General features: G+C 38.4%; 2 protein-coding genes and 1 pseudogene across 2 annotated transcripts; 2 read left to right on the plus strand and 1 right to left on the minus strand.

Annotated features, from left to right (window-relative positions):
- Positions 1 to 928: 928 nt before the first annotated feature.
- On the plus strand, positions 929 to 5,294 carry LOC143623942 (plastid-lipid-associated protein 6, chloroplastic-like). Its single transcript, XM_077094727.1, has 4 exons — positions 929 to 1,201; positions 2,387 to 2,623; positions 3,406 to 3,532; positions 4,243 to 5,294. Exons 1-4 carry the CDS (start codon positions 965 to 967, stop codon positions 4,455 to 4,457), a joined length of 816 nt encoding a protein of 271 aa, XP_076950842.1. The 5' UTR covers positions 929 to 964; the 3' UTR covers positions 4,458 to 5,294.
- A 1,173-nt stretch (positions 5,295 to 6,467) lies between these two features.
- On the minus strand, positions 6,468 to 7,487 carry LOC143623976 (uncharacterized). Its single transcript, XM_077094748.1, has 2 exons — positions 6,968 to 7,487; positions 6,468 to 6,745 (listed from the first exon to the last, which is right to left on the minus strand). The coding sequence occupies exons 1-2, from the start codon at positions 7,485 to 7,487 to the stop codon at positions 6,468 to 6,470; spliced, it is 798 nt and encodes a 265-aa protein (XP_076950863.1).
- Positions 7,488 to 29,676: 22,189 nt separating this feature from the next.
- Positions 29,677 to 33,308, plus strand: LOC143623959 (wall-associated receptor kinase-like 22 pseudogene; annotated as a pseudogene).
- The last annotated feature ends 38,781 nt before the right edge of the window (positions 33,309 to 72,089 follow it).

Consider the following 72,089-nt stretch of genomic DNA (forward strand, 5'->3'; position numbering starts at 1 on the left):
ACAATAATGTAGAGCACTGGGCTCGGGGCCTTACACTGGACCGGTTACCGATAAATAACCCAAGAAAACAAAAACTAATATTTAAAAAAGTAATAAAAAACCTAAAGAACCACCGGGTGGAATCAGGTAGTAACCGATTTCTTGGGCATCAATTAGAAACCAGTTCTAGTTAAAAACCGGTTACGGTTCGTGTAACCGACTTTTTGTGCACATCTAATTTGAAGTAGAGGAGTAAATGATTAATTAGTTTTATAATATTAGTTACTAATCTTAGCCGGTTGGTATCCAACTTCTAAGCTTGAAAACTCTTAATAATTTATAATCAGTCAAGTTATCAACCGAACCGGTTAAAATAACTGGTTTGTGATGTAACAAGTCTTTAAAGTTAGTGAATATTTTCATTTAGCTAATATGTTCATTGAGAAAAATGTTTTGTATTTTATGTAAGTTTTCTTTTACATTTTTACTTTTCAAATTTGATCAATTTTATTCAAGGATGGTGGGGGCGCTACCCGCAATCACCCACCCGAATGTCAGTCATCAGCCTTCAACTCGGCCGATGTCTTATCATCTATTAAACACTGCTGCCATCAGCTTTACATAATCAGAAAAGTAGTTGTTCTCTCTCTTATACACAAACATATCACACACTCTACTTTCCTTATAATCAATACTTAAAAAATATAATGAGAAGGGTGGCGGCTGTATACCTAGAGGCTAGAGTACCCGAAGACACTAGTACCCGTTGCCCATCCCGCCACCCTAAGTATAAAAAATAATATTTTAAGTTTAATATGGAATGAGTGAAAATAAAATTAGTGGATGATATTGATGTGATAATAGTTGTGGAGTCTTCTAGCAAGCAGAAGCAGATACTGATTCCATTACCAAACACGTTACTACCACCCAATCAGCTACTCACCCAAATCCCAGTTGCAGAGCTTAACAATCAATCCAAACATTCATGGCGTCCTTGCTGATTCACTCATCAATTTCACCCTCAACCGTTGGCCCAGTATCATCTTCTTTCACAACACAAAAAAACACTCTATTTGACTTCAAGTATCGGCCAAACTTAACCAAGAGAAGAACGCCCCGCATTTCCATATCCGCGGTTACAGGCGATTCAGACTCCACCGGGTTCCAGTTTCCTGATCAGTCCAAGGCCGATGCAATCAAGTCCTTCAAGTTTAAGTTGTTGGTAAGTAATGGTTTCATTTCATTTCATTTCATTTCATTGCATTTGTGCTGCTCATTATATTATTTATATTTCAAATTCCTCCAATTGGGTTGCTTTTATTTGTTTATAATAATTGCAAAACAATTTTGTAATCATATTTCTATTGATGATTTTAGTGTCATCAGGCTATTTGGGTAATCGGGATTTACATGTAGACAAAACGATAGTTCACAATATACATTGATACAAGTTAATTACGAGGTGCGGAGTACACACGTCTCCAAGTTTGTTGTGAATTCATTCGGTACCAAGGGCCACCACCCTAGCTGGGTCGTGCTAAGGATATGCGTCGACTGAAGATATGTTACCTGAAAAAATGTTCTTCGTAGCTGTTAAAAATCGGTAGCTGTTGCTGCACAGGTAGTAAGTTTGTGCAGCGTAGGCAGTAGGAAGTTTGTGTAGCGGCAACAAACTTGAATTGCGGTAGCAACTTTGTACTTCAGTTCAAGCTTTGAATTGTGGTTGAAAATTTGAGCTTAAGTACAAGTTGCTACCGATAGTGGTACTAAAGTAACACGCCTGTTATGATCTAACTGCCTAACTGCTCCTTGAACAGACGTGGTCACCCCATACATTATGTCGATTCAATACATAATACGGCGACACATATCAGCTGGTCTGATTTCATATCAATTTATGAAAAAACTTCGATTTCTGACTGAACAGACGGTCTCGCTCTTAGACTGAACCTTTTTATTTTATCCAACAAAATACTTTAATTTAAAAACACGATTACGTGATTCAGAAAGTATCCAAATAAATTATGAATTTAGAAACTCCTACACTTTCTAAAAAGCTGCCAAAGACGTAATTACTTTGAATAGCACAATTACTTTATCCAGAGTAATTACGATTCTGCCCACCGCGTGGACTATTCTCTTTACTTTGCACAGTTCGCAGGTTAAGTTTCATTTGTTTTTTATCCAAACACTATATATAAATACTAATAATAAAAGTTAGATGGCTTTTTTGATTTACACGTCTAGTTTCATGTTCCATACCAAACCGAACCGTTAAAACCACTAAAAGCTGAACCGTTTGGGTTTCAAATCGGCCCATTTGCTTCAGTTTGAACGGTTCAGTCGGTTTCAACTGACTCCTAATATCTCCTGCAGTCCCGTGTTTACAAAACTGTGTTTATTGCAGAGTGCTGTTTCGGGACTTAATAGAGGGCTAGCTGCAAGCGAAGAAGATTTACAGAAGGCTGATTCTGCAGCCAAAGAGATTGAAACTGCTGCGGGACCCGTTGACCTTTTAGCCGATCTAGAAAAACTTCAAGGAAGATGGAAACTAATTTACAGCAGCGCGTTTTCATCCCGTACTCTAGGTGGAAGCCGCCCGGGCCCACCAACAGGAAGACTACTTCCTATAACTCTTGGCCAGGTATCTTGTAACAACCCGACCAACATTAATAACAAACCAAAACAATTTTAATAGCCATGATTTACATATTATTATATTATTGTGAGTTTGTGACCATAATCAATTTTTAGACTCTACCATATGGTTAAAGTGCTTCCAATTATGGTATAATAAAAGTGTTATTAGATTATTTGATTCTAGTTATTTAATGTCATGTAATCACACATCCATACAGGTTTTGATGAGACACCATGTGTCTCAAAGCAGAAGCATAAATATAAAAAAGATAACTTTGGAGAGAAATTGATATATTATTGAAAGCTTTAACTAAGTGTGTGAAAATTGATATATTAATGGGTCTGGGTTTAGTCTAAATAGGCCCGGGCTGGTATAAAGCAGAACCAGCTAACGCGTTTAGCTAAACAGGGTGTGCTCGAGTCAACCTGGCTGGCTTGCAGGTTGACCTGTTTAACCCATATATATATATTCAAAATGTTTATGTAATAACTTAAATTGTTTGGGCATTTGCTATTCTAAAATTGCCAGCTTAATTTAATTAGCATATTTTAAACATAATTGCTTAATAAGTTTCGAAATTTGGAATTTTAATGTATTAATATGCAAATAAGAAAAAATGGTAAAAATTCATTTTTGAGTTAAACGGGTTGTGTTCGTGTCAACATGGGAATACACATGCCGTGTTAGGGTTTGTGTGAGTGATATGGTTTTCAGGGATCGTGTCATGTTTGTGTAGATTTTCCGGGTTCGTGTCGGGTTCATCTTAATATTATCTTTTGAAACAGGTATTTCAACGTATCGATATCTTGAGCAAAGATTTTGATAATATAGTTGAGCTTGAACTTGGTGCACCATGGCCTCTTCAACCAATAGAAGTAACCGCTACTTTAGCCCATAAATTTGAGATAACAGGTTAGTTATTGTGAAATCAGTTTTGCTATGTGTAAACTGCTTCAGATCAGTTGTGGGTCAACTTACAAACGTGTTTAGCTAAACGGGGTCTTCTTTGGGTAGAACAAGCGGGTTCGTGGGTTGGCCCGTTTTATTTTATAATTCTTTTAAAAGATAATGTTTTGTGTCGTAACTTAAACTAGTTGGATATCTTATGCCAGCATTTGAAAGATAAAAGAGAAATGAACATCAAGTTTTATAGTTTAAATGAATTTATTTTGTATCACCTTTTTAATGTAAATTTGCAATTAATTTAGAGTATTAATATGCTACAAAATAATATAAAGTCGATGGTCAAGTGGGCCATGTCCGTGTCAACTCGCAAAAGCTAATGTCGTATTCGGGTTCGTGTGTCTGACATGAATTCCAAGTTCATGTCAACCTGTGAGCACAACCCATTTAACACTCTTAAGTCCTAACTAAAGCACACTAATAATATATATATTTGCTGGAATAATTCTGAACGGAAAGGTAAAGAGATCAACTCGAAGTTTAGAGTTAATTATATACAGTATTAGATTATTTAGTCAAGTTGTTTATTAATTAGTCGTTTGTTTATTTGTGTGCCAAGTTGAATTTTACTGATAAAACGAGGCGAAGCCGTGTTTGACATCAGATCCATTTTTTGTGTTCTTGATTTCCGATTAAAACCCTTAAAACATTCTCAACAGGAACTTGCTCGGTCAAAATCATATTTGAAAAAACAACAGTGAAAACAACAGGTAACTTAGCACAACTGCCACCATTAGAGATACCTCAACTACCCGAACAATTTAGGCCTTCAACGAACCGAGGCAGTGGCGATTTTGAAGTTACTTATCTAGATTCGGATCTTCGAGTCACACGCGGAGATAGAGGTGAGCTTAGAGTGTTTGTGATCTCATAATAATGTAATTTGAAATTACATTACAATTCTTCATATGTACAATTATACAATATGATCTACAAGTTCATAAATAAAAATGCAATATAAAGATGTTACAGATTCATAATTCATTTATGTAAAAGGTTATCAGTTTTGGTACAAGCTCAATCAACGCGTTTACTTGTTTGTTCGTTCTTCGTGTGTGTTCAACCGGAATCGTTGGTTGACGGGTCTTTGTTTCTGGTTTTGGAAGATCTTGTGGTCTCGTCGCCTTGTTTCTTTCGGGTTTTTTTCACATTGGCTGATGATTCGTTGTTGGTGCACCTGTTCTTTCGGGGCTTGTGGTTGGATGACTCGTTCCCGTGAGATGACCGCCTGCTTTGTCTTGCCTTGTGTTGATGACTCAGTGACTCAGACCCGTGATCTTAAATCCACAAAGTTAAAATATTGATAATAAGCACACGCCTTAAATGTTAAATGAAAATATTAAGGCCATTTTATGGGTTTACCTTTCGATCCAGCATTCGTTTCGCCTTGTTTAGACTCCCCTTGATACTCGTTCATCTATAATAATTATTTACGAGTGTCAATCGTGTCGGTAATCAGGTTGATATGTTGAGTTGGTCAATCCGAGCACGACCATATGAAAAACCCTAACCCGGTCACAGTACCCTTAAAATAATGTAACCTTAATTGGACATTTTTAACTCATTTATGTAAACGTGTCAAACAGATTGTAAACATGCTAATCATACCGGTGGGTTGTAACAACTGGGTCATAAATGGATTGACGGATTGGCATGTTTGATTTTATCAATTAATTAATTATAAAGATTAGAATGACAACCCAAAATTTTATTTTATATGTCATTTAGTAAAAGGAAAAAAAGGTGGTTTTAGGCAAGCCTGACCTATTTGGGCCGATACTAAAGCAACCCATTTTACCTAAACCCGTGACCCATCCATTTTACCACCTCTACATACGAGTCAATACTAACCCAACTAGGTGCCGGGGTCGAAGGACCATCACATCCTATGTGGGCTACATGCTTAACATCAGTGGGAGCTCCGATCTGAATTTCAGGTTCTTTTTCATCATCCGTGTCTATAAAACATCACATGATTTAGTGACCCTATTATCTCGTATGAAGGTAAATATAATGAATAATTGAGTATGGGAGTGCATACGCGCATTACCGAACATGCAACGCAGGCCTCGGAAAAAACCTTTCATCATGGTGTAGGAAAGCCGAAAAATAAACAGGAAATTTGAATCGTATGCCTAGTATTGCTTATTAGCTGGATCATATGGAGCTTCCTATCTTCAACAACATACATTTAAACACCTAATATTATAACTAAATCAACATATACATGTACATATATATTCGTATACGTATACATATTGTATACACGCGTATACAAACTCACTTCACGTATGGAAACCCATGCTCCACATGATCCCGCAGAACAAGCATACGCGAGATGTTTAGGATGGAAGAATACCCTGACCAGAAACCAAAGATAATATCGGTTTTTTTAAGCTTTGAAAGAGGGTATTGATTAAAGTTTAGGGGACAATAGGATTAACCGTTGAACAAGAAATTACATAGAAATGGTTAGTTAAGGTTGTTAATCAATACAAACCATTGGTGATCTCCACATTATAAGGAAGCCAACAAAATTTTAAAAAACCCTTTAAGGTTCATGGTTTATATTTAACATCGACTGATTAAAATATCCGATTTTATACTTCTTAAAAAAGATCTTAATTAGTAGGATGCATGGCATTATATTAAAATTGTGTGGAAAATTAACATTTTATTAAATAATAATCCCTTGAAATATTACGTACATTTTGATGATTCCCTTAATTCACACTCAAATTTAAATTTGCTTCGGTTAGTTCAACAAATTTAAATAAGAGTTCATTATGCAACTTGGCTGGATTCAGCTTCATGTTTATACTTCTCAAGGTGGCAAATGTTTCTTCGATGTCTCTCAACATCTGATCTTTCTCAATGCTTTTGATTACGAGATCATCCATATAAATGCCACATCCATCAACCGTTGATATGTAGCACCCGCGTTCTTTAAACCAAAAGGCATCATCATATAGCAGAATGTGCATTGGTTTGTGCGAAACGCTGTCTTGTCTTCATGATCTGCCGCCATGCGGATTTGATGGTAGCCTTTGTAAGCATCTAGAAAGCATTTAAATTTGAATGGGGCTACAACGTCAACTTTGAGATCAATCTCCGGTAATGGATAATAGTCCTTGGAGCACGCCTTATTCAGATCCTTGAAATCTATGCACATCCGCCATGTCCCATTGCTTTTTGAGACAATAACTGGATTTGCGACCCAGGTCAGGTATTGGATTGGGCGGATGATTCAAGCATGAAGGAGATCTTGTACTTGCTCATTCATAGCTTTATTTTGTTCAGGGCCCATCTTTCGATTCTTTTGAACAATTGGTGTAAACATCAGGTTTACCCTCAATTTGTGTTCCGCAATGCTCCGCGGGACACCAGTCATGTCCGCGGGTTGCCAAGAGAAGATGTCCGTATTCTTGGTTAACAATTTCTTCAAGAAAGTTCTCACAATTTCTGATATGACCGGTCCGATTACGACTGTTTGATCTGGAAACTTCTTGTTCAAAATCCATTTCTCTGGCTCGGTCCTTTGAGTTTGATTTGGAGCTTTGCTGGGCTTTGAACATTCCGTTGTGATGCAGCGTCGACTAACATGAATAATTGCAACACCGGTGCGGGTTGGGACTCCTACCACACTGTGAGCTGTGGACGAGTGGGCATTAAAGTAACCGATCGCTTCCCGCCCCAAAATGATGTCATGTTTGGAAGCTGCTGGTATGACCAAAAACTCAACTTCCTCGGTTCTTGAATGAATTCCATCACTAAGAGTGACTGGAAAAGATATAACCCCTCGTGGGTTCATCACCTCACCCCCAAAACTAGATACAGGAGCATGGATAGGTTTTAATCTCTCCTTATCTTCGTCATCGAGTTGTTCAAAGCACTGTTCGTACATAATGTTAGATGTGCTACCAGTGTCAAAGAAAACATACTGCGATCGGTAGTGGCCAAAGAGGGTGGTGATTATCAAAGGATTCTTATTGCACCGTCCGCCCTTGACCCGCGGAAAAATTACTGGTTCACTTTTCCATTCTTCCTCCAAAGATTCCTTCCTTTTTCCTCCAACTCTATGTCCGCCTTGAATCATGTGGACATTCAAATCTTTGATTTGTTTTTTGGACGGGCCCTAATTGTCTCGCGCGGGAGCCTTACCAGTCCCTGGTTTTACACCTTTGACCAAATGTTCAAGTTTTTTAGACTTCACAGCTGCTTCGATTTCATATTTCAAGGACACACACTCGTTTGTGTTGTGCCCTATGTCATTGTGGAATGAGAAGTGTTTCTTGGCATCAAGGAACGACCTCCTTGTGAGTGGTTGGGGTTTTATGAAATTCATGTTCTCAGTCGTGAGGATTTTGGAACGAGTTTTTGACAATTGGGTCCAACTGTTGGAGGACCGAACTGAAGAATTATACTTATTCTTGTTGCCAATCAAGGATTTGGCATCGAACTGTTTTGTTGGTTCTGCGGTCGGCTGAAGTCTTGACCAAATTGTTCCCTTGGCCTGCCTGTTTGGCCTCGGAGTTTAATTAAGTTAAGTATAAGCCATAAGGTATTCATTTATTCCTAAAAATCCTTAACTTTAATTCTACTTCTCCAAAGATTCCTATCCTAAACCATGTCCTCGGAAAGGTTTACGTCTATGAGATCATGCCTAATCCTCTCATCCCAAGTCAATTTAGGTCGTCCTCTACCCCTTCCCCCCTCTATAGTAATGTTTTCTACGGACCTAACAGGATTCATCGACTGTCTTCTCTTCACATGCCCAAACCATCTCAATCTCCACTCTCTTATCTTGTCTGCTATGTTTGTTACCTAATCTCTCTCGAAACACAACGTTTCTTATTCGGTCTAGCCTTGTATGCCCACACATCCAACGTAGCATTCTCATTTCTGCTACCTCCATCTTCCGCACTTGTGCCTTCTTGATGGCCCAACAATCTGTTCCATATAGCATTGCAGGTCTAACTGCAACCCTATAAAATTTTCCCTTTAGTTTAGTCGGGAAAGTCTTGTCGCACAATATACCTGTGGCTGCTTTCCATTTACACCATCCTGCCTGAACTCGATGAGTCACATCACTGTCTAATTCCCCATCGCTCTGAAAAAATGATCCTAGATACTTGAACTTCGTTACCTGCGGGACCACCTGCCCTTCGATGGTGATCTGTACGTCCTCATTGTCATTTATCCCACCAAAATCACAGTGTAGGTACTCTGTCTTAGAGAGGCTAATCTTTAAACCTTTTGTCTCTAAGGTTGTTCGCCACTCCTCAAGCCTCACGTTTAGATCTTGTTTTCTGTCAGCAAGTAACACAATATCGTCTGCGAACATCATGCACCACGGGAGGGTCCCCTGAATCGACTTTGACAACTCATCCAAGACTACTGCAAAAAGAAACGGACTCAACGCTGACCCTTGGTGAAGACCCACCTCTATAGGGAAGGGATCAGTATCCCCCACTGGCGCACGAACACTTGTTTCACTCCTTGTATACATATCCATAATTATCTCTATGTACTTCGTGGGTACTCCTCTACTCACCAGGCACTCCCAGAGAACCTGTCATGGCACACTGTCGTAGGCCTTTTCCAGGTCAATAAACACCATATGTAGATCACGCTTCTTCTCCCTATACTTTTCCATTAATCTTCATATGAGGTGTATTCCCTCTATTGTGGAACGCCCCGGCATGAAGCCAAGTTGGTTGACCGTAACATGAGTTTGTCGTCTAAGTCTAACCTCAATCACTCTTTCCCATAGCTTCATAGTATGGTTTAGTAGTTTGATTCCTCGGTAGTTACCACAACATTGGGCGTCTCCTTTGTTCTTATAGATAGGAACTACAACGCTGCTCCTCCACTGGTCTGGCATCTTACCTGATTTGAGAATACTATTGAACAGAGTAGTTAACCACATGACTCCTTCCTCTCCCAGACACTTCCACACCTCGATGGGTATGTTGTCTGGGCCGACCGCCTTAGACCTTCCCATCCTTCTAAGTGCATTCTGCACCTCCTCTCGTGTGATCCGTCGGTAGTAGCAGTTATTCGGTTGTTGTCGTTGGAAGTTTGTGTTGTCATGTTCTTGGTAAGCTCTCCCATTATTAAAAAGATTGTGAAAGTAGGTTTGCCATATTAGTTTGATGTCCTGCTCCTTGACCAGTACATGGCCATTGGTATCCTTTATGAACTTCACAGGCTCTAAATCTTGACTTCTACGCTCCCTGGCTTTGGCAATCTTAAACATAGCATGTTCTCCCTCTTTTGTTTCTAAACGTTCATACATTCGTTTAAAATCCGCGTTCTTTGCTTCCGCCACCCCCTTCTTCACCTCTATCTTGGCCGTTTTGTAGGTGTCCCTCAATTCCACTCGCTCCTCCTCATTCGTGCACCTCATTAGCTCCCTAAAGCATCGTTGTTTGTCCCTTATCTTGTGTTGCACCGCATCATTCCACCACCAAGCCTCCTGATGCCCACCTGTCTTTCCTGTTGTGACCCCGAGGGTCTCCTTTGCTACTTGGATGATCTTTGTCTCCATATCTTCCCATATATGAGTTGATTCCCCATTTACTCGAGCCCTTGTATGCGGTATGAGTTTATCCTTAAACAGTAGTAGATTTTCGTCCTTCAAATTTCCCCATCTAATTCTAGGTTTACCTTTCTTCTCTCGACCAGTCAGCTTATTTCTGAAGCCTATATCTGTCACTAGTAGTCGATGTTGAGTCACAACTGCCTCCCTCGGTATGACTTTGCAGTCCTTCCACCAACGTCGGTCTCCCTGCCTCATCAAAAGGTAGTCAATTTGCGTGTCGCGTCCGCCACTGCTAAAAGTGATCAAATGGGAATCCTGTTTCCTAAAAAAAGAATTTATAATACCTAGGTCATGGGCCACCGCAAACTCTAGAAGATCTGTTCCTATCTCATTCCTATCACCAAAACCGAAACCCCCATGTACGGCTTGAAAACTATCGTTAGCCTTACCAATGTGTCCATTAAAATCACCTCCTATACAGATCCTCTCCCCCTAGGTATGCCCCCCTACCACTGCGTCAAGGCAATCCCAAAATTCTCTCTTTTCCTGATCTCCTAGGCCTACATGAGGCACGTAGGCGCAGACTACTGCCACTACTTCCTCTCCTAGTACTAATCTCAACACCATAATCCTGTCATTATGTCTTATCACCTCCACCACACTAGTGTGTAGTTCCTTAGCCACTAGAAACTCCACTCCATTCCTAGCTCCATCAGACCCTAAGTACCACAACTTATACCCATTACACTCAGCCCCTCTATGCCATTTCCACTTAGTCTCCTGGAGGCATGCTATCTGAACCCTACGTCTTTTAAGCGCATCTACCAATTCTAGCAACTTACCATTTAATGTTCCTACATTCCAAGAAGCCTAACGCAATATACTCTCCCTATCTTTGCCCTTTCCTAGACCCCTCGTATCAGGACCTGGTCTCAAGTAATAGTCATGGTTCCTACGCTCTATGGTTGCAACTAATCACACAAACACTAGCAATTACTCCGAATCAATAATGATGATAATAATAATAATAATAATAATAATAATAATAATAATAATAATAATAATAATAATAATAATAATAATAATAATAATAATAATAATAATAATAGAAACAACCCAGCAATTAAGCTATCACACAAACGAAGCACAAAAAACCGTGTGGACGAAGCACAAAAAACCTTAGGATGCCAAATGCACACAAGAACAATACCAACAAAATCCTAATGCACGAATCAATATTAAAAATAACAAAAGATAGGGAAGGATCTCACCGAGCAATCGACGTCGCAACTGGATAGCCGTAAACTTCACTTAGGGTTACACGCTATCAGAAATCCCGCGAAACAGGAGATTGCGGCTTCTTCAAACAATATAGCAGATCGATAAGAGGAAAATCGATCAATAACAAACCAAGACGCTGATAGGATTTCAGATCTGAAACCCTTAAAATCAGTTATTGTGTCTTGTAGGTGGCTGTGGTTCCGGTGACCTTCAGTGGCGGCGCCGGCGAACAGACGGTACAGCAGGTCAGTAGCAAGAATCGGAGGTCCGATTGTCGGCTGCAAGGGTGGCTGACGGCGACTGAAAGATGTCCGGTGACCTCCGAGTTACGAGATCTGAAAGATGTCCGGCGACTAAAAGATGGATCTGACTGAAAAGGAGTTGGCCGGTGTAGAAGGTGATCGGAAGAGCAGTGAGAGTCGTCGGAGGGAACGTTGATATGTACTTCTATTTAGGCATGTGCAGATAAAAGAAGTCAAATGGCTCAAAAGATGGAGCTTTGGAAGAATGCACTCACACAAGTTGTGGACTTAAAAGGGAAAGATTATTGTAGTATGAGCCACACATATCAATTCAAAGGAAAGTGTTGTTTGAATGTGTACTGCGAAGGGGGTAACACCCCAAAACAACAAACCAACTAAGAATCAACATATAAACGTGAACATTGACATTAAGTGATCCCAAAAAGACATAATTACTAGTCATCATCATATGTGGGTATAGAGGTAGGGTACCAAAAAGACCAAAATACCCTTAAGTACCACCCACGGGTCATTGAGGAATCTCTCATATACCATCCGCGGGACATTCGGATCACCCGCATATCACGGGAGAGGAAGAACGTCCTCGTACCACATGCGGAAGCATCCTGGCACCCTCAGAAGTCATCCGCAGGACAGGACATCTGTCCGCTAAAATAATCGGAAGGCAATGCCAACGGGACAGCTGTCAATAACTAACTACACTCTTGAAGAACGTCCACGATTGTTACTTGAGGAGTACGTGACTTGCCCACCAATGAAAGAAGGACACCTGGCCAGTTTGTTATAACCGTGCACATGGCCAGGGGCAATTCATCCTATCATTAGGTGACATGTGTCCAGGTTGTTATACCCATGCACATGGGACGTATAGCTCAACCTATCATAAGAGGACACGCGTCCAGGCAGTTATCAAGATCTTCTAGAAGAGGACAGCTGGCCCAATCATCTTCCTACATCCTTCGGCTATAAATACCTTGTCAACCTGCATGAGGTATTCATTCACTCACCTGCATTCTGACTCGCATATACTCTGACTACACTTAGTCTATTTTACTTCAGTACTTTCTTCACTACGAACGTTACTGATTCTCACGCCGGAGGGTGGTTACTGGAAGACCCCCCACCTTGTCCTTCCTGTAACGAGACTCACGGTGTCTGTTTTGCAGGTTTCGGTCATTGGACTTTGGGGAGTTATGCTCATACTGTGTTAGTAGTTATCGTATTTTACCTTGTGGACTCATTGGATCCAGGACCCATACCTGGGGATCGGATCCGTGTTTCTTCATTGGCGCCATCCGTTTTGGTGTTAGAATAGCACAAATTTTTTCTTCGTTGGTTTTTTTGTTCGTTTAAAGTATGAGTAAGCTTCCTGAAGGGCCGACGGGAACCCCTGTACAAACACCACGTGTCAATAATACTGACGCACCTGAGGGTTTTGCTTCCAGTATTTTCACGCGTGGAATTGCTTCGGGTTCACGAGCCACTGGTGTAACATCGGAAGGTCGTACCCTTGAACGTGTTATCGCACCAACCAGAGTCACTCCCACCGATTTGGGACGTGTCCCAGTTCCGGAGGGTTCCAATTTAGCTAGCCAAGGGCGAGTTACAAGAGAGACTCGCCGTACTAGATCAGTTATGGATCTGGAATGTGATTCCGGAGATTCTGAACTAGCGAGATCTCATCGTCATGAGTCCAGATCTAGAGGATTGTTGTCTCCGAACGAATGGCTCTGCGTGCAGCAAGAAAGTTTGGCGGCTGAATACGAACGCAGGGTACGTAATGAATGTTATCATGCCCGTGCCTTGACTTACGAAGAGTCTCCTCAGAGATCTCTTTCACCTCCTCCAACGGTGAGAGGAAGTCAAATTCGTTACAGCCAACAAACTGACCAAGAATTCATTGAACCACGAAGGCTACGCCCTCGTCGTCGCATAGACATGCGGATGCCTTCCTATTTGGACGAATATGACAACTACGACTCAACCTATAGCCCGGAAGATAGTTTCTATACAGGTAACAACAGGATGGGTTCAAGGGCAAGAAGCAGTCGTCCGCGTGACGTCGTCCACCATACCGAATACCACAGCGATGCTGAGGAAGATTTCACCAAGCCATACCGTCCGACAGCCTTTGCCGAGAAGTCAAAATTTATAGCTAGCATTGCGACAACGCCCTTTCCTATCAATGCTAAAATACCTACAACGGTAGGTAGATACAATGGTATGACTGATCCAAGTGATTATCTGCATAACTTTGTGGCGGTAGGCGGTGTGAGCGGATGGACGCTCCCTTATTGGTGTCATATGTTCGCATTGACACTAACATGGGCAGCGAGGGAATGGTTCGAAAAACTCCCTGATGGTCAAATCTCTAGTTGGGATGATCTGGTGAAGAAGTTCTCACAACAGTTCAGCCAACAGAAGAAGCATATGCGTGACTAGTAAGAGATTCTGGATGTTATCCGCCGGGATAATGAGTCCATAGAAGATTTCATCACCAGGTTCAATGACGAAAGAATGAACATTGGCGGGATAAGCAGAGACATGCTCCGCGGTGCCTTTTGCAAAAACGTCAAGTGTGACGAATTGATCCGCACACTCACTGGCCGGGATGGAATGCCAAAGGAGTGGGATGATCTTATGACTGCAGCGAAGTTATTTGCCAATACTGAAAAAAAATATTGGGGAACAACAGTTCAAGACAAAAATTCAAAGTCGAGTTTCAAACTCCACGACCCAACAAACAGGCAAAAGGGCCAATCTGGTCAAGACTTCTGCCAAACACAGAGGCATCAAAACCATTTGATGCAAGATCTCTCATCGGCAACAAGAACAAGGCAGGACCAGCAAGTCGAGCTCCTAACAGATGGACTCCTCTTTCAAAAACTCCAGCCGAGATTCTCACCACTGAGAATTTAAATTTTCGAAAGCCACAACCACCCACAAGGAGACCGTTCCTTGACAATAAAAAGCATTGTTCGTTCCATAATGACATTGGCCATAATACGAACGAATGAAATGCTTTAAAAAGCGAAATCGAAGCGGTTGTGAAGTCCGGTAAGCTAGGACACCTGGTGAAAGATGGAAAGTCGGGGACTGGTAAAGCTCCTATGCGGGACAACCAGGGCCCATCCAAAAGACAAGTCAAGGACTTGAACGTCCATATGATCCAGGGTGGACGAAAGACGGGAGGAAGAGAAGAGAATATGACGAAGAGGAGTGGAAAAATGAACCAGTAATTTTTCCACGAGTGAAGGGCGGACCCAATAACAAGAACCCCCTGATTATCACCGCCCTCTTCGGTCATTACCGTTCTCAATATGTGTTCTTTGACACTGGGAGTACATCGGATATCATGTATGAACAGTGCTTTGAACAACTTGATGATGAGGACAAAGAAAGATTGAAACCCATCCATGCTCCAGTTTCGGGATTTGGGGGGGAAATAATGCATCCGCGAGGGGTGATCTCTTTCCCAGTCACCCTAAGCGATGAAACTCATTAAAGAATTGAGGAGGTCGAATTCTTAGTTCTACCTGCAACGTCGAAACATGACATCATCCTCGGACGAGAAGCCATTGGTGACTTCAATGCTCATTTGTCAACTGTGCGGTAGGAGTTACAACTCTCACCGGTGTGGCAATAAGTCATGTCAGTCGGCATTGCTTTGCAACCGAGAGTTCAAAGCCCAACAAGATTCCAAAACAGGCTCAACGAACCGAGCCTGAAAAGTGGGTTTTGAACAAGAAGTTTCCTGATCAAACTGTAACAATCGGACCTGCTATCTCCGAGATAGTAAGGACCTTTCTGAAACAGTTGTTGTCAAAAAATATTGATGTCTTCGCATGGCTACCCGCGGACATGTCTGGTGTTCCGCGGAGCATTGCGGAGCACAAGCTGAGGGTAAACCCTATGTTTACACCGATTGTTCAAAAACAGCGTAAGATGGGTCCGGAACAAACAAAAGCAATGAATGAGCAAGTTCAGGACCTCTTACAGGCTGGAATCATCCGACCAATTCAGTATCAAACCTGGGTCGCCAATCCGGTTATCGTTCCCAAAAGCAACGGGACGTGGCGGATGTGCATAGATTTCAAGGATCTTAACAAGGCGTGTCCCAAAGATTGCTATCCTTTGCCCGAAATAGATCTCAAAGTTGATGCTGTGGCACCGTTCAAATTCAAATGCTTCCTGAACGCCTACAAAGGCTATCATCAGATCCGCATGGTTGCGGGCGATGAAGACAAAACAACATTTCGCACCGATCAAGGCACTTTTTGCTACAAAATGATGTCTTTCGGATTGAAGAATGCGGGTGCCACATATCAACGATTGATGGATATAGCATTTAGAGGACAAATTGGTTGAAATTTGGAAGTTTATATGGACGATCTTGTGATCAAAAGTGTTGAGGAAGACCAGATGTTAAGGGATATCGAAAATACATTCGAAACCTTGAAGAGCATCAACATGAAGCTGAATCCAGCTAAATGTTCATTCGGGATGGAGGAAGGAAAATTCCTCGGAGTAATTGTCACGGGTGCGGGCTTCAAAGCTAATCTGGATAAAGTCCAAGCTGTAGCCCGCATGCCTTCTCACTCCCCCCTCAAGGAAGTTCAAACACTCAATGGTCGATTGGTTGCTTTGAATCGTTTCTTGGTGAATCATGCAGCCAAGTCTTATCCTTTTGTATCAACACTGAGGAACTGCCTCAAGAAAGCAAAGTTCAGATGGACCGCGGAAGCGGAACAAGCTTTCTTGGAGGTCAAAAAATGTTTGATGGAACTGGCTACGTTGACAGCACCTTATGCGGGAGAACCTTTAACGATGTACTTGTCAGCATCAGACATTGCTATCGGGGCTGTCCTTCTGACGGATAGAAAAAACGTTCAAACACCAATCTATTATATCAGCAGAACACTGTCAGACCTGGAGACAAGATATTCCATGCTAGAGAAACTAGTCCTAGCATTGGTCTATGCAGCACGACTCCTTCGCAGATACTTTCAGGGGCATCACATCAACGTTTTAACTGGATATAAGCTCAAAAACGTCCTCAGCAAGCCAGAATTGTCTGGGCGATTGGCCAAATGGGCCATCGAGCTAGGTGAACATGCGATAGAGTATAAACCTACACCAGCAATCAAAGGGCAGGTATTGGCGGACTTCGTCACAGAAGTCCCGCAACACAAAGAAAAAGAATGCTTGATCGAGCAGCAACCCCAAGCACCTCCGGGACAAGGACAAATTTGGTCGTTGTTCACGGACGGAGCTTCAAGTAGTGAGGGATCTGGCGCAGGCCTCAGGCTAGTCAATCCCAAAGGCCATGAGTTTACATACGCCATAAAGTTGGACTTCAAAAGCACCAACAATGAGGCGGAGTATGAAGCTTTCTTGGCAGGCCTACGGATAGCCAAAAAGCTTGGGGTTAAACATTTGGAAGCCCGGGTGGATTCCATGTTGATTGCGGGACAGATCAACGGAACGTATGAAGCAAAGAATGACATCATGGCTTCATATGTATCACATGCGAAAGATTTGATGCTTCAGTTCTCCTCGTGCAAGGTCATTCACATAAAGAGAAACTAGAACAAGTCAGCAGATGCTCTCAGTAAATTGGCTTCAACAAACTTCAAACATTTAGCCAAAGACATCCGCATCGAAATATTAGATCGCCCGTCTGTTCCGCAACACCAAGTGTTAGTGATCCAAACGGGAGTGGAATCCTGGATGACACCCATTATAGCACACTTGTCATCCGCAGCCTTCCCAGAAGGAAAAGCAGCGGCCCAGAAGATAAAGCACAAAGCCTTGAACTATCAGTTACATGACGGTGTTTTACACCAACGTTCCTTCCTCGGACCACTACTCCGATGTGTGGATGCCGAGGACGCGAATTATCTAATTAGAGAAGTTCATGAAGGCATATGTGGTCTTCACGCTGGCCCGCACATGGTCGTAGCAAAGTTAATGAACGCCGGATATTATTGGCCAGGAATGCATTTGGATGCTGTGCACGAAATCAGAAAGTGTGATTCATGCCAGCGTCATGCTCCTAACACGCTACGACCAAAGAATGAGTTAGTTCCAGTCACTTCGGCTTGGCCGTTCCAGAAATGGGCTATCGACATAATGGGACCTTTCCCAGAAGCCATCGACTACTTCGCAAAGTGGGTGGAAACTAAATCGGTTGCTTCCATAACAGCAGCACGTGTGAAGAAATTCCTGTGGGAATTCATAATATGCCGGTTTGGTCTCCCTTTGGAACTCGTTAGCGATAACGGAACGCAGTTCGCGGACAGTGGGTTACAAGAATGGTTAAAAGAGTTACATATTTCTCAAATCTTCACCTCAGTAGCCCACCCGCAAGCAAATTTTCAGGTCGAGAGAACCAACCGGACGATCATAGAAGGAATTAAATCAAGGTTAGGGACTAAACGAATGAGCTGGGTTGACGAATTGCCCCATGTACTATGGGCCTTCCGTACTCAAAAGAATTGCAGTAATTCTGAAACCCCCTTTAGTCTAACATATGGCACAGAGGCCATGATTCCAGCCGAGATTGGAATTCCATCCGCCCGAGTTTTACTGATCGATGACAATGATCATGAACTCCGGATGAACCTTGAACTCCTCGAGGAGAGGAGGGAATTAGCATCGATCCGCGAGCACAATTACAAACGACAGTTGCAAAAGTATTATAACTCGCGGGTCCAAAGATGTGAGTTTGATGCGGGAGACTTTGTCTTCCGCAATAATGAAGCCTCCAAGTTGGCCCCAACTTGGGAAGGACCTTATAAAATTCAGAAAGTTTTATCTAAAGGTGCTTACAAGTTAGAAAAGTTGGATGGGACTGAGATCCTTAGAACTTGGAATGTGGCCCAATTAAAGAAATGCTACATGTAGTTTGTTTTTCTTTTTTAGCCTGCGTGCCTAATTAGATATTCACAATCTATGTAATTTCATCTTTTGTAATTCGGCTTATGCCTCATTTATAGAAATTTTCATTTCAGTCATTTTAAGACTTGTATTGTTATGTAATCCTTTATTGGCTTACAAAGAAGATCCTCCAAACACTTATATTATGAAAAATAAACAAAGTGCACCGGATATAAGAACAATCCTTCTTTATTTATACAAAAGGGATTACAGAACATGGAGAGTTTAATTACAAGGAAAAAGAAAAATCTATCTATGGTGCGACATCATTATGTCCCACACCTTCGCCTCCCGCATGCTCAACATCTTCTTCATTTTCTTCATCAAGGTCAAGAAGAAATTTTTAATTGCTCGATGCTGTCCTCCTTATCCGCAAGCTCAGATATCTGCTCCGCCAAAGAGAACTTCAAAGAATCAAAATCCTTTGTTTTTTGTTTAAGGACAGCAGTAGTATCTTGGCCAGCCAAAATGTACTGCTCAGGAACCCTGGAAGTCGAGCCAAATTTGTAGCCTTCCTCAAAACCTAATTGGCGGCCAGCCTGCTTGGACGCCTTCAGGAGAACAGCAACACAGTTCCCAAGCTCATCACTCGCCCGATGACCTATCGGAACAATTATGCATAAGTAACTCTAAACACTTAGATTATTTATAACAAAAACAAGGTACATACCTTGGGGATCGCCTTCGCTAGTTGCCATTTCTGGTCCGCCTTGGCCCGGACAAGCTCTATCTTATGACCGGTGCACTCCAAGGCTTGATCTCGGTTCTTGGCATTAAGGTCAGACAAACGCTTGTCCTTGGCCGCCGATTCAGCTCGTAGAGCCTCCATCAATTTGGGTTGTTCATCCATTAATTTGGCTTGTTCATCCAATTGTTTCTGGAGAACAATCCTGGCTTCCTCGGTAGCAGATCGAGCAACCTTCTCCGCTTCCAGAGCCTGGAGGGTTTCTCGGGCCTTGTTTATAGCTTTAAGAGCTTCCTCATTGGCATCAGATGCGGAGGCCGCCAGCTCATCCCATTCGTCATTCATCGCCAACTAGTCCCTGGTTATTTCCTGATTGGTGGAAATAGTATTCGCCTAATGATAAGAATTGGAGTTCAGTAATTCTTGGCGAATACTACGGCGACATCGCTCCTTCTCAGTGGGAGGAAGACTTTCCCTGTGACACTCGTCAATTTCAGGTTAACTCCGTTAATCCGAACTCCGTTAATTCAAACTTAAGATCACACGAACCATAACGCATATCTCATTACATTTAAACTAGGGTTTAAATGACGCATGACAATCACTACACAAGTAGTCTTTCGGAATTTCACCGAAACACACACAAGTTGACTCAAACCATTGGTGAACAAACGATGAATATTATAAACAAGTACTTGATATAATTATGTGTTACGTTTATATGTATAAATGTGTACTTGTATGCATGTCATTATATTATGGAGGTGATTTATGTTTTATGCTAGAATTATACAAAATAGAAGTTGAGGGTGCTAGTTGTAACTTGTCATTTATTTAATTAATATATAAACAACCTTAACCATAAACCCTAACCCTCTTCTCCCTCTCCCTCTACCACCTGCGACGGCAGCCCCCCTCCCCCTTGGATCGACCGATTACCACACATACACATACACATACAAGTTGTTTACAAGGTTGTTGAAGGATCCAAGGTGATAACTAGGTAAATAAGCTTCATATCTAATTTATTCTATCATTTAATTGTATGATTAAACCTGTAAACATAAACCCTAAGTGTTAAATATGTTGTTTGTTGATGATTTAGGGTAACATGCATGATTGTTAGTTCATAGGTTAATTGTTTATTGAGTTTTGATGAAAACTGATGCTGGACAGATTATTGAATTCGTGTTTGGACGACTGTAACTCGATGTTAATGTTATGTTTTGATGTGATTGTTGATTCTATAATATACTAGGTCGAGTCTAGTTTCTGAAAAGTCTGATTTTGTAATTTTTGGACATATAAAAGTCTGTTTTTATTATTTTACAAAACTGTTGTGCAAGGCTGATTTGGGAGACCTGATATTAGGCTGTTTTGCGACTAAGATATCTCATAAACTACAAGACCAAATGGGTTGGTTCCACTTCTGGAAGAAAATACATTGAGTTAGGAACCTAACTCAATTGGTCTTGCATTAATTGGATTTTTCATTTAACGGGAATAACAAATAACATTCTGTTGCGCATGATTCTGACTGCTGTGAGTTTACTGTAATGTTTTGACCATTGTGAGAAATCTATGTGGAATAAAAATACAATAAAAATAGTTCTGGAAACCTAACTCATGTGTGCTTTTGTGACGATATTTGATGAATTATTTGACATGTTATGATCTGTTGAATAGAGTAATCTTTCAAGTAGAGATCTGTCCTGATAGAACTAGCTGCTGAACTATATGAAAATACATGAAACGTGCTTGTTGCTAGATAATTGCCATGTTTTTGACTAAATTGCCCTTGTGGGGAATGATTGCTAATAATGTACAATATTAATACTTGACACGTAAGTAGTTGTTCACACATGTAACGTATCACCAATGTGTTTGTTGAGTCACACACAATTCACAAACGAAACACGAAACATATCTTATGCATAGGTATTATGTGCCGAGTCTAGAGACTCAATAATAGTTCCAACACTTAGAAAATCTCATTCTTGTTTTAGAACGCTAGCGAGGATTTTCTGTGACGCGTATCTCTTGGTTGACTTGTTTTTGAGTTCTTCGCAAACAGTGAGTTTCACGTTCCCCTTTTACTCTTTTAAACGCTTTTACTTGGGGGAGAATACATACTCCAAAACGCTTTAGATTTTTTTATTTAATTATATATCACTTGTAAAGGCTAAGTGGCAAACAAAACAACAAAAGTCCTTCATAACATCAAACCGTTTAATATTGGATAATAGCGAGTCACTGTTGAGCAGTACTACTGGGTTTGACAAACCCCACCCAACGCTAAACTCGATTGGAGGTCGAGCGGGTGTAATCTTGGCTAACACATTTTCCATGGTCTGGATAGACATGGTGGCAAGGCAATTGATAAACAGTCAGCTTCGGTGTCGAACACTTAGTAATACTTGTTTTATAGGTTAGCTACCTATAGATATATAATTGATTTAACATTATCTGGTAACGCAAACGCAAAACGCAAAGCGCAAACGCAAACGCAAACGCTTTATTTATATAAACTTGTGAACTCACCAACCTCGTGTTGACACTTTTAGTATGTTATTCTCAGGTAGCCGAGGCGGGCGCGCGGTATAGGAACATGCATTACACTGAACTCTATTGTTTTTGCAAACTCGTTTTTAAACTGTTATTAATTGGGTTTTAAGTCGTCCTGCGTGACGCAACACTTGGTTTATGAATTTACGCTTCCGCACTTATTTACACTCAAATGTTTCGTGGTTTGAAAACTTTACTTATGGTTTGATTATAACTAATGATTCCGATCCTGTTAGTTCACACCCTCTGACGGTAAAACTCCGTTAGTGGATTTTGAGGGTGTGACATTCCCGCAGATATTCAAAGCATAAGTCCACATCGCGAAATGTTGACTCTCGACGTAGAGACCAACGCGGACGATGCGGGGTAGGATCCTCCTCTTGAGGAGCTGGAGAGGTCTGAGGGGCATGAGGGAACATGCTCACACCTCCTTGATCTCTAAAATGATGGACATTATAAGAATGTGACATACTGACATGATCGGTATGGTCAACCTCCTTGTCATTCAAAGGAGAGTCATCCGCCACCTCAATGGGATCCTTAGCACTATTAAATGGTGGTGGCGGAAGAGGAGTAGAACTCTTAAAATCTGAAACACCTTCAGTAAGGTCATCCAGGTTCCCTGAATAACATTAAAAGTGGGTTAGAAACATTCCAATCCGTAACATTTAACAAATGGAAAAAATTTGTTAACTTACCTAACGAAGGTTCTTCTGCGTCGAGCTGATCCAAACGCGCCTCCAAGGCAGCAGGCTTTGCTTTCTTGGATTTCTTTTTTGGAGCAGCCTTGGCCGGGTTAGCTTTGCGTTTTCCAGCCGCCTTGGAGAAACCTGCATCACCTGCTTGATGAGTACCCTCTGGGGTGGCATCATCAGGCATATTGCCCTCCGCAGCAGTGTTAACATCATCGTGACCCGCCTCCTGGCTGGTAGTGGCTCTCTGGCGGGTGAGACCTGCAGTTGAGTCCATAACGTTGTTAGCATCGGCTGGAAAACTTCCTCCGCAGAGTGACGACTCTTCGCTGGAGGAAAAGAGTACAATCACTCCGCTAGAAGTAATAGCAGTCATAGGTCGGGGTTTCAAAATGCCCTCACCTTTCTGGATGCAATCTTTAACATACTCCTCACCTTTTGCGTACATTGCCTCAGAAACTATTGGTTCCGAGCGAAACGCGATGGGAAATAAAAAGTTAGGGCTGGTGCGCTAAAGGAAAGGCGTATCTCTTTGATCGATTGAGCAGCGCACCATCATTCCTCCCTCATGATCTAATAAAGTGTTGAAGGCGGAACCCTCACCTGCACAAATAATTATAACAGTCAGAAATTAGAGCTATGTCAAAGTAAGAGAGAAAGTACTCCCAAACTCACTCTTGTCAGTCTGCTCGTAGTAAGGTTCCAAGGAAGGAAATGGCCATAGACGGCTCATCTTTGCACTCACCATCGCCCCTTCATGGATTGGGCGCATGGGAGTTGGAGTGGCATTCAAAGCTGTAAACCAGGAAAGCCCCTCGTGGGCAGCAGCCGGAACCACTGGCATGGTCTCCTCCGCCTTCCGACGGGTTATCAGGAACGGAATAACCTCCTCCCGGATTCAGAAGAACTACGGCTTCCGTCCGTGTAGACTGCGGATCCATTTCGTGCCTATAACATTCTTCCCGGTGTAAGCAAAGCTATACCATTCATCGCGGAATGTCATTTTATAGAATACGGCAAACATGCCGACAGACGGTTCGAACTCTCGTACTTGACAACATAATTCGAAGTGTCGAATCCGTAACATCCCAAAAGGATGGACCTGGGAGATATGAATCCCATAGGTTGTCAAGACCGACTGAACGAATTTCGTCACCGGAATTCAGAAGTTTTATGTCGTAAAATGGTCCACATATACATCAATCTTCTTCGGCGGCGGACTGGTGGCAACAGAACCTTTCGCGGGACGTTCTGGCTCCCATTCAGATGCCAGGCCGTATACGTTATCAACATCATCAAAGTCTTTTTCTTTAAGATTCACAACGACGTCATGGATGGTGGGGGTACCTTTCTTTTCTCCGGCCATCTAATAATAAGAAGAAGAAAATCTCAGAAAGTTTTGTGCTTTGAGTGTTTGAATGAAAGAGAGTCTGAAAATGATAAGAGTTGAATGAAATCACAAGTGATATATTTATACTCATCGCAATTAATGCGACTGATGGAGTGCCAGTGGAGAGAGAAACCGCGAACCGCCAGATGACTGACACGTCAGGCGAGAGGTTCAAGAAATTTTAAGCAGGCTGTCAAAGTCGTCATACACGTCTTGTCAGTTGCCTCTAAGAAGTCTCTCTCCGCCACGTCATCAAGATTACTCAACTCTCAAAAATTTCAAATTTCAAAAATATCTCATAAAAGATATTTTTCTTAAAACAGTTAGATACTCATAAAAAGACAAAAAAGTTCTTTCCCATTTAATACTCAAAAGAAATATTACAACCGTGGAAAGAAAAACTACAAGTCACGAAACACCTAAACCTATTCTAAGGGTTTGAGGTCGTTTCATCTTCCAGAGCCTTCGGTGATGTGTCTTCCGAGGAATCATCTTCAGAGTCATCGCCTAAGTAGCTACTCAACTGCTGCACGCCATCTTCGGCGGAAGCAAACTCCGGAAGCATATTCTGTAAAGGGAAGACCAAGGCATCGTGCTCTTTAACCCGTATAGCACGTTCTTGCTTGACGTCAAGGCCATGGAGCGGATGGTCCTTAAATGTGCGGTTACTTTGAGCATAATTCATCCCTTCATGAAAACCCATCACACGTCCAAGTGAAGAAGAGGCAACCATCATATTGGCAAAGCTATCAGTAAGCTCCGCACTTCCCTTGACATGGTGGACGACCTGTCAGGGTAAAAACATAAGTTTTCAAATATCGAAAATGAGAAGTAAGTAATGAGCATTAAAGTGGAAAAAACTTACAACATCAACTCCCCGAGTGAGGAACCACTGACGGTCCTGCTCCACGCGTTCAGCTCGCACCTGAAGCGCTTGAGATCCCGCAGCCGTTTCCTCATGAGCTTGCAGGAGGGAGTCATAAGCAGCTTGAACCTCAACGGCACTTTTGTCTTTAAGCTTAGTTTGCTCCCTCTGTAGCTACAGCTCCGCCTCAAGCTCTTGGATTCGAGTGCCTTGAAGGGTCACTTGATTTTCCAAGGCTGAGTTTGCTTCTTGAGCCCGTGCCAAATCATCTCTCTCCTTTTGAGCCTTTGCCCGAGCAACCTCAATAAGGGAGTTTTGCTTTTCACAGGCTTCCTTCCATCGACGAGCAGCGGCAGCATTGCGATCCTACTCACTCTTGAGGGCGTTCTCTGTGACGGTCTGCTTCTATTTAGCAGTATGGGCCGCAACACGGTGCTCCTCAGCCTTTTTCTTCGTGGCCTCAGCGGCTCGACGAGCTTCTCCCACCTTCCCGCCTAGAGTACGCCACTCACATAAGACTTCCTGATTACCGGCTAAAGCATTAGCCAGATGATAAGCTACATTCGTATGAAGGTCGTGGTGGGAGAGGTCACGTTGATACGCCATCTCAGCAGGTGGTACACAATGTTCGACAAAGCTCATACAGGTCCCAGGATGAGAAAACCGGGACCCATTAGTAATGTCCCACGGAGGGACAAACAAATCATGTCTATCACCCAAGTTCGTGTCCCCGTAGTAACGAGAACCTGCAGGTTTAAGACGAATTGGGATGGAGGATGATTGTTGTGGAGGAGGACGAGGAGGAGACTCGTTAATCCTGTGACCCTCCACATCCGCAGTAGGATTGTCTTCCTGGTCACCAGTTACACTCCCAGTCTGAAAAAGATAGTCAAAACGATTATCAGTCCCATACTGGTTGTTGGGTTTTTCCGCTGGAGTATCAACCGGAGGAGTCGGTACCCTCTCTTCTATAATAGTCTCAATTGGAGGAGAGGTTGGTCGATCTTCCATGTTAATATTACTTGGAGGAGTAGAAGGCTTGTCCCCAGCCTCTCTTTCTGGAAAAGGAGACGATTGCTTCTCAGTCTGAGGAGTTGGAGTAGGCAACCTCTCAGACACATCTTCCGGTAAGATCAGCGGATCTGCACAAAAAGCTACACTTAGCTAAACAGCCCAAAATAGTAAAGTATTTCAAGAGTAATATATACCTTCTATCATATCAATGCGATCAACAACATTGTACTGTGGCTTCTTGGGACGACGAGTTTTTCGTTTTTTCTTCGAAGGTCCCGCCTCAGTGTCCGCAGCCTTTGCATCCGCTTGACTCGCCTGAAAGGCCGATAAAGCTCTTTTCTTCTCCAACTCTACCAATAAATGTGAGACAGAAGAAGATTCAGGGGCATCGCCATCAGAATCCCTCTCTTCTCGATAGGTAGAAATATCAGAGGCATCGCCATCATCATCACTCGATAACAGAATGGCGATCGTCCCATCGGAAGTGCAAGCATTAAGTGGATGAGGGTTTAGAACATACGCACCTGTTTCAAAGGTTGCGTCTGAAACAATGGGCTCAGCCCGCACCTTCTTTGGGAAAAGGAATCGGGACTTGGTTTTCTCAAGAATAGGTTGGTTGCCCGCATCCCGGATGCTATGTCGGACACAACCCTTGTCCTCAAAAGGGCATTGAGCATAGAACCTCGACCTGAAAAGATAAAAACTTAATTACAAAAAACTCCAAGGAAGAAGAAAAAACATTAAGGGTAACTTACTTTCATGTAAGTCAATGAAGACGGGCTCCATAAACTCCGATGCCCACAACCGACTCATGCATGCCCACACCAGGGCCTCCTCAGGTAGCGCCCGCATCGGTGTTGGTTCCGCCATTAGAGTGCGGAACCAATCACGCCCCTCATGGGCAGCCGTAACAATGTCCGGAAGGGGAGAATTAACCCGACGACGGACCATGGCAACAGGCACCACGTCCTCAGAAATCTAAAAGAATTTACTACGCCAATCGGCAGACACCTTCTCAACCTCGTACCCAATACTTCGGTCGGAAAATCCTTGACATGTGTACCAACCATCACGGTTGGCAAGATGGTAGAAGACGGGGAATCGGTCAAGGTGTGGCACCATATCACGTGCTATACATACGAATTCGTAATGACGAATTCGCATTACAGTACGCGGATGCAGCTGGGATAAATGAATCCCATAGGTAGTCAACACCTTTATAAAGAATTTCGTTAAGGGAAGACGAAAGTTCCCACAGGTGGAATAATCAGCATAAATAGCCATTTTACTAGGTGGTGATAATCTGGCTATAGAACCTGGAGAAGGAAATTCCGGCTCCCACTCCGGTGGAATGCCGTACGTCTCTAGCAACTTCTCGTACTCTGAATGATCCCATGAAATTTCTATCTCGTCAACTTCAGTTGAACGTTCGACATAGCAGAAGAATTTGGTAAAAGGGTATATGAGAAAGTTCAGTGCTCTATCAGAAAGAAAGCAAAGAAGATAATCAGCGAATAAAGGCGATAAAACTTCGATTAGAAGATTTCTCTTCCTTTTAATTGCGATGGGATATGAACAGTGGAGAGAGAAAGTCATCGCCTAATCACCAATCGCCACGTCACGCGGGAGATTCGAAAAAGAGAAAAAGTTGCATAGTCGGGTACAATGACAGCCGTAAAAAACGTTCCATCATCTGTTCACGCGCCTGCGAGTGGTCAACTTGTCCTTTTTCATGATTATCTATACCAACAGAAGATATTTTCTACCTAACTTCAAAATCCAAAAAACCCCCAAAATACATTAAGTCCAGAATTTCACCCGCATGAAGACCTCACACGGAAGAAACACTAGACTGGGGGGACTTATAGAGGTAGGGTATCAAAAAGACCCAAATACCCTTAAGTACCACCCGCGGGTCATTGAGGAATCTCTCATATACCATCCGCGGGACATTCGGATCACCCGCATATCACGGGAGAGGAAGAACGTCCTCGTACCACGTGCGGAAGCATCCTGGCACCCTCAGAAGTCATCCGCAGGACAGGACATCTGTATGCTAAAATGATCGGAAGGCAATGCCAACGGGACAGCTGTCAATAACTAACTACACTCTAGAAGAACGTCCACGATTGTTACTTGAGGAGTACGTGACTTGCCCACCAATGAAAGAAGGACACCTGGCCAGTTTGTTATAACCGTGCACATGGCCAGGGGCAATTCGTCCTATCATTAGGTGACATGTGTCCAAGTTGTTATACATATGCACATGGAACGTATAGCTCAACCTATTCTAAGAGGACACGCGTCCAGGCAGTTATCAAGATCTTCTAGAAGAGGACAGCTGGCCCAATCATCTTCCTACATCCTTCGGCTATAAATACCTTGTCAACCTGCATGAGGTATTCATTCACTCACCTGCATTCTGACTCGCATATACTCTGACTACACTTAGTCTATTTTACTTCAGTACTTTCTTCACTACGAACGTTACTGATTCTCACGCCGGAGGGTGGTTACAGGAAGACCCCCCACCTTGTCCTTCCTGTAACGAGACTCACGGTGTCTGTTTTGCAGGTTCCGGTCATTGGACTTTGGGGAGTTGTGCCCATACTGTGTTAGTAGTTATCGTATTTTACCTTGTGGACTTATTGGATCCAGGACCCATACCTGGGGATCGGATCCGTGTTTCTTCAGTGGGCCTGGAAATATCATGATGAAATCTTCTGGATAGTGGCATAAAACAAGGGACTAGTATTTTTAATGTCACTGTAGATGTGATTTCTATGAATGTATACAATGTGACTGATGTGTGTGTATATATCTTAGTTTTTCATGGAACGCACTTATTAGTTTTAAGCCTGATTAATTGCATTAACGTCATGTTGATACTATGAGGGCGGTTTAACCTGAACGAGTGAAGCGCTAAGAATGTTGCATTGTATGACATGCTTATAACATGCAATATGACCTTATGCTTTGTATCAATCAGTAAACTTATGTCTGTCTAGTCATCTAATATTTACATTGTTTGCTAGAAAAACTAACGAGTAGTAGATATGATCAATATATTTACTCTTCTAAAACTATATTATTACGCCTTTTAATTTTGATATGTTACCATTATCTTTTACCGTTTTAAATCCAATTATGTTTTTAACGAACCTAAAATAAGCCAAATAAACGTAATTTCTGATGCATATAACTAAAATATGCTAGGCTATGCCTTTGCAACAATATGTTAGGAATGAAGTCGGTGATCTATTGACAAAAAAACAAAGTTTTTAAAACACTATGGAATTAAAAAATTTTGAGTTCAAGTCTTCAAAATGATACATTATTAGAAAAATATATGAAAATCGAAAGAATAATCTAAAGGTTGATAAGACGATCATTATTATTACTTCAAACACGTTTTTAATAAACTTTTTTGCCATTGGACTTAGATAAAGGTGTTTTCAAACACAACGACAAAAGTTATATATATTCAAATTAACAAAAGAGGAGTAAGTGGGCGATTTGATATAAAATTAAGTCAATTCGTTTAAAAAGAAAAACATGTGTGTACCTACTCATAAATTAATCATAATTATAGTAAAAGTATTTATGCATGCCTTTGAACATGTGTTTGTATTTATAATTTTTGTTCAAAGTTTATATGTACACCGGCCAAGGTGAAGTGGTTAACAAGACCCATGGGACACCAAATAATTCTAAAAGTTGCTAACGATAAAGTAGACTGCAGTTTCCGGTGTGTTTCATATTGTGTTCCTCAAATCACAATTCACACGGACCATTATACTTTATAAGCACTAACACCTCCTTATAATTTATCATGTCAAAAAACTTAATTTGTTGTTAACAAAGATGAACAAGTTTTATCAGGTTTACCCTTTAATCCTCTTGCTTTCTTTAACAGCGTCAACAATAGACACATCAACAGTGGCTCTAAGATACGCTAAGGAGGGTTGCGACGATGTGTGTGGGACTGTCAAGATTCCATACCCTTTTGGAATCGGAGCAAATTGTTCTGTTAGCAAATGGTACACCGTTGATTGCAACTCCTCCACGCCTTATCTCCCCGCGCTTAACCAGCTCCAAGTTTTGAGTATTGACTTAGCAAATCAAGCTGTCACTGTAAATATGCCAGTCAAATCTGATTGCAGCAACACCAACAGCATGAATCTTGGTGGAAGCCCCTTCTTCTATTCCGTAACCCAAAATAGATTTGTTTCAGAGGGGTGTGGTAACGCTCTCATGATGGATCATGGGAGTGTGCTCACAGGGTGTTCCACCACATGTCGCAATGGTAGTGTTAGCGACAAGAACGACTGCATTGGCATAAGTTGTTGCCAAACAACAATTCCTCATCATCTCAAGTCGTACAAAATGGATCTCACGGGCTTGAAGAGCCTGGGAGGAGATAGAGCTTGCGGGTCTGCCTTATTGGTCGATAAGAATTCATACTTTGAAGAAAGGTTTTCTATTGGAGGGGAGAACTCTTATGTTCCGGTATCACTTATGTGGACTTTGTCATATACAGAGAATGTGAATATAGGTTGTTGTACTTTTACGTCTAGAGTCGAAATGGATGTGGGTAATAGTTCTCCGGTGTACTCATGGTCATGCCAGTACGATTCTTCTTTGGCACTAGAAGGGAACCCATATATAACTGATGGATGCGACTGTAAGTGTTTATTTGACTATATTGGTTTTCGTCTAGTGTTCTTGTGTGTGTTGGTGTTTTGATATGGGACTTGCTCTTCTTGTATTGTACGTCTCCAGATACATATTCAAAGTGTGCTCGGTGTGAGGATGGCGGAGGTCATTGCTTGTATAACGCAGTATATGACGTTGATGGTTCAGCTAGCAAAGTCAGTTTTATTTGTCAAGAACATAAATCATTCATGGGGGTTATTCTAGGTAAAGCTTTATCTAAAATTTATTTTAGAGTTAATTATGTTTTAAGTTTTAGGTCTATGTGATTTGGTATGCTTAACTCTTTCGTACAAAAGGTAATGTTTCAACATATGATGGTCAAAAAGTTTTAAGTTCTATAATCACTCAGTTGAATAGTTGATGGTGCTAACTCTATCAATTTACTATCAAAAAAAAGAAAATTCAACCATTTTATGTACAAGAACTATTTATATATTTATGAAAACCATTTAATTATTGTTGTTTGTCCACTATTAATTATAAATAAAAATTATAGCTTTTATTATTCATATATAATTATACTCGGTGTTAATATTGAGCTAGTATTTCTTTGCTCGTGTTCGTCTAGTATGTGAATATAGAGGTGTTCAGAATTTGATTCGAATTCAGTTTTAACAACTAAACCAGAATCAAACAAATCGCCGTTGGTCATTATATATAAAGACTTATCCTTTAAAATTGTTATTACTTAAATAATTAATATTCATATCAAGTTTGATAATTTTCTTATATAGATTTTAATTTATTTTTTACTTTTTTTATAGCTCCTACTATAAACAAAGATGAAATTTAAAAAACAAATAAAATGATACAAACAAACAATTTAATATACGGGTATTGGTTTTATTAATCCTATCATCTTTTGGTCGTTGTCAGTTTCAACTAACGAATTGGATGATAAGGATCCCACCATTTATCATATTTGTTCTCAACGATTCGCGACTATTAGAATTTTAACGTCGTTAGTTGCAGGTCGCTGGAAAAAAGTTTTTTTTTGCCAGAAAACTCACATTTGTTTTATGGAAAACTCAACATTTTCGTTCCAAACATCATTGTAACCTACGATCGGACCTTAAGGAATCTTTTTCTAGTAAAAGCCCCAATTATTGAGGTCGCCGGAACCCTATAACCATTGTCGGAATCGTTTGGTGGTGCTCAAGTGGTAGTGGTTGGTTGATTGTGAGTCAGTTCGTGGCGGTGGCAGAATTTAGGTGGCGTCCAGGTTGAGTTTTCAGGCAAAAAGTGTGACTTTTTCTGTTAAAAGCATTTTTTCGGCGTCCTGCAATTAACGACGTTAGGATTTTGTTAGTCACAGACTGTTGGGGACAAATACATTAAAACATGGGACCATCAGTTGCCATTTCGTTAGTTAGGACCATGAGCGATCAAAAGATAATAGATTAAATGTAGGTTACACATGCCTTATTCTTATGAACTTCTTTTAGGTTTAAATATACAAAGCCAAAGAAATGGCTTCTTTAAAAAGTATATGTTATCTTTGTTTCTTTCTTTTGAATATGATAAAAAATTATTAAATCCACATGTCTAACAAGGAGCTAGTATAGGCTATTTAATTATAATTTTTTTATCAGACTTTATACAGGTGTTAGTATAAGCATGGGTGTACTTTTTCTTTTGGCAACCAACTATGCACTATACAAACTGATCAAGAAAATGAAAGAAACGAGACGTAGAAAGGGGTTCTTCAAACGCAACGGTGGTTTACTTCTAAAACAACAAGAACAAGCTAACTCGTCTTTAGTTAATAAAACCATTCTTTTTACATCACGTGAGTTGGAGAAAGCCACCGACAACTTTAACGAGAACAGAATTCTTGGTAGAGGAGGTCAAGGTACGGTCTACAAAGGGATGTTGGTGGATGGAAGGATTGTAGCAATTAAAAAATCAAAAATAGTTGACGAGAGCCAATTAGAACAATTTATTAATGAGGTGGTCATTCTTTCACAAGTTATCATAGGAATGTAGTCAAACTATTAGGATGTTGCTTAGAGACAGACGTTCCTCTATTAGTTTCTGAATTCATTCCAAATGGTACCTTGTATGATCATCTCCACAACAAGAATGATGAACTTCTTGATTCTTTGAACATGAGATTACAAATAGCCACAGAGGTCGCCATAGCAGTCTCTTACTTACATTCATCAACCTCCATTCCAATATTTCATAGAGACATCAAAACCACCAATATACTTTTGGATGACAAATATAGAGCTAAAGTTTCTGACTTTGGAAATTCAAGATTCGTATCAATTGATCAAACTCACTTGACTACCTTAATCAAAGGTACATTTGGCTACCTTGATCCCGAGTATTTCCAGTCTAGCCAGTTCACCGAAAAAAGTGATGTTTATAGTTTTGGAGTTGTCTTGGTGGAATTATTAACCAAAGAAAGGCTGATTTCGCTTACAAGATTGGATGAAAACATAAGTTTGGCAACACACTTTATGTTGGCTATGGAAGAAGGGCGTGTTATGTCTATTTTTGATGCAACTATTAAGAAAGAAGGAACACCCGATGGTCTATTGGCACTAGCAAACCTTGCAATGCAATGCTTAAGTATAAATGGAAAGTACAGACCAACAATGAAAGAAGTAGCTACAGAGTTAGAAACCATACGGACATCTCACATTCCCTCAAATGTTGAAACTAGTATTAGACACATCATATATGAGGAAGAACCATCAATGCTTGTATATAGAGAATCGTCATCAACATTCCCGAGTTTCAACCATTCCATAAGCCTACGATGAAATATCAGTTGTTCATTGTTTTATAAGTTTATGTTTGTAACATTCCAAAGTTTTAACTAATGCGCATGTACTTATTAAAAAACTTAAAGTCTTTAGTAGCTATATTTATAAAGAAAAGTTAAAAGTATTGAAATAAAGTGCTTAATATAAACAACAAATGTAAAATAAATAAGTCTTGATTACAATTAAAACTAAAAAAGTTTTATAAACTACTCAAGCTTTAAGGCAAAGTTGTAAATGTGTTGTTGAAATTCAGGGAGTAAATGTTTAAATTATGTACTAACAAAAAAGAAAGAATGAGATTACAGATTTAAAATCAAGGACATGTTTCACTGGGGAGGGGAATGTTCAAGTTAAAGCCACAAAATTAGACCAAACACAACATTAGGGTGCCTAATAATATTCCCATGGTGAAGGAAGAATATATGGTAAATTCTCCACAACCTAAGTTTATAAATTGATGAGTTGTATATGAACCATTGGATGACATGATCTTATTTTTATCTTGTGATTCAGAGAATGATGTTGAAAATATTGATGTTGCTTTTTTTCAGTCTTTGATCATACTATTACATTGAACTAAATAAAAGAAAAACCAATTCACTAAACAAGGAAATATTAAATCAAGCTAAAATGTTGGGATTGCCTTTTCACTCCACCAACAACTTCATAATATAAACAAGGAATTGATGAAAAATTGAGCCTTGAAGTACCTTCTATTTTCTAACACTTCTCCTCAAGTTGAGTAGTGAAATTTCTGATACTCAATTTGTTGAGACATTTGTAGAATATTATGGTTGTCATAACATGTTGGACACGACACGATAAGACACGATGACCTGTGATACTAAACACGGACACGATATCGTGTCATTTTTTTCTAAACATTGACACGAACCTGTTTAATAACATGTTAACATGTTATACCTGTTAATGGACATGTTTAAAGACAAAATGAATAATATATGTGTAATGAAACAAAAATATTTAAAACGAGCATAAAAGTTTTAATTAATACATAATCTATAACATATTTAAAAAAACCACAAATCAATAACATACTTGAAGCAAAAAAAAACCACAAATCTATAACATACTTGAAACAAAATACCATAGAAAGAAAATCATAACACTTATTAAAATTGTAATATCTGGCCTTGACTAGCATTCGTGAAATGTTGTATGTAAGTATGACTTTAGGTTTAGGACATTCAGAGTATATATTATTTATTTTTTAAATTAAAAACCGATACAGGTTACTAACAGGTTAACAAGTTTTGAACCTGTTAAGACATGGATTTAAATATCTCTTAAACATGTTGACATGTTTAAGACACGAAACATGTTAAGCTCAAACCCAAACCTGTTAAAACCCGTGTCATGTCATGTTAACAGATCCATGTCATAAATTGATAGCCCTATTGAATATTCTCCCATTGACAGCTTTGGTTAGTTTATCCGCTAATTGGTCTTCCGATTGAACGAACAGTAGTTCTATAATCCAGGCTTCAAGATTTTCTTTGATGATATGCCTATCAACCTCCACATGCTTTGTACAATCATGTTGAACTGAATTTTCTGAAATTTGTATCGCTTATTTATTTTCGAACATGATCCTAGCGGCTTTGGTTTGGGTAAATCCATTTTTTTTCAGAAGTTTACGTATCCATAAGACCTTAGATGCGCTTCGTGCAATTCCTTAGAATTCAGCTTGGCATTGAATAATGCTACCATTTTCTGTTTTTTTGCTTCTCCGTGTAACAATATTCCCACCAACTAGAGTAAAGTATCCCGATATTGATCTTCCATCATCTTTATCTCCTGCCCAATCTACATTAGTATACAGTTGTACCTTTAGGTTTTTATTTGGTTGGAAGATGACCCAATGGCCTATTGTTTGTTTGAGATATTTGATAATCCTCCATACAACTTCCATGTAGGTCACTTGAGGTTGATTCATAAATTTGCTGACTACTCCTACCGCATACGCAATATTTGGACGCGTATGAGAGAGGTATATCAAATTTCCTACCAATGTTGATATATTTATTTATTTAGTAATACTCCTTCTTTTCCATATGGAGTTTATGATTGACCATCATTAGAGTGTTGGCAGGTTTGAAATCAAGCATTCCTGTCTCGGCTAAAAGATCAGGTATATATATCTTTTGATGTATGAAGATCACTTGTTTAGACCTTAGTACCTCAATTCTGAGAAAGTACTTAATTCTTCCTAATCCCTTTATTTCAAAGTCTGAAAACAAATTTGCCTTCAACGTTTTCATTTCTCCCTTATCATTACCTATAATGATCATGTCATCAACACATATAATTAAACAAGTTACAAGATTACCTCTTTTTAAAGGAGTAGTGTATGATCAGAGTTGCTTTGTTGAAATCCATATTCTTTCACTGCTAGGGTGAATCTTCCAAATCAAGCTCGGGGAGATTGTTTAAAGTCCATATAGAGACCTTTTTAACCGAAATACTAACTTTGAATTGAATTTCTTGTGAACCCTGGTGGGGCTTCCATATATATTTCTTATTTTAACCCTCCATATAAGAATTCATTCTTAACACCAAATTGATGAAGTGGCCATCCTTAATTTGCGGCAACCGAAAAAAGTACCCTTATTGTATTGATCTTGGCTACTAGAGTAAACATTTAGGAGTAGTAAATTCCATATGTTTGGGTATATCTTTTGGCCACTAACCATGCTTTATACCTTTCGATTATTCCATCTGGTTTGTGTTTGATTGTGAAGACCCATCGGCATCCTACTAGTTTCTTTCCTGGTGGGAGGTCACATTTTTCCCATGTGTCATTTTTAACTAATGTTTCGTCTATGTTTCCAGTTCTTTGATTTAAAGGCTTGTTTCACAAAATTTGAATGTTGTTCAGCATATAAGGAGGAATTAAAAGCCTTAGCTTATTCAGAAAAGTTTCCTTTGCCTATGTTTTCTATGAAATACCTAGATGACTTAGTGTTTTTTGGAGAGTAATGTTTAGGTGGGACTCCTCTGTTTGCTCTTGGTGGTAGCACATATTTCTCACTTGTTCCTTCTTGTGTTCACCTTGTTACTCATGCACAGTTTTTTCTACCAATATCTCATGGTTATCAGTTGCATTATCATTTTCATTTTGAGGAGATTCATTATTTTGTATTTCATCACGTGTTAAATAAATCACTTACCTCAGGCTCCAGGTTGGATGGATTTTGGGTTGGAACACGGATTGTTAGTCCGTCAGATGTAACATCCCGTTTTCTCGTTTCAGTTAATAAAATAAAATATGAGTTATTATGAGTCGGGCTAGTGTTGGGTTAAATAGATATGAGTAGTGGACTTGGATTAAAAAGGAAGGAAGAAAAGACCATGGGCTTAAGCCCGTGACCCATAATATATAAACCACAATTACTCCCTAATCCATTCATCCACCCATTCCATACACCATACAAAACACACACTTAAGCTCTCTCTAATACTTCTCTCTTTCTCTAACCGAAACCAGGAAGAAGAATCGATTTCCGACCCGAAGTAATGATAGTATGATATTGTATGGATCCAAACCCGCTAGATCTAGTCGCGAAACGACGAGCCGACACCCTAAACAGTTAAAGTCACGAGATCCGGATGGAATCGGGTATAAACCAATCAAAAGATGAGCTTGGGGGTCACCCTAGCTCAGATCTGGATCCAACGGAACGAAAAAATGGTGGAAAAATGACGGAGATCTCGCTTTTTCGGCGAGATCACGGTTTTCCGGTGATGGGCCGGAAAACGGTGTACGAGGTTAAGGATGTCAGAGAATGTTTCTGACATTCTCTGACCTAACCCTAATTCGTTAACGGAGGAATAACTAATTAACAGTCTTTCGTTATGCCCATTCGTTAAGGAGAAGAACGAGTTAACAGTAATTCGTTATGCCCATTCGTTCAGGAGAAGCAACGAGTTAACAGTAATTCGTTATGTCCATTCATTAAGAAGAGATGACGAATTAGAAGCAGTTCGTTAAGCCATTCGTTAAGTAATTCGTTAACGGAGAACTGACAAATGAACCCCCAGTTCGTTATAAAGGTTCAATTCGTTATAAAGTCCATTCGTCAAGAAGTAACGAATGAGCCCCATTCGTTAAGGAACTGGATAACGAATTAAACTTTGAAAGAATGATAGAAAGGTCCCTGGACTTGGAATAAAATGGAACAATTACAAAGAGGCCCCCGAACTTTATAAATTAACAAATAAAATAATAAATTAGAATTCTAATGGAAAATGTGATAAGACAATTATGAATTAGCTCGACCCCAGCCAGGGGCTCTGCCCCTTGGACCCTGCTAGGGGCTGCCGCCCCTAGACCCCGCTGCCCCAGGACCCCCGCTCGTCGAGGGTTACAATTAAACTAGAAACGCGACATGGGTAGTGATAGTTAATTGATACGTGTAATTGTAATACAGTTAGTCGTCCTCAGCTAAAGAAAGGAATAACCGCAAACGGTGAACTTAATCGCATTCAGGTGAGTTTCTAGCCCCACATCCTTGTTATGTTTTCGGGGCTGTGTGCATACTCAATGTGAACGTTAATACGCTTACCTTAATTGGTAAGCGTATGCTATAATGATTGATGTGATAGTATATATGAATGTTATGAATGAATGCTTGTCGGTGAGTGAACGATCTTTAGATATTGCACGTATCGACATGTAACGTAATATGAGGTATGCCTAGTATGAGATATGTATGTATGAAAGTACTTAATGAAACGAGTATGTACGAACATATAATTATATAAAGAAAGGTATGTATGGCTACATGACGAAAGAAGGGTATAGTTAGAAAGGGAACCGACCCTAATAATATCGGCGAATGTAGGGGACCGACCGTAATAATACCGGCGAATGTATGGAACCGACCCTAATAATATCGGCGAATGTAGGGAATCGACCCTAATAATATAGGCGAATGTAGGGGACCGACCATAATAATATCGGCGAATGTTGGGAACCTACCCTAATAATATCGGCGAATGTAGGGAACCGAACCTAATAATACCGGCAAAGGTTATAGGGCGGAATGCTCTTTAAAACGTATATGTATGAATGAAAGCATGTATGTAAGAAATAATGAAAGTACGTATGTATGTAACTATGTAAGTAAATATGAAGGTATGTACCTTCGGGTGCATATGTAAGAATGTAAATGTATTGTATGTCGTCTGATAACTAGAACACACTCAGCGTAGCTGACTTTTTGTATGCACGTAGGTTAACAGATTGAGACAGCTGGCTTGAGCGGGACACATGGCAATATTGAAAAGGCTGGCATCTAAAGATTTGTCATGATGTTTTGATATTATCATTTATGTTATGTTTTAAAAGACAAGTTACGAATGTTTGTAATGAATGGTTGACTATTATTACTATTCCGCGAAAGTTTTAATCAAATCTGATATTTAGAACTGTGTTTATAAGTAAATTCAACGTCTAAAGTAGGGCACCGGTAACGGGGCCTTACATCAGATTGCTGAGAAGTTAGTGACTCACATTGGGTATTTTTTTTTCTATTGATGACAATTGGGTTATGTGATTAACTTCTTCTGATTGAATGATAGCGTCTAAAAAATATATATTATTACATAAATATTTTCTATACTTTTAAGTACTTTTGAACTCGATTTTCAATGAATATAATTCTTAGTTGGCTCATATGTTGGATTTTAAGATTTCAAGAGATAATGAGCTAACATTGAGTACGTTTACTAAACATAAAACAATGAGCTTAAATTGAATTATTTTTCACTAAATTGGAGATGACAAGTAAAACTAAACAAACTCTATATGCATTATATTTCTTTCAAGTTAGATTTATACAACGAAATAGACTTTTATTATGATACAATGTAATATATCAAATAAATGGCGATTTTTATTTTTATGTTGGTTTAATGATTGATGTTGGCTTCATGAGAAGTGCAAATTCCAAATTATATAGAAGCCTATATGGATTGAATTTATAACGCATGCCACAATGGTTTCATTGAATAAGTTACTAAACGGCCTAGAATGTGAAGCCCATAAAGTATCTTAAGGTTTAACTTCATACAAAAGGAAGGGTCTAGCATTGAAAAAAAAAGGGGGCATCATATTTTATTATTTTTCTTGGGAGCCAAGGAAGTCGGTGGCAATTGAGAATAGAGGAAAAAGAAGAAAGAAGGTATAGGCAAAAAGAGACGATAAGAAGAGCAAGCCGTTGGTTCGCAAAGAGAGTTTATGGTTTCAACATCTACTCCTTCAAACATTATTATTATTATTCGGTTTGATTTTATTGTTTTCTTTATGAATTCTGTCTTTGAACCTTATTTGTTTGGTTTGTTCATGAGTATGGTTGTTGGCTAAACCCCTTAGACTGCCTAGGTTTATGATGAACTATTGTTGATTTTTATTTTGGTTTGGACTTTGCTTTTGTTATGGTTTATGATTTAGTAATTAGAGGTTTGTTGATATTCGTTCGATGCATATGTGTGTTTAAGATTGTTTGACGAGTTTTATTATTTCATAGAGTCACTCTTTGATGATTGTCTATCATATAATAGGATTTTGTTAGTCATCTACTGTGTATTTTTGACTACTTTGTGGTTGATTTGCAATAAAACCATAGGAACAATATTAATAAACCAAGTAGACCTAAGTGTGCTTTATGATCTTATTTTAGTATATTATTATTATTTTATACGAACTCCTTACGAAGAACCAAATTTAGCAATTCAAACAACCAAGACTTATCATATAATCTATCACCTTATGTGACGTTCGTCATTTTCGGTTTAACTTGTATTTGTTTTTGTACGATAAACCCGATCTGTTTTATAAATCGGATTCTTTGATGTTTATAAATATAGTGGTTTTTATGTTGCAAATTTGTTTCACACTTGTTGGATCACGAAACGTCTCTTTCGGTACGTTAAAACACCCTTTTATGATTGAAATCGACTTAAAACGAACTTTAGGGACCCAATGCGTCAAATAATCAAAGATGGAACCAACCCACCCCCCCTAGGAGCGTCGCGTTGCACCACCACCACCCTCTTAGTGGCCGCCCAGCGCCTAGGTGCCTCTGCAGATCCCAACTCGTTTTTCCTTGTTGTTTTGTGCATTGCTTGACCTTTTTAACATGCCCATTTGCATGTAAACTCTTGAAAGAAGCATTATACCCAAACCCTTACTCTTTCCCTATATAAACAAGACCATCTCACCCATTTTTGGTTGCTCCTTCTTCTCCAAACTCTCTCTCAATCTAAGATCCAAGTGTTCATCTTCAACCTCTTGTTAGTTTGACTTCTCAACGTCAAACTAATGCTAACCTTGTTTATAACTAATTCTTGTTACTTAAAGCTTGATATTATAACTTGTTTAAAACATACTCCCCTTGTTTCCTTGGATTTCCCTTTTCCGGCCATGTCGGTTTAGGTGTATTGCTAGCCAAGGCTTCATGGAGGACTATTATAGTCCTTGATAAATACTTTAATTTATGCTTTAATTTTGTTTAAGCTTGTTAATATAGTTTTGTTCTTAATTATTTTAGTTTCCAAATCATTTTAATAGTTCAATGGTATTTGGGTATGTGGTTACCATCTTCGGTTTCATCCCGAGTCAAGAACCGAATCAAAACCAAACTTTTGTTTAAATACTTTATTTTTAACATTTTGTATGTAAGACTTGAGTATTATTATTTCTAAGTTTATACTAATTAATTCCATGGTATTGGGTACGTGGAAACCATCCTGGGTCTTATTCCGAGTCAAGGACCGAACCAAGACCGAACTCTCGTTTAAATGCTTTATATATTTATAATGATTTAATAATGTGTTACATGAAGATTTGTGTATTATAATATCTAAAGTTACTTAATAAGTTCCATGGTATTGGGTATGTGGCAACTATCCTCGGTTTCATTCCGAGTTAAGGATCGAACCGAAACCGAACTTTCGTTTAACTTTTTATTAAATTGTTATAAAAACAATTTGTATGTAAGATTTAAGTGTCTAAGCCTTTATATTTACATTTTTGTATTTTTTATTTTATTATGGATTTGTTGAACCCAAGCTTGGTCACATACCAAGTCTTGAACCAACCTAACCAAACTAAACCGAGTTTACTCGCTTAAAACACACAAGTTGTGTTTCGTGCCATCGAATCTCACATTTTCTTTTTAAGATATTTTACAAACTAATTATAAATGTTTTCTTAAAGTACTTGGTATGTCGGATACAACTTGATCTTATAACAAGTTTGGACCGATAAAACCGAACACTCGCTTAACGATGATGTTTGGAGTTTCTCCTTTAATAGAACTTCTAACATTAGTTTAGTCTTTATTTTAAATAATTTATCTCATGATATTTATCACTTTGGAATGTCGGGTTCGGATTTGACAATTTATCAAGACCCGAACCGACTAAGCGAACACTCGTTAAAATCCCGTTTTGGTATATCTAACAAGGGGTCGTGCGCTATTGCATTAAACCAATCCCCACATAATTACTTAACAAAGGTTAAGTAAAACTTATAAAAGAATACCGAGACCCGATTTTGAGCAAACTTACTTTTCTAAAACCTTTACTTTAGTTTCTTATGTATTTACACTTGAACCGTCAACTTTAATTATTTATCTTACTTATCATGTTATTTTAAAAGCTTTAAGACCATCTTCTAACTCAAGACCCTCTCAATGTTGGTCTTGCTCTTTGAACTTACCTTTCTGTTTTACTGCAAACTAATCATTCAAGTTACTTATTACATGTGAGTAATCACACTCCCCCTTTTTACGCTTTTATACTCGGGGGGTGGCATGCGTACCATATTCAAATTTACTTGTTTCATGATCTCATTATCAAATCCACAATTCAACATTATGTGTTCGTACAAATATTTGCTCGATCTTTTTTTATGCCTCAAATTGATTATGTGCACGAGTGTTTACTTTTATGTTGTTGTTGAGTCTCATTAAGTATGATCATACGCAACCCTAACTTCTTAGCCTTGTGCTAGTAGAATAGGGCCTCATTCTCCGAGTATTTTAGTTGTTACCAAATAGAAAGGAGCCACAGTTATTTACTTTACATTTACAATGGTTGTTTGCTTTATTCGATTTACACATATGAATTGTGATTTTTGCCTCATTATACACATATATCAAAAACTAGTGTATTTCTCACCAATATTCATGTTGATCAAATATATTTTTATGCATGCTATAGGTTTACATTTTGATTGCTTGTGAAGATTGAAGACTTATCACTTTGATCATACCTTTAGGATACTTTAACTAATAATGTGTTGATGAAATTGTTTGTATTCTATCGTGAACAAGTTGTATTTGTGATTATTGAATGAAATTAACAAGTTTAGTAAATATTGTCACTTTAATAGTGTCATAGCGTTCTTGAGCAATTCGTTGCACCCCGGCATGTTCCAACGCCTTTGGTCTGGGTGTGACAGATTGGTATCAAAGCCATGACTATAGGATAGGCGGTTAGACCTAATGGCTTATTATAGTTTTTTCTTTAGGGTCCCTATACGTGTTGCTTATACGTGATTTCCCTACTTGATTGTTCATTGCACTTATTTGTTTACTTATTTACTACATTTAATATCATATATACACATGCTCAAACACTCAAAATATTCTAAGGTATCCTTACCTTACTTTCATATATATATATATATATAAACATACACACACACACATATTATACTAAGGTATCCTTACCTTACCACAAAAAAATTTGTTTCTATGGATCACAAACTTAATTTGGATCCCTTAAAGGTTGAATTTACGACGGTTTTGTAGCCACCATAGGGGGCGAAACACTATGAAACGATCATATGACAAAAAGTTTCCAAGAATCGAAGGTGATTTACTTACCCGAGATGATTGAATTGTATTGTTCTTCCTCTAGGCCAACAACCGTGTTATATATGTCAACAACTTTAAGTTGTCGAATGCAAGTGTTCCGGTTGCCTCTTTATATTTTTGTTAGAAGCATAAGAGCCACGGTGGTACGTGGACTAATGTTTTCAACACCCCAAATTGCCTCATTGTTTACTTGTTATTGTTATTATTGCGATATTTGGGACAAAACGTGTAAAACACGGTGATACGTACACATGTTCGGCTCCTCATTTTGTTAAAATTAAGTTTAAGATTTATTGATTTGAACAAGATTCATGGTGGTACATGAACGTTCTCATCGTTAAATTTTAAATTTATTTTTTATAAATGTTTTTGAATGAACTTATTTATTCAAGTATTTATTTAGTCATTTCCTTTATAGTGATTTCTCATTACAAATTTCTCATTTATATAGATTTATTTTTCGTTATGATTAATTCTCTTATATTTTGATTTCATATGGTAAATTTATTACACAACTTTCCCCATCTTGATTCCTCACGACAATTTTCATTACATAATTTTGTCTATTTGGATTTCTTAAATTTTATTTTGTGTAATTTGAATTCTCATGAAAACTTCTATTATATAATTTTTGTTCATTATGATTTCTCGCAACAAAAATTTTCATCATAAAATTTCTGTAATATTAAATTTTCTCATGAAAGTTTTACTTATATTCCTCAAGTAATTCTCATTGTATAATTTTTTAATTCTTTGATTTTTTCTCATCCAATAATTTCAAAAAAATATTCTAGTTTGATGACAACCTTATTAATCTTGATTCCTCGTTTCACAAAATTGTTAAGTTTAGATCCTCAAAATCATTTTTTAATACACAAAATATTATATAACCCTTATGGTAAAATTTTTGTTACGAAATTTTGTTCTCATAACGATTTTCATTATATATTTTGATATCTCATAACAAATTGTAGTACAAAATATACTTATTTTGAAACCACATAATAAATTTTATTCTCATAAAGATTTTTGTTGATTTCTCATAACTAATTTTGTTTTATTTCTTATGGTTATATTCAATATACAATATTGTTCATTCTTTCTAGTTTTAATTTTATGATAAATTTCTCCCACTTAATTTTATCCAATTCCTAGACTAATTACATTTAAAAGGATTTGTTTAATCCAAAATTTTCTCTTATAAAAGTATTTAAGACAAGGAAAGCACGAACCGACGTTTTCATGGCAATACTTATTTTAGTGGAAATCGTTGAAGCAAGGAAAATTGTGGTGGTTCACAAACTTGTTTCTCAATCTTCCTATATAACCCTAAGTTTTCTTTTTTTTAACGATACCTCATATATATATGTATATATTTTCCCTTGTCTATAACATTTATGTCGAAATACTCACGTTGTTATTGAAACGCGAACAATCTATGGTGATTCACAAAGAGTTTTCGGTTTCGCACAAGGATTTCAATTTGTAATTTGATCCACAAAATTTCATAAATGTTTTCACCTTTTCAATTTAAATTTAGTGGTTTATGAATTATGATACTTTCAATTTCAAACGTAATGTCGGTCAAGTTCCTTTAAAAACGCAACCACAAGTCACCGAACATCCTTACTCAAACCATCACTACAATCAACTTGTCGTTACTACTATTATTATCGCTACAACTCCCTCCTTCCACTTATGGCTGTCCAAATCGCTCGCCGCTCGACGCCCATTCGTCGCTTGCTCAAAAATCGCTTGAAAAATGCTCGTTCGATTTCCGCTCGATTTGGAAATGAGCCGATCGGATCGGTTCAATTTGAAAACAAACCAAGCACGAGCAAAGCTTCGCTCGGTTCGGTTCGGTTTGTTTTGCTCGAATTATTTTTTTAGTTTAAAATTTTTATATAATATGTATATATAAAAAAATATACAAAATTTTAAGTATTTTTAAATTTCCTACTTTTGTGTTGACTTCAAAGTTTAATTTTAAACCCTAGCCACTTGTTCAATACTTTAACAATTCCACTTTTCCTTAAACTTTCCTACCATTCGGTCGTTCAGTACTTCGATTACACCTTTGAAAAACTAGCTAATGGTTCTCGTCACACTTGATACACGGACTATTTTTTTCTATTAATTTTTAGGAGAAAATATCGACCAGGTATATTCGCTGAACTTATAATGTATGTTTAATTGCTAACTTTGAGTTTAAGACATTTTAGAGTTGGAACTCTATACATTTTTTAGTTAAAAGTTTTGAATTAATGATATTTTGGAGTTTTAGAATTTTTAAATTGAAAATTTTGTACTAAACCAAGCTGAACCAAGCCGCTCGATTTAAAACCAAACCAAGTTCAAGCATAAACATATCGCTCGTTTCTTTAAATTCAATCCGCTCGGTTCGGCTCGGTTTTAAACCAAACCAAGTATGAGCATGCCTTCGTTCGGTTTGGTTCGGTTCGTGAACAGCCCTACTTCCACTACCATATATCCACACGCATTCAATTTTTCCCCAATCACGAAGAGAAACAACACCTAACCCACCTAAACTATGCCTTCACCAACACAAACTCCATGCAAATCTAAGATGTATATTATCAACCCAAAATTAAACGACACTTTTACCCTATGTAACACCTACCAATTTCACTATCCTACCACTACGAAACACCGAAAACACATCAACACATTCCTTAAACACACACAAACCAAAATTTACCAACCTATGACTCAATCCCTTGACTCATACTATGTCAAACCACAAACCATGTTATCATACAATGTCTACCCAACCTTTAAGTTTAAATACCACAATAGCCATTTGAACCATCTTCACAAAAGGCATATACAAACCGTATTCAAGCCCAAGCTAGTCGATTGCAACTATTACACCCCGACCAAAGGCGTAACATGCCGGGGCGTAACGTATTGATTGAACAGTAACTCAGAAGACACTAATTGAGCGAAAATAATTATTTAATTTCATTAACATCAAACAAGTACACAAATTCAATAATAAGAAACATATACATCATGCTTTTTTAAGTTGAATAATATCCTAAGATAAAACTAAATTCTTCAATCTTGAACAACGTAAATTACTTGTACCTGTAGCATGTATAAAAATAGAGTTTGGCAACACGATTGTTGCTGAGAATACATAAGTTTTAGTTGAGATACATATAGATAAAAACCACAATTCATATGTTAATGCTGAGCATTACAATTTGTATGAAAATGTAAACAATTAAATAGATGTGGACCCTTTCCTATTGACACAAAATCAATGTACTTGGGTAAATGAATGATTTTACTAGATGAGAATAGATGAGGATGAGATACCAAACCACCAAACAATAAAATAAACATTTAATCACATAGAGCATAATCATAGAACATGCAATCATCACACATAAAATATATTGAATTGGTTGAATAAATGTGGTAATAAAACATGAGTAATATAGATAAGTTATACATGCTACCCCCAAAATATAAAAGATAGAAAAGCAGGTATGTAAACTCACTTAACAAGTGGGTTAACGAATATGAGATGACGATAAAAATTAAGATAGAAACGGTCGAGCTCTTCAGGATACGTCAACGAGAGTTCCTAGTTGTTAAAGATAATATTAATTTATTATAACAAAATACTAACAAAACTTAAAATGAATTTGTGATTTGATTGGGTCTTACGTACAATTGTTATTTAAAAATATCATTAGATTAATTATTGAAATATGTAAATAATATGTGTAACATCCCGTTTTCTCGTTTCGGTTAATAAAATGAAAATATGAGTTATTATAAGTCGTGCTAGTGTTGGGTTAAATGGATATGGGTTATGGACTTGGGTTATGAAGGAAAGATGGAAAGACCATGGGCTTAAGCCCATGATCCATAATTATATAAACCTTAATTACCCATTTAATTCATCCATTTACACATATTCCATACACCACCAAAACACATACTTAAGCTCTCTCTCTAATTTCTTTCTTCTCTAGCCAAACCAAGATAGAAAACCGATCCCGATCCAAGGTAATGATAGTATGATGTTGTATGAACTCAAACCCGATAGATTTAGTCACGAAACGAGTCGACACCTTTAAACCGTTAAAGTCACGAGATCCGGGTGGAATCGGGTACAAACCGAACCTAAGATTAGCTTAGGAGTCACACTAGCTCAGATATGGATCAAACGAGACGAAAAATGGTGAAAAACGGTAGAAAACGAGTCGGATCTCGTTTTTCCGGTGAAGCCGCGGTTTTCCGGCAACGACGGCGCCGGAAAGGCGGCGGGTATGGGATTGATGTGTCAGAGAATGTTTCTGACATTCTCTGACTTAACCCTAATTCGTTAACGGAGAGTTAACGAATTAGAGGTAATTCGTTAACGGGGCTCTAATTCGTTAACGGGGAGTTAACGAATTAGAGGTAATTTGTCAGGTGATTCGTTAATGGAAGCTTAACGAACTAGCCTTAGTTCGTATCCAAATTCGTTAAGGAAAAGGTCACGAATTAGCCCCAATTCGTTATGACCATTCGTTAAAAGGAGATAACGAACTAGAAGGTTCAATTCGTTACAGAGGGGTCATTCGCTATAAAGTCCAATTTGTTAAAGGACCAGTTCGTTATAAGGGTCAATTCGTCAAAGGACCAGTTCGTTATAATGGTCAATTCATTATAAAGTAACGAATGGGTCATTCATTATGAACCCAATTCGTTAAGAACCAAGTAACGAACTAGAAGTTTGATAAATGAAAGAACAGTCCCTGGACTTAGAAAGGAATGAGATAATTACATAATAGCCCTTGGACTTTGATAATTTATGAAAGATACCTTTAAAGGTTAACGAGTAACGATTAACTAACCGGTAAAGGTTCAATGAAGTAAAACCGGCCTAGACACTTAAGATTAATTAAGTAAACGACAAGAAGAGCTAGAGCCGTATTTAATATATGTAATGATTATACAGTTAGTCGTGCACAGCTCAAGAAGGGGATAACCATAAACGGTGAACGTAATCGCGTTCAGGTGAGTTTCAAGCCCCATTTCCTTGTTATGTTTTCGGGGCTGTGTGCAAACTCGATGTGATAGTTAATACACTTACCTTAAATGATATGTGTATGCCATGTATGACTTGTATGTTATTTATGTATATCTTAAACGTGAATTAAAGCTTGACGGTGCGTGAACGATCTTTGGATATTGCATGCATAGCCATGTGATGGTTTGATTATATGAATGTGTATATGATGGTAAATGGTGTAAGTACGTATGAAACTTACATGTATACATATGATAGGGTATGGCGTAATAATAGGATGGAGGGTGACCAGACCCTAATAATATCTGTGGATGGAGGGTGACTGGACCCTAATAATATCCGTGGATGGAGGGTGACTGGAGCCTAATAATATCCGTTGATGGAGGGTGACTGGACCCTAATAATATACGTGGATGGAGGGTGACCAGACCCTAATAATATCCGTGGATGGAGGGTGACCGGACCCTAAAAATATCCGAGGCATGTAGGGAGAAATTCTCTTTATAATATAAGACTAGCTATGAATTTATATGATAGAATGACGAGCATGTTAAGTATGTAATGCGTACCTACGGGCACGTATATGTGTATGTAAAGTAAGTTACTTTTTTTTAACTAGAACTCACTCAGCGTAGCTAACTTTTAGTATGCACGCAGGTTAACAGATTGAGATAGCTGGCTTGAGTGGGGGCATATGGAAGAAGAATAAGAGTCTGACATCTGAAGACTTATGATGTTTTATAACTTATGTTTGCTTTTGAAAGACAAGACGAATATTTTAAGACAATGTTTTGAATTACTATGTATGGTTTTATGAATGTCTTAATATATTCCGCGAATGTTTTTAATTAACTATGATATTTGGAACTATGTTAATGAGTAAATCCAACGTCCAGTGTAGGGCACCGGTAACGGGGCCTTACAAGTTGGTAGCAGAGCAAAGTTCGTGAGATTTAAGCATCCTACATGCTTAGACTCGAACAGAGAATGAGATTTAAGTAAGAAAATAAAAGAAGATGCCAGTTCAAGAATGCCATGTGTTACTCAATCAAGCTCAGTAATGGTAACGTGTATGGTTTAATAATAAATGTTAATGTTAACCAATTGTTAAAGAAGGGATATGTGTATTAGGGATAGGAATTCTTGACTGTTTGATTGATTAACTGTTTAAGTATAGAATTAGCACAAATAGACTCATAAGAGGAAGTGTATAGGACACAGAAAGTAACGTGATCAACTAATCACAGCTGGCCACTGTTGTTACCTGTTAGCCTTACTATCCTTGTACTAAATGGTTTTTTAAGTGATGACGTTTGTGTTTCCTTATAGAATACAAATGGCTGGAGCTAAGAAATTTGCTGGAAGGGGAGGACGTACGAGATGTCGTGGTAGGCCACGCACGGTCCGAGAACCGTCAATAGAATAATCTACTAACACTGAGGGAGAGGGAATTACAGCTGGAAGAAATCCAAGTAACAACGAAGGGGTTCAACTGGATCCCGCAATTCAAGCTGCGATTGCTCAAGAGGTAGCAACGGCTGTGAAGAACATGAATCCCGAAAAGTCTGTTAGAAGCCAGGCTAGAACTGCTGAGAAGTCGGGGAAAAGAGTAAGAAGAATGATTAGAAGGAGAAGGAGGAATCGAGTGTGGTTAAGTCGGTAAAGGTTGATGATAGGAGAAGAGGCCGAGGTGGGTGCAACTACAAGTCGGTCAAAGGATGTGATCCACCGAAGCTAACTGGCTTGGAAGACGCAATTGCTACTCTCCAATGGATAACCACGATGGTCAAGGTTATCCGAATTAGCGAATGCCGTCCCGACCAAGCTGTGGGTTATGCTACCCAATCTTTTGGTGATGAAGCCATGTCTTGGTGGGAATCTGTTGAACAGAGGAAGACCCGGGAAGAGATAAAAGCGATGAGGTGGGATGATCTGATGGAAATGTTGATGAAGAGGTTTTGTGCGGATGCAGAGGTTGAAAGGGTTGAAATGAAATTCTTGAGCCTAAAGGCGGGTAAGATGACACACCGCAAATACACCACCAAATTCAACCGAATGTAAAGGTTGGTGCCAGACTTGGTGAACACTGAGGCCAAGCGGATCTAGTGTTACCTTAGGGGGCTGCAATAGAATGTTCGTGTCTTAGTCAAGGCTGGTAGACCGGGTACTTTTGATTCTGCTGTAGGGATCGCATAAATGGTTTACGACGACTTGTCGGCAGAGGATGTGGTGGTGGAAGAGAAGAAGGATAAGAAATGGGTCGCTCCTGTCAAGCGCCCAGGTACTCAGTTATGGAACCCTAAGGACAAGAAGCAGAAGATTTGAAGGAGAAATATATGTGAGACATGTGTAAAGGTACACGGTGGCGAGTGCAAGTGGGGTACAGGTTCGGATGTGTGTCACAAATGTGGAAAGGCTCATGGTGGAGAGTGCAAGATTAGGACAAATGCCTGCTATAAGTGTGGGAAGGTGGGGAACTATGCTAATGAATGCAATACAAAACCCGCATGTTATAAGTGCGGTAAGACGGGTCACTTTGCAAGGGAATGCACTGAGGGTGGAGCTGGGGGAAGTGGGAAGAAGGATACTGAACAAGCTAGGCCAAGGACTAGGGCCTATACGCTGACTCAAGAACAAGCCAAGTAAATTCCAGACGTTGTGACTTGTACGTTCCTAGTAAACGGTATTTCTTATTCAGTATTATTTGATTCGGGTGCGAATAGAAGTTTTGTAGCTACGGCATTTAGTAAACTAGCTAAAATGAAATGTTGACGAGTGTCTGAAACCTTTATAGTAGAAACCGCCAGCGACACTTCAGTTAAAATAACAAAAATTGTTAAGAACTGTAAGATAGAGTTAGAGGGACACGAGTTCCCTGTTACTTTGTATGTTATGACCTTGGGAGGGTTTGATGTGGTTTTGGGAATGGATTGGTTGTCTGAGTATGAAGCTCAAATAGTGTGTAAGAGTAGGATAATAAAGTTAAAGTCCTTGGATGGTAGTGTAGTGACGGTTTATGGTGATAAGGAAAGTTCTGGACTTAATGTCATTTCAATGATAAAAGCTGAAGGTTTGTTAAGGCGAGGGTGCGGTGCCTACCTGGCGTATGTTGTCAACGCTACGGCCAAGACGAAAGAAATGAAAGATGTTCCTATCGTGCGTGACTACCCAGAAGTATTCCCAGAGGACCTTCCGGGGTTGCCAACGGAGCAAGAGATAGAATTTCAGATAGATTTAGTACCAGGAGCCCAGCCCGTCGCGAAAGCACCTTACCGTCTAGCACCGTCCGAGATGAAAGAATTGATGTCCCAACTGCAAGAACTCCTAGACAAGGGTTTCATAAGACCAAGTGTTTCCCTGTGGGGCGCAACAATGTTATTCGTGAAGAAGAAGGATGGAAGTATGAGAATGTGCATAGACTATCGCGAGTTGAATAAGCTTACAGTAAAGAATAGATATCCGTTGCCGAGGATTGATGATCTGTTTGACCAACTGCAAGGTTCAAGTTGGTTCTCACGAATAGATCTTAGATCAGGGTATCATCCGTTGAAAGTGAAAGAGGAAGACATCCCTAATATAGCGTTTCAGACGCGGTACGGACACTACGAGTTCCTCGTGATGTCATTCAGTCTAACCAATGCTCCTGCAATATTTATGGATATGATGAATAGGGTGTGTTGGCCGATGTTGGATAAGTCAGTTATCGTCTTCATCGATTATATATTGATTTATTCAAAAAGCGAGTCTGATCATGCCGGGCATCTGAGAGAATTATTCGAGACTCTGAAGAAAGAAAAGTTGTATACTAAGTTTTCGAAATGCGCGTTCTGGTTGCGAGAAGTGCTATTTCTAGGTCACGTGATAAATCCTGAAGGGATTTCAGTGGACCCAGCTAAGATTGAGGCGATAACAAATTGGAAGACTCCGCAGAATCCGACTGATATACGAAGCTTCTTAGGATTAGCCGGCTACTATAAGAGATTCATCAAAGGTTTCTCCAAGATAGCCGCACCGTTGACCGGTATGACCCGGAAGTCGATAGTATTCAGTTGGGTTAAGTTTCAAGAAGAAGCTTTTGAGGAATTAAAGAGAAGACTCACGCAATCTCCAATCCTTTCCTTACTCGATGGTGACGAGGACTTGGTTGTTTGTACTGATGCTTCGCTTCGTAGTTAGGTTGCGTGTTGATGCAACGAGGAAAAGTGATAGCTTATGCTTCTAGACAGTTGAAAGTCCATGAGAGTACTTATCCGACGAATGATTTAGAGCTAGCAGCAGTAGTGCATGCTCTCAAGATATGGAGACATTATCTGTATGGTACTAAGTGTACTATTTACATAGATCATAAGTGTTTAAAGTACTTCTTCGAACAGAAAGAGCTGAATATGAGGTAGAGAAGGTGGTTAGAATTGATAAAGGATTACGACTGCGATAGTAAGTACTATCCTGGTAAAGCTAATATGGTCACCGTGCGCTAAGCCGTAAGAATGAGGAAGTCATTGCAACAGTGACGTCATACCAGTTGATTATGAACTAAAGTCTATTTGAAGATATCATCAAAGTGCGATTAGAGGTGCTGGTAGATGAAGGGCTAGCGAAGAAAGAAAGGATTATCGGTCAGCAAGACGAGTTGATGGAAAACACGCATGGTGTTAAGACTAGGTTTGACCACCCGTGGATTCCACGCCATGGAGACCTTAGAGGTCGAATCTTAGATGAAGCTCATAAGTCAAGGTATTCGATTCATCCAGGAACTACAAAGATGTACCAATATTTGAAAAGAGACAACTGGTGGCCAGGAATGAAGAATGATGTGGTAGATTATGTCAGTAAGTGCTTAACTTGTTTACAAGTCAAGGCAGAGCATCAGAAGCCTTATGGAAAGGTGCAACCCTTGGAGGTACCTGAATGGAAATGGGAACACATCACCATGGATTTCATAACTAAGCTACCTCGTAAAGCTAAGCATCATGATACCATTTGGGTGATTGTGGACCGTTTGACAAAGAGTGCTCACTTTCTGCCTATACGAGAGGTTATCTCGTCAGAAACGTTGGCAAGCTTGTTCATTAAAGAGGTTGTATCTAAGCATGGAGTACCGTTATCGATCGTGTCCGATAGAGATAATCTGTTTACTTCGAGGTTTTGGAAGAAGTTCCATGAAGCTATGGGAACAAGATTGAACATTAGTACGACGTATCATCCTCAAACAGATGGACAGTCTGAAAGGACGATCCAAACCCTTGAGGATATGCTACGTGCTAGTGTTTTAGACTTTGGAGGGAGTTGGGATGATCATCTGCATCTGGCAGAGTTCTCTTATAACAACAGCTACCATTCAAGTATTGGTATGCCACCGTTCGAGATGTTGTATGGAAGACGTTGTAGAACTCTCGTATGTTGGGGAGAGATTGGTCAGAAGGAGATGAGAAGCCTAGAGGTTGTGCAAGAAACCTCTTCAAAGTTCGATCAGATCAAAGCAAGGATGAAAGCTGCTCAAGACAAACAGAAGTCGTATGCTGATAAGCGGCGATGACCGATTGAGTTTAACGTTGGTGACAATGTGATGCTCAAGGTCTCGCCTTGGAAAGGAATTATCCATTTTAGAAAGAGGGGGAAGTTGAGTCCGAGATACATTGGACCATTTAAGATTTTGGAGCATGTAGGTGAAGTGGCTTACAAGCTAGATTTACCAGAAGAGTTGGAAGGAATTCATTCTACCTTTCATGTTTCGCATATGAGAAAATGTCTAGCCGATGACACGTCTCATGTGCCATAAATGGACATTTAGGTTGATGAATAGTTGAACTACATTGAGCAACCAATCGAGATAGTTGATCGCAAGGAAAAGCAACTCCGTCACAAGGTTATACCCTTAGTGAAAGTGATATGGAAGCATCGCAAGGGATCAGACGCTACCTGGGAAGCCGAGGAAGAGATGCGCAAGTTTTATCTAGATTTGTTTTATTAATAGTTAGGATTCGTGGACGAAACCTTTTTAAGGAGGGAAGACTTGTAACATCCCGTTTTCTCATTTCGGTTAATAAAACGAAAATGAGTTATTATGAGTCGGACTAGTATTGGGTTAAATGGATATGGGTTATGGATTTGGGTTATGAAGGAAAGAGGGAAAGACCATGGGCTTAAGCCCATGATCCATAATTATATAAACCTTAATTACCCATTTAATTCATCCATTTACACATATTCCATACACCACCAAAACACACACATAAGCTCTCTCTCTAATTTCTCTCTTTTCTCTAGCCGAACCAAGATAGAAAACTGATCCCGATTCAAGGTAATGATAGTATGATGTTGTATGAACTCAAACCCGATAGATTTAGTCACGAAATGACGAGCCGACACCTTTGAACCGTTAAAGTCACGAGATTCGGGTGGAATCGGGTATAAACCGAACCTAAGATGAGTTTAGGGGTCACCCTAGCTCAGATCTGGATCAAACGGGACGAAAAACGGTGAAAAACGGTGGAAAACGAGTCAGATCTCATTTTTCCGGTGAAGACACGGTTTTTCGACGACGACGGCGCCGGAAAGGCGGCGAGTACGAGATTGATGTGTCAGAGAATGTTTCTGACATTCTCTGACCTAACCCTAATTCGTTAACGGGGAGTTAACAAACTAGAGGTAACTCGATAACGGGGAGTTAATGAATTAGAGGTAATTCGTCAGGTGATTCGTTAATAGAAGCTTAAAGAACTAGCCTTAGTTCGTATCCAAATTCGTTAAGGAAAAGGTAACGAATTAGCCCCAATTCGTTATGACCATTCATTAAAAGGAGATAACGAACTAGAAGGTTCAATTCGTTACAGAGGGGTCATTCTCTATGAAGTCCAATTCATCAAAGGACCAGTTCGTCATAAGGGTCAATTCGTCAAAGGACCAGTTCGTTATAATGGTCAATTCGTTATAAAGTAACGAATGGGTCATTCATTATGAACCCAATTCGTTAAGAACCAAGTAACGAACTAGAAGTTTGATAAATGACAGATAGTCCCCGAACTTAGAAAAGAATGAGATAATTACATAATAGCCCTTGGACTTTGATAATTTATGAAAGATACCTTTAAAGGTTAACGAGTAACGATTAACTAACCGGTAAAGGTTCAATGAAGTAAAACTGGCCTAGACACTTAAGATTAATTAAGAAAACGACAAGAAGAGCTAGAGCCGTATTTAATATATGTAATGAATACACAGTTAGTCCTGCACAACTCAAGAAGGGGATAACCATAAACGGTGAACGTAATCGTGTTTATGTGAGTTTCTAGCCCCATTTCCTTGTTATGTTTTTGGGTTTGTGTGCCTACTCGATGTGATAATTAATACACTTACCTTAAAAGATAAGCGTATGCCATGTATGACTTGTATGTTATTTATGTATATCTTAAACGTGAATTAAAGCTTGACGGTGCGTGAAAGATTTTCCGATATTGCATGCACAGCCAGGTGATGGTTTGATGATATGATTGTGTATATGATGGATAAATGGTGTTAGTACGTATGAAACTTACAGGTATACATATGATAGGGTATGGCGTAATAATAGGATGGAGGGTGACCGGACCCTAATAATATCCGTGGATTGAGGGTGACTGGACCCTAATAATATCCGTTGATGGAGGGTGACTGGACCCTAATAATATCCGTGGATGGAGGGCGACCGGACCCTAATAATATCCGAGGCATGTAAGGCGAAATTCTCTTTATAATATAAGACCAGCTATGAATTTATATGACAGAATGACGAGCAGGTTAAGTATGTAATGCGTACCTACGGGCACATATATGTGTATGTAAAGTAAGTTACTTGTTTAACTAGAACTCACTCAGCGTAGCTGACTTTTAGTATGCACATATGCTAACAGATTGAGACAACTGGCTTGAGAGGGGGAATATGGTAGAAGAATAATAGTCTGGCATCTGAAGGCTTATGATGTTTTATAACTTATGTTTGCTTTTGAAAGACAAGACAAATGTTTTAAAATAATGTTTTGAATTACTATGTATGTTTTTATGAATGTCTTAATATTGCGTGAAAGTTTTTAATTAACTCTGATATTTGGAATTATGTTAATGAGTAAATCCAATGTCCACTGTAGGGCACCAGTAACGGGGCGTTACAATATGAACTAGAGGGTATAAACAAATAAAATAGTACAACATGACCTAACGGTTACAAATTGGTTTAAAAGAATTTCAAGGTATTATATAGTTTAAACTTTATTATTATTATTATTATTATTATTATTTTAGTAATATTATTACTATTACTATTATTATTTAGATTTTTATACAAATAAAATAGATTATATATATATATATAAATTACGAATCATAATCTCAAAAAGACAAGAAAACATGAAGCCAGGGGTTCGGTTTATCAAGATAGCGTTTATTTAGAGTTGTATTATCAATAAAAATGATTAAGAGAAATAATAAAAAAAATAAAACACAATAAAAATAACAAAAACTGGGCCTGGGAGGGCTCGAACCCGCGCCCTGGCCGGTCACTTGTTTAGCGTAAACAGTGCTGGCCATCTGAGCCAGCACGGTTGTTGATTAAATGGTGAACCTGCAAATTAATAAACACATATGGTTTTTCTTGTTCTTCCCCAATTTTGATAATAAACCCTAGATTCCGAAATCGGTTTATTTGATCACTATCGTTTACAATTGATTTAGGGTTATTGTTTGTTGATTATAAACGTCACAAAAACATGAAATAATTACCATAGATGATAACGAATTGAACGAGAACGACCACCTAGGGTTATCGGTTTGAATGAAGATTCAAGAGGGGTTACGCGCTGCCTCTGAGTACAAATTGATTTAGGGGTTTTATTTGTGATACAACAAGGAGTGTGTGGAGTAATCTAATTGCATTATGGCTGAGTATATACAGTTTTTTAGTGTTGTTTTGATCTGCGATTCGTTAAGGAAGTGATTAGTGTTTATTAGCTGTCAAAACCCTTGATAAAATGACGATTAAACGCGTGATTGATTAGTAACCGTATATGTGATATCAGTTTCATGAAAATCAGCCCTAATCGTGGGTCAATGAATCAATGGTGGGGGGGGGGGGGGGCTGCAGCTGACGGGAAGGAGGAGGGGAAAGAAAAAAAATTAAATAATATTTATAGTTTGCATATTGGTCATTGATGTTTGAGTGTGGAGATAGAAGTGGTAAAAACACATGTTAGGAGTGGTTTTCGTACTAGTCAAACAGTTTTAACGATTTAATAATAAACAAAATCAAAACCGAGTGTCGGGTATTAACTAATTATCAAAATGATTAATAAACTAATGATGAATAACGATAGTCCAGGTATTAATAGTATAAAAAAATAATAATAAGTGGGTCGGGTTTTCAGGTTTGAAATTTGACGAATGTTACAGCAACTTACCCAACAATCACGAAACTCAAGTAAAACCCAGTTACACAAGATATTCGAGAACCCACTCTTTCCTCAAAAGTCACCCGAACCATTCACCTTTAAAATCTAAGCCTCTACATACACACGCAAGCCTCATTTTCCTTACAATTGTTTTTTTAGTAATGTGTTTATAATGGCTCATTGTACTAAAAGCTTCATCTTTTTACATAAACCACTATTTTCAAATTATGATTTGTGCTTGATCACAATACTCTTTTCCTTTCTAAATCCTTCTCATTTAAAAGTGAAATTGTCATAACAACTAGACACACTTGAAGTTTAATAGCATGTCTTGCTTTCACAATTTTTCTATAATTATTTACGTGCTTTGCCATATTGCATTACCGCAATGCTTATTACACTTATGATTCATTTTGTTACTTAATGTAATAATACCATAATGACTTATACACACAAAGTTTCAACTCGAATGTTGTTTCAAGATTTATCTGATAACGGTTTACAAATTTTCATTATTTCGAGTTATCTCAATGTTCATTGTTCTCTTAAAGATTATATTTTTGAGGATGTTTTCACAACAATCTTATATGCTTGATATTTCGGTATGAATTTTGTTTATCCTGGATCATTCAATAACAAGTTATTCTTTTCATTATCCCACATTTTCATATGTCTTGTATCTTTTACGTTTTATTTTAAATAGAAGCAATATTATCATAACTGTTTCATATACTCAAGAATTTCGTTTAAGAATTCAACCATCGAGATTTACTTGATTACAAATTTAAGAATTTCCCTTATTACGTGTTACCACGATGCTCAGTTATTATATTTCGATTGTTGGATTGATATAACCACGTTACTCGAAATTTTGTTTTAAACTTTATTTTTCGATGATTTACGATATGTGTTTGATATACTTCACCATTATCCCAAGTCTCATGTCTTGTGATATTCTTTACATTTTAACAAGATATTTCTATAACAACTTTATCTACTCGAGTTTTCATTTTTGTGTTTAAATTATTCAAGACCGGATCAAGATTATTCGACAACAATTTATGTTTTTATTATGCATTATTTCGAACCTCAATTTCACTACAGTTTCGTTTTATTTTAAACAATATTTCTATCACGCTTATGTTGAACGATTTTTTTATGAATTTTGTCGCATGATCTTATTTACACACTTAAAGGCCTACGCATTGCTGTCCAAAAGCTTTGGCGCTATTGTAAACCATTTATATAGTAATGATTATATGAAATGTTTCACAATAGAAGCCGTATGCGCATTTTATCACTTCGATGTTTTGTTTAGTTAAACAATTGATATTTCATGTTTGATATATGGTTTACGCTACCCCATAAAATCCACCCCATCTTCATGATATTAAAAATCGTCTTTCATGCAATCATATCCTCAAATACTTATGACCTCAAATTTGCTTCCCGTATGAAACTCATCGTACGATGTTATTGTCAATTGTATCATTGTTTATCGTGACCTCAATGTTCACTTATCGGATTTCTCGTTTCCACTTATTGGATTTTGTCAATTTCACTTATCGGAGTTCTCTTTATCATGTTTCACTTATCTATTTTATTGTTAATTTAGTGCCTCAATTTATAGTCATTGACGCTTATCTTGATGACTTTTGACTTCAAATCTCATTTCATATGGTTTACCCTAAAATTTTTTTATTCGATCGTCTTTAGTTATTTAAACCGAATTGTTATTTTCACCTTGGTTTATATCTTAAGATTTTAGTTGTTTCAATTTTTTATCCCATATTTCCTACTTATTTTAACCGTTTTGGGGACATATGCGTTCGTAGATATTTTACTATTATTTAATACTCAAACTTGCAACTGTTAGTCTTGTGTGTTTAACAATTTATATCTAACGTGTTATATGCTTATATACTTTACTTGAATACATGTCGGAGAGGTCCAACATATTCGCAGACTAGTGTGATCATACGCCCGTAGTGTTAGCCATCGTTCATTTCATTTGACATCGAGCTTACCGACAACATTATTTACTTGCTCATTGCTTAAATTGTCTATCTCACTTGACACAGTTTTCTCATTTCTATACTTATTATATATTCATTTATCTGGTGTTTACTCACTCAACCTAGTGTTGACAAAAATTATTGTATTTTTAACGCATATGCAGGTTATCGTGTGATGTGATTATCAAGATTGTTTGAAGCAACTTAGGGTGCATGTTAGAGAAGAAGATACAAGAATTTAATTTTGGATGTTTATTTTTACTTGTTAATTATGAATTTTATGTACTATGATTATTTGAATTTGTTGTACTATTTAAATTGGACTAATAGATATTATAATTTTAATTTTTCATGATAGTACCTTGAGAGCTGTGAGCAATCAGCTCACGCCCCGGCAATTCGCCATAGGTTGGAGTGTGACAAGTTGTTATCAGTGTCGAAAGTTTAAGATATGTCGTTAGTGGTGCCATAGTAACATGCTTAGGAGCCTCATACGTGCTTATCTGTTTACCTTTATGTGATCGAATTAATTGTTTACAGCTTTCCTTAGTTAAATTATTTTTGCTTATTATTATATTGTCATGCTCCCACACACAACTTCGAGGCTATTCCTCAACTTTCTAAGAAGATTGCTTTTTATTCTTGGGAAATTCTTTAAGAATTCCATACTTTCGTTTTTACTCTTCATCTTAAGGCTAGGTAGTATGACAAGTTCCCGTAGTAACTGGAAGATGGAGAGTACTGTGAGTTGGGCCTTGGAAAACCGGTTTCGAGAACCGAAGGTAAGACGCTATTTCTTACCTAGAGGATAACTTGGCCACAATACTCGAGCTTATAGGCCAAAGCGGTAACACAACTGTCATACGGCCGACACCTTAGGTTATGTTTAAACATAATTCACTGTGGTTAGCAGTTAAATTTCGGTCTTTCCGATTATTGTGTTTTGTTATTTAAATGGTTAGTGGGGTGAAAAATCCATGGTATGCATGGGCACTCCTACTATCCATTCTTCACCTTGTTTTGATTTTTTTTTGTTGTAGTTCATCATACATGGTGGTTTACGGGATGCTCCAACTACTCATACTTTTCTATCGATTATTTGGTATTTAGTTCGGTCGGTTAAAACGCCATGTAACGCTCATGGGCCGACAAACTCTATTGTATTTTTAATTTGTTAATTAGTTGGGACAGTTAAAATGCCATGTAATGCTCATGGGCTTTCCAACTCACTTACTTTTAATCGTTAGTTTCATTGGGCCATTCAAACTGCCATGGAAAGCTCATGGGAGGCCAACACACAATTTATGTTTCGTTAGTTTATTGTAAAGTAACTTAATCAGCAAAAAAATTAACTTTTAAACTGACCTTCTCTAGCTACCACGCATTAATATTTTTTACTACATCAACTCATAAATACCTACGCAATGTACCCCATACCTTACAATCTTTTACTTTTATCTCTCATGATATTCTCCATTCATAAAAAGTTATAAGTTTTGTAAAGCAACTAACCTTCTATTATTTGAAATGATTTCCTCAACTTACCCTTCACCTTATAAATCTTAATTTTTGATCCTTATAGAATGTCTTTACTAAGAAATCATCGTCGTCATCAACGTTCCTCTTTTTCTCATGATCGATGCTTGGCTGCTAGAATCACGAAGGATTTTCCTGCTGCTATGCCCACAATCATCTCCCAAATCCAAAGCATCAACTCCAATGGATCTGCTACTTCGGCTGCACCCAAAAACTATGACTTTCGTAACTTCTTGCTTACCAACCCTACTTCCTTTTGTGGTGTGGAAAATTCCACCAAGCTGCTTCAATGGTTTGAAAATAAGAAGAATATTTTCATCCATTGTGAATGTCCGGACGCCAAACGGACTAAGTTTGCTGATGGTCGGGTAAAAGACATGTATATTATGATATTATTTGTTTACTTTTAGTTTAAATATTATGTGAACTTTGGTACTTCAAGTTTGTTTATGTGTTTCAGGATACCTGACGTTAAGGATGCTTAGTGGGAGGAATTACGGGCTTTGAACGAAGATATAGAAGACTCATGATGATTGGCACGCTTTCCTATGCAAAATAAAAGAAGAAAATAGAAAATTGTGTCAGACACCCTTAGTGCGGCGCTAAGGGGTCCTAAGGGTGATATTAGAGATACTCTAAGGTCATCAGATAAATGAGTCCTTAGCGCAGCGCTAAAGGCTCACCCATGGATGTTAGTGACGCGCTAACATCCCTTATGACAGAAATCTACTCTAACTTAATATATATATATCAGTTTTGAGCCCTATTTTGAACTATCATTCATTCCAACAACCAAGTACAAGCCTTATGATGATTTTACACCATCCCGAAGCCTCCGGTTCGTCCATTCATCGCATGCTTTCATCTTCTTATCAGATAAGTGAATCCTTCGTGATGCCGATGTCAGGCTAAACCATTGTATTTACTTTAGGCTAGGGTTTTGTGTAAACTAACTTTGATCATAATATGTGTTTTGAATGATTATAAACTTGATTGAATGTCTTTAATCTTGTTTTACATATGAATTGATTATTTAAACAATTTATGTTTTTGATTATCAAACTTTGCATCACTTTTCTGGTTGTGTTCATCACATGTAGGGTTAGCTCTTAGGACCATCACATTAAGCCCAGTTTTAAAATTTTTACTCAGTCAATTTTAACCCCGTCCTCGATAATATATTTTTATTGCTAAATTTTAAACATTGAGGACAATGTCAACCTCAAGTGTGGGGATGGGGGTAAAATTAAAATTTTTGTCTTAAAAGTAGCTTGATTGCGCGCAAAAGCCGGAGTTGTAACTTGTTAATTGTTATTATTAATGCCAAGTAGAGGTCTTTGGTCATTGTTAATTTTTAAGCTTCTCAAAAGTCTTCCCATGCAAATGATTTTCAAAAATAGAAAATTAAAATGGACCGTTTAGATGGGGATAACGAGTCATGGAGACGGGTACACATGTTTCATATCGGTAGCCTAACTCCTCCGATATGTGTGTGAGATTTTCTTTATATATTATACACATATAATATATAGTATATACACATGTCATATGAGTGCCATTATAGAGAGTAACCAGTATGTTCATGATATCTAAAACTTGGTTGTCTCATGCATTTCGAGATCTTAATACCGCTACATGTATGGAGAAATATGACTGTAGAAAACCCACATTATAATGGCCTTTACATAAACAAAAAAATAAAAAATTCCCTACCCTACATTATCACTTAGGAGCCAAGTTTGTGCCTTTTCCATTTCGTTTGTTTAAACCTACACTACAAGCCATGCTAGCCTTGGCCTTTTGTTTTAACCCTGTGGGTAAAAACCTGGTGTGCTAGAGTTGTATATAAGTTGTTTGTCGAGAATCGTACACAATGTATGTATGTCTTGGGTCAGTTGTTTGTATATATTGATGTTAGTATTTGTCAAAAAAAAGTAAAAGAAAAAAAGAGAAAGAAAAAGAAAGAAAAAAGTTGGAAAATCAAAGAAAAGCTCAAAAAGAGTCAATGTTTGAGTCAGTATCATTTGTAAATAATAGTCACTGAGTTGTTTGTTTGTTTGAATACATTGGGTTTCATCCACCATAAGCTACTAAATAAATCCGCTTTCACACCCTAACCTAAGCCATAACAAAACCCTTAGTTCTATTCTTTATGCAACCGGTGGGTAATGGGTGAAGATATGACTTTCTTCAAGCTCATTACAATATGTTCATACTTGGTATAGAGGGCAGTGAGATACTAGCACATTTTTTGTTGGTCTAGATATTAAACCGAGAGGAGAGATGTTATATTATGAGGGGTGTGATCATGTGTTCCTTAACCGAAAACAAAGTACACTCATTTGGGCGGTTCCATAGTTTTAAATTGTAACATTAAATTATTTGGTGGGTTATCAACCTTGACAGTGTCAGTTCTTGGGAATTGGGTATGACCTTATACCTTACTAGTATTAATCGTGGTAATTGATGAATCATCGGTCGAGGTGTATGTGTTGCATGAGAGTTTTCTTGAGGTCAAACAAAAGATAAGTGTGGGGATGTGATGGTCGGGTAAAAGTCATGTATATTATGATATTATTTGTTTACTTTTAGTTTAAATATTATGTGAATTTTGGTACTTCAAGCGTGTTTATGTGTATCAGGATACTTGCCGTTAAGGACGTTTAGCGGGAGGAATTACAGGCTTGGAACGAAGATATAGAAGACTCATGATGATTGGCATGATTTCCTATGCAAAATAAAATAAGAAAACAAAGAAAATTGTGTCAGACACCCTTAGCGCGGCGCTAAGGGGTCCTGAGGGTGATGCTAGAGATACTCTAAGATCATCAGACAAATGAGTCCTTAGCACGGCGCTAAAGGCTCACCCCATGGATGTTAGCGCCGCGCTAACATCCCTTCTGACGGAAAATTACTCTAACTTTATATAATCAGTTTTAAGTCCTTATTTCGAGCTATCATTCATTCCAGCAACCAAGTACAAGCCCTAGGACGATTTTGCACCATCCTGATGCCTCCGGTTCGTCCGTTTATCGCATGCTTCGTCTTCTCATCAGATAAGCGAATCCTTCGTGATGCCGATGTCAGGCTAAACCATTGTATTTACTTTAGGCTAGGGTTTTGTGTAAACTAACTATGATCAGATTCTATGTTTTGAATGATTATAAACTTGATTGAATGTCTTTAATCTTGTTTTACATATGAACTTATTGTTTAAACAGTTTATGTTTTGGATTATCAAACTTTGCATCACTTTTCTGGTTGTGTTCATCACATGTAGGGTTTGCTCTTATGTCATTGAACCAGTAATCGTTAGTCATTGCTTATAACTGATTTTCATATTTTAAACTGGTAATTGGGTAAACCGGGGTTTAGTTGTGTCAACAATCCGGTTAGGGTATCGTTTGTCCTCACAACCCAAATGTTAGGTTTAGTAATTATTGCGCAATTAATCTTTAAGAATCTGTGATTAGTCGGTTATCACTTTACCTGAACCTGAAGTGAATCTTTCTCTCATAATTGTTTACAACTTTAAAAGTAATCGCGTGTTATTATAATCAATTTTTCTAAACTGCTCGACATCGTCTGTCCACATTAGTTAATTAATTAGTAATTATGAACTTTACTTTCACTTTCCACTGATTCCCTGTGGAAACGACCTTACTTACCCATAATAGTTATAGGATGTGTAATGAATGACAACTCATCTTCTATATAAAGGTTGTTATGCCTTTCATAATTTAAGTCTTCTTAAAGTTATTTTTCGTGTACTGTTACTCTGCGCCGTGGTCCTCTCAACACTTCTATTATTATTATTATTATTATTATTATTATTATTATTATCAAGTTATACAAATCATAAACGTATATTAGATAACTAGATCCTTGGTTTAATCGATATGACGGATTCTATCGATTGAAGCTCTATTAGTGTTTTTACAAAATCATAATGAAAAAAAACACAGTTTCTTGAAACCCCTTAAAGCCCCTTAAATGAACAAAAAATTCCATTCATGTTCGTTTGTGTGTAATAAACAAACATAAACGAACTTTCTCTTTAGGTTCACCGAACTTTTGGTTCGTTTACTTCTAATCAAAAGTAAACAGTTTCTCAAAACCCCCGAGTTGAATAGCAGTTAGACATATACAACCAAAAGTGAACATCTAATCTTATTAACCCCTAACAGCAAAAAAGATGCATGTTGTCAGTCAATGGAGATTTTTGCATCTATCAAATTCCGAAAAAAACTCTAGTGATATTTGACCCTCTCGTAAAACAAAATTATGAGTAATGGGTGTGGTCGGTTCAGGTTTTGGGTATTCTTTCGTATTAAGTTACTTTTCTTAATGAACAATTTCTTTTTTAATCCTTGTTGTCTGTAGGACTTGAACCCAATACCTTCCCTTCCCAACCCCAGGTGTTTAAAGGCTTTGACTTTGCTAATAAACCACCATGTAACACCCCGACCAAAGGCGGCAGAACATGCCGAGGTGTAATGATTGCCCATAAGCACATGAAACTAATTAAAGCGACAATGTTTAACAAACTCATTTCATATCACAACATCGAAAATGTCACATAACAATATTCATAAGACAAATACAACAAAATATAGCAAATCAAATATTGTTCATTTTTGCTAATATCCTAGAGGTATTTGTGACGTTTTCTTCTCCAAACTCCATAATCAACCTAGATGCAAACCTACAACATTTCATAAAATAAAGTTAATCAACACAAAGGTTGGTGAGCAATACATAGATTTTGTACAATATGTATGTAATAAGAAAAACACAATCTTGTATACAAAACAACAAATAAATTGCAATAATTTGGATAATATGAGGTCGCTAATAAGAATACACTAGCGGCACCGTCTATAAGAGAATACCAAATAGATTCGGATTTCATGAGGTCGTTAATAAGAATACATTAACGACACCGTGTTATTAGAGAATACCATATAGTTCACGGATTTATGATTCAACCCTCCAAAAGCGGTAAACACATAGGCATATAACCATGTAAGCATAAAACACCAAATCGAGCATTTAATTAAGTAAAGTATACAATAACGTATGTGGTTTATGACTCAAATATAAAGCATTTAATTTGAATAAGTATGAAATGTCACCCCAAAAACAAAAGATAGAAAACGGAGTATGAAAATACTCACGTTCAAGTAATAAACTTGAAAAGTTGATAATTTGGAGATTTGCCGGAATGAAGGGTTTAACGTACGAAGCCTAAATAAAAGAAAGTCTTGGATTTAGAAAGGTTGTCTTGAAGATCTTTAAATAAAATAATTGTTGCAAAAAGTAAACAATTAAAGTTTAAGGTTTAAAATGTAACTATTTAAGAATTTATAATAATAACCCTTTAAAAATGTAAGTTTGCTCGAAACCGGGTTAATGTATCTAACCTTAAAATTTACTTAACCTATGTTAAGTTTTAAGGTGGGAAAAATGCTAAAGTGCAATTTCCTTTGGGATAAAGATACTAAAATGGGTCTTTAACGAGTGTTCGGGTTGTTGGTTCGGGTCTTGACAAATGGTCAAATCCAAAGTCAACTTTGCAAAATAATAAATGTTATGAGATAACTCAATAAAAATTAATAAGATTTAGCGAAGTATGTAGATCTATTGTTTTAGACCTAACAACGTACGTTAAGCGAGTGTTCAATTTTGTCGGTCCAAACTTTGTTATAAGATGAAGTAGAATCCAACATTTCCAAGTACTTAAGAAAATAATTAAAATCAGTTTGTAAACTATTTTTAAAGAAATACACAAGTCTTGATAAATAAAAACACACTTGTGTGTCTTAAGCGAGTATAAATCGGATCGGTTCGGTTTCCATCTCACAAAAAGTTCATAGATGGTTTCCACATACCCAAATATCATAGATCTTGTATAATAATGTACAAATGAAAATATTTAAATTCTACAAATAAAAAGTAAAAAACAAGTCTTTTAATCAAAAGCTCGGTTTTGTTTGGTTTCCATCTCACAACAAATTCGCAGATGGTCTCCACATACCCAAGACTTGTAAATGTGACTAACAAACTAAAGTGATTAAAAGTTAAGCAAGATAAATATGTGCAAACAAGTTATATAAGTGTATATATATCAAGAACACGAAGTCCTCCATGAAGCCTTGCCTTACGAGGTCCGAAACTTAACCAACCAGAGTCAGAGAAGTAACTACCAAAGGTAACAAGGGTTGTGTATTATATATATGTTGTACCACCATATTCAAGTGTTAATAAGATTATATAAACTAATTAGAATGAAAGATTAAACTCGGTTTGACATTTGGAAGTCAAACCTTCAAGAACACTAAGAAAATAACAACCTTGAATCTATGGAGCTTGAAAGAGAATTTAGAGATGTAGCAAGAGTAAAATGAATAAGATGGGTGTGTATATATAGGGTAAGGGTCAAAGCTTCTTTGAAAGGTTCTCTTTTATGTTTACATGCAAATAGGTTAGTTAAACAAACAAGCAAAGCACGAAGCAACAAACAAAATACGAAATGTGTGCAGACACCCAGAGGCGCCATGCGAGCTCACCCTATCCCCTGTCCATGCAGCGTGGTGTAAACAGGGGGGGGGGGGTTGTCCCAGCTCGTCTTTTGTTGTTCGTTACGCGTCCGGAAGTTCGTTTTTGATGTATTTTAGTCGTTTTAAAGCCGTTTTCGAATTCGTAAAAGGGGTTTTTCAAATTGAATAAATGGGAATGATTTGGTAACATAAAAATCCAATATTTTATATATCATGAGTTTCGGCTTACAAAACGGGTCGGTTTACAACATAAAACAGTACAAATGCGAATACAACCGAGACCCCAAATTGACGAATGTCACAGTATCCCCTACTTTAGGAAATTTCATCCCGAAATTAAGACAAAGATGGTAATGCAAACAAAAGTAGATACTTCTCTTTCATTGCGTCTTCTCGTTCCCAAGTGAATACCGCGTCACGTCGTGATTCCCATCGAACTTTAACTAACCGAATACGACTACGATTTGTTTTCTTCTCGTTGAGATCCATGATCTCAACGGGTCGTTCAACCATAATCATCGACATGTACTTCGTCGAGAGGTATATGGAGATTACCCTCGGCTAAGCACTTTTTAAGGTTTGAAACATGAAATGTCGGATGAACACCGGCAAGTTCTTGCGGTAGTTCGAGTCGATAAGCTACTTTCCCAACACGTTCAAGAATTTTAAAAGGACCAACGAAACGCGGAGCTAGCTTACCCTTCTTTCCAAAACGGACTACCCCCTTCCAAGGAGATACTTTTAGAAGGACAAGGTCGTCAACATTAAATTCGATCGGTTTTCGCCGTTACTCTTTTTACGAATTCTAGCGACTAGGAGATTCTTACGGATTCGATCAATGTCGGTAGCTTCTTGGACCATTTCGGGTCAGTGATTTGAGCTTCAGCGATTTCGTTCCAACTAATCGGGGAACGACATTTACGACCGTAAAGAGCTTGAAATGGAGTCATATCAATGCTAGAATGATAGCTATTGTTATAGGAAAACTCAATGAACAGAATGTGAGAATCCCAATTCCCACCGAAATCAAGAACACACGCTCGTAGCATATCCTCGAGTGTTTGTATCGTACGTTCGGATTGACCGTCCGTTTGAGGATGATTAGCGGTGCTAAGATCGAGACGAGTTCCCAAGGCTTCTTGAATAGATCGCCAAAAAAGAGAGGTAAAACGAGCATCGCGATCAGAAAAGAAAGTCAATGGTAAACCGTGTCGGCACACAATTTCCCGAACATAGATTTGAGCAAGTTGCTCGACATAATACTTTTCGTGGATCGGAATGAAATGAGCAGATTTGGTTAAAATATCAATGATCACCCAAATACTATCGTTGCCTTTTTGGGTGTTGGGTAATTTAGTGATACAGTCCATAGAAATGTCTTCCTATTTCAGAACGGGATCTTGGTGGTTGCTCGAGTAGACCAAAAGGTCTTTGATGTTCGGCTTTGACTTTTGAGCAAGTAAGACATTTAGATACAAACAACGCTACGTCCTTTTTCATACCTGGCCACCAAAAGGTAGCAGGAAGATCAAAATACATCTTATCCACACCGGGATGAACGGAATACCGCGAATTATGAGCTTCGTCGAGTATACAAGTACGAAGATTATCGCGATTAGGAACACACAAATGATTGAGAAAGTACAAGAGACCATCGGGTTTGGTTTCAAGTTGAAGTCCGGCACCACATGACATTTCGTCGTACATGTTACCTTCTTCAACGGAGGCACGTTGAGCTTGGAAGATACGGATTTGAAGATCGGTTTGAACAACGACGCTTAGAAGTAGAACGGATTTGACATTAACCTTTCGACTTAGGGCGTCGGCTACAACATTTGCTTTACTGGGATGGTAGCGAATCTCGAAATCGTAATCACTAATTAATTCGGCCCATCGTCGTTGTCTCATGATGAGATCTTTTTGGTCTAAAATATGTTGAAAACTTTTATGATCGGTAAAAACCACACATTTCGTACCATAAAGGTAATGTCTCCAGATTTTGAGAGCGAAAACGACGGAACCAAGTTCGAGATTGTGAGTCGTATAGTTCCTCTCGTTGACCTTTAGTTGCCTTGATGCGTAAGCGATGACTTGACCTCATTGCATGAGGACACAACCAAGTCGTTGATGAGAGGCATCGCAAAATACAACAATATCGTCATTTTCATCGAGAAGGGTTAGAACAGGAGCACTGCAAAGCATGTCCTTGAGAATACAAAAGGCTTCCTCTTGCTTCGAACCCCAATCGAATGGTTTCCCTTTATGAGTGAGGGAGGTAAGAGGCAAACATATCAGAGAAAAGTTTTGAATGAATCGCCGATAAAAGCCGGCCAAACCGAGGAAAGATCGAATTTCCGTGGGAATCGTCGGAGTTTTCCAATCCTTAACGGCCTTAATTTTAGCGGGATCAACATGAATACCTTTGTTGTTTACGATATTTCCTAAAAATTGAACTTCCTCTAGCCAAAATTCGCATTTGGAGAACTTGACATAAATTCGTTCGTTTCTAAGGAGCTCGAGAATGGAACGCAAATGGTGTTCATGTTCGGCTTTAGATTTAGAAAAGATAAGGATGTCATCAATAAAGATAATAACGAATTTATCAAGGAATGGTTTGCAAACGCGGTTCACGAGGTCCATAAATACCGCGGGTGCATTTGTTAATCCGAAGGGCATAACAAAAAATTCAAAATGTCCATATCGAGTATGGAAAGCGGTTTTAGGAATGTCTTCTTCGCGAACACGCAATTGATGATAACCCGATCGAAGATCGATTTTGGAGAAACAAGTTGCGCCTTGAAGTTGGTCGAATAGGTCGTCGATACGTGGCAACGGATAGCGATTTTTGATGGTGAGTTTGTTAAGCTCTCGGTAATCGATGCACATATGAAACGAACCATCCTTCCTTTTCACGAAGAGAATGGGAGCGCCCCAAGAAGAAGAGCATGGACTAATGAAACCTTTAGCGGAAAGTTCTTGGAGTTGGTTTTAGTATGCACGCACGTAGCTGACTTTTAGTATGCACGCAGGTGAGTAGAATGAGGCAGCTCGCTTGAGGGGAAGCACATGGCATGGAGTTGAAGACACTGGCGTCTCAATGAAATGTTCTGTTATTTAAAAGACAATGTTTGATGTTTAAACGATTTAAATGTTAGTTAAGACAAGTAATGATGGTTATGTAATATATTGGTTGAAATTTATATATTCCGCATAAAGTTTTATTTAACTCTTATATTTAGAACTGTGTTTATGAGTAAATCCAACGTCCAATGTAGGGCACCGGTAACGGGGCCTTACAAGTTGGCATCAGAGCAAAGTTCGAGAGATTTAAGCATCCTACATGCTTAGACTCGAACGGAAAATTGGATTTAAGTAAGAAAAGAAAGAGGATGCCAGTTCAAGAATGCCATGTGTCACTCAAGCAAGCTCAGTAAACGGTAAAGTGTATGGTTGAATAATGAATGTTAATGTTAGCTCAATTGTTAAAGAAAGGATATATGTGTGTTAGGATAGGAATTCTTAACTGTTTGATTGATTAACTGTTTAAGAATAGAATTAGCACAAATAGACTCATAAGAGGAAGTGTATAGGACACGGAAAGTTAACGTGATCAGCTAATCACAGCTGGCCACTGTTATTACCTGTTAGCCTTACTATCCTTGTACTAAATAGTTCCTTGAGGGATGACATTTGTGTTTCCCTTTTAGAATACGATGGCTGGAGTTGGAGGTCGCGCTGGACGTCGCTGCAGGCCTCGTCGTGTCCAACAACTTTCGGTTTAAACAGCTTCCAACACCGCAGATGAAGGAATCGAAGCTGGAAGAAACCCGAGCAACAACGAAGGGGTTTAACTGGATCCCGCAGTTCAAGCAGCTATTGTTCAAGCGGTAGCCACTGCTGTGAAGAATATGACTCTGGGAGGGTCTGCTGGAAGCCGTGAAAGAACTGCTGAAGGGGCATGTGGAGATGGTAAGAAAGATGATGAAAGAGAGAGGGAGGCCTCGAGTGTGGTCAAGTCTGTGAAAGTCGATGATCGGAGAAGGGGCCGATGTGGGTGCAACTACAAGTCATTAAAGGGTTGTGATCCATCGAAGCTGATAGGTTTGGGAGACGTAATCGCTACTCTTCAATGGATAACCACTATGGACAAGGTAATCCGCATTAGCGAGTGCCGTCCCGACCAAGCTGTCGGTTATGCCACCCAATCATTTGGTGATGAGGCAATGTATTGGTGGGAGTCGATTGAGCAGAGGAAGAGTCGAGAGGAGATCAAGGAAATGAAATGGGAGG

The sequence above is a fragment of the Bidens hawaiensis genome, unplaced genomic scaffold (assembly GCF_021521415.1).
Source record: "Bidens hawaiensis isolate Kalapana, Puna unplaced genomic scaffold, B.hawaiensis_p1.1 tig00003649_1, whole genome shotgun sequence".
Lineage (NCBI taxonomy): Eukaryota > Viridiplantae > Streptophyta > Magnoliopsida > Asterales > Asteraceae > Bidens > Bidens hawaiensis.

What these genes read in the sequence shown, in the direction of transcription:
- LOC143623976 (XM_077094748.1), bottom strand. Translation starts at nt 7,487, where the DNA reads ATGTACGAACAGTGCTTTGAACAACTCGATGACGAAGATAAGGAGAGA. An exon ending in GCAACCCGCGGACATGACTG is followed by an intron (nt 6,746 to 6,967) that starts GTGTCCCGCGGA and finishes GGATGTGCATAG; the next exon opens with ATTTCAAGGATCTGAATAAG.
- LOC143623942 (XM_077094727.1), top strand. Translation starts at nt 965, where the DNA reads ATGGCGTCCTTGCTGATTCACTCATCAATTTCACCCTCAACCGTTGGC. An exon ending in TTCCTATAACTCTTGGCCAG is followed by an intron (nt 2,624 to 3,405) that starts GTATCTTGTAAC and finishes CTTTTGAAACAG; the next exon opens with GTATTTCAACGTATCGATAT. An exon ending in CCATAAATTTGAGATAACAG is followed by an intron (nt 3,533 to 4,242) that starts GTTAGTTATTGT and finishes CATTCTCAACAG; the next exon opens with GAACTTGCTCGGTCAAAATC.